The sequence below is a fragment of the Triticum urartu genome, chromosome 7 (assembly GCF_003073215.2).
Source record: "Triticum urartu cultivar G1812 chromosome 7, Tu2.1, whole genome shotgun sequence".
Lineage (NCBI taxonomy): Eukaryota > Viridiplantae > Streptophyta > Magnoliopsida > Poales > Poaceae > Triticum > Triticum urartu.
In genome coordinates, this window is record NC_053028.1 from 482,091,877 (window position 1) to 482,161,943 (window position 70,067).

The 70,067-nt window shown below is 47.9% G+C and overlaps 5 protein-coding genes across 6 annotated transcripts; 2 read left to right on the forward strand and 3 right to left on the reverse strand.

Annotated features, from left to right (window-relative positions):
* Positions 1–5,280: 5,280 nt before the first annotated feature.
* LOC125519899 (nicalin) lies at positions 5,281–11,157 on the forward strand. Its single transcript, XM_048684677.1, has 14 exons — positions 5,281–5,685; positions 6,230–6,384; positions 6,877–6,980; positions 7,106–7,172; positions 7,425–7,517; positions 7,593–7,757; positions 7,847–7,987; positions 8,074–8,151; positions 8,690–8,802; positions 8,884–8,944; positions 9,921–10,088; positions 10,177–10,278; positions 10,507–10,596; positions 10,678–11,157. Exons 1-14 carry the CDS (start codon positions 5,418–5,420, stop codon positions 10,738–10,740), a joined length of 1,668 nt encoding a protein of 555 aa, XP_048540634.1. The 5' UTR covers positions 5,281–5,417; the 3' UTR covers positions 10,741–11,157.
* A 10,400-nt stretch (positions 11,158–21,557) lies between these two features.
* Positions 21,558–24,659, reverse strand: LOC125522708 (SWR1 complex subunit 2). 2 transcript variants are annotated; one of them, XR_007289937.1, is made up of 12 exons: positions 24,494–24,659; positions 24,335–24,404; positions 24,177–24,248; positions 23,994–24,037; positions 23,620–23,890; positions 23,406–23,481; positions 23,198–23,317; positions 22,996–23,064; positions 22,862–22,904; positions 22,192–22,257; positions 21,771–22,058; positions 21,558–21,715 (listed from the first exon to the last, which is right to left on the reverse strand). XR_007289937.1 is itself a non-coding variant. In XM_048687747.1 (11 exons), the coding sequence occupies exons 1-11, from the start codon at positions 24,568–24,570 to the stop codon at positions 21,866–21,868; spliced, it is 1,101 nt and encodes a 366-aa protein (XP_048543704.1). In that variant the 5' UTR covers positions 24,571–24,659; the 3' UTR covers positions 21,558–21,865. The 2 variants fall into 2 exon arrangements, 1 of the variants encoding a protein (XP_048543704.1); XM_048687747.1 differs by having other exon boundaries at positions 21,558–22,058.
* Positions 24,660–27,410: 2,751 nt separating this feature from the next.
* On the forward strand, positions 27,411–28,301 carry LOC125525307 (serotonin N-acetyltransferase 2, chloroplastic). Its single transcript, XM_048690304.1, has one exon. The coding sequence runs from the start codon at positions 27,490–27,492 to the stop codon at positions 28,087–28,089; it is 600 nt and encodes a 199-aa protein (XP_048546261.1). The 5' UTR covers positions 27,411–27,489; the 3' UTR covers positions 28,090–28,301.
* A 257-nt stretch (positions 28,302–28,558) lies between these two features.
* LOC125518964 (casparian strip membrane protein 2-like) lies at positions 28,559–29,232 on the reverse strand. The gene has a single exon (XM_048683856.1). It carries the CDS (start codon positions 29,230–29,232, stop codon positions 28,561–28,563), a length of 672 nt encoding a protein of 223 aa, XP_048539813.1. The 3' UTR covers positions 28,559–28,560.
* A 1,249-nt stretch (positions 29,233–30,481) lies between these two features.
* Positions 30,482–33,015, reverse strand: LOC125525306 (vesicle-associated membrane protein 714). The gene is made up of 4 exons (XM_048690303.1): positions 32,586–33,015; positions 32,090–32,280; positions 31,829–31,992; positions 30,482–30,890 (listed from the first exon to the last, which is right to left on the reverse strand). The coding sequence occupies exons 1-4, from the start codon at positions 32,806–32,808 to the stop codon at positions 30,800–30,802; spliced, it is 669 nt and encodes a 222-aa protein (XP_048546260.1). The 5' UTR covers positions 32,809–33,015; the 3' UTR covers positions 30,482–30,799.
* Between the last annotated feature and the right edge of the window lie 37,052 nt (positions 33,016–70,067).

Sequence of the window (70,067 nt, forward strand, 5' to 3'; positions counted from 1 at the left end):
AGCACCCTAGCTTGAGTCAATCGAGCTCTACTTTTGCTTCGTTGTGAATCTGGGCAGATCGTCAACTCGTTTGCGATTTTGCCGGTGCTATTGTAGTTGATCCGTGCATGCTATGCCATTGTTCTTGCCATTTCTAGCTTGTATTTTGTGCCTTATTAATGGATGTATGCTTTCCTTGCCATGACTTTCACCGTAGTGAGTGCATCGAGCTTGTTTACATGCCTTCGTGAGTTAAATCTCAGCATGTCTCAGTTTTCACTAAGTCTGAAATCTGATTGTGTTTTAGCTATGTTCGTGTGCTTATTAGTATATTTTGTGATCCCTTTTGGCCTCAGGTCACTTAGGGACTTTTGTTAAGCTTGTTGAGTAGCTCCATGCCATGTTCTTATTTGTCTTAATCAGGTCATGTATCATGTTGTTTTGTTGCTCCGAAGAGGGCTTCATGATCTGAAATTTCAGACAAGTGTTAATTTCACTAAGTCTGAAATTTGTTTTGCATTTGCGTTTTTGCCATGCTTGTTTGAACCTCTTAATGGATGAATTGGCCGTGGCTCAGTGCTAGACTTTTGTTAAGAATCTTGTGTGCAACCCTGCCATGTATTTTGTTGTCATGTTTGGTGCTGTAGCATGTTCATTTCATTGCATTTAGATGCCTACTTGCTGTAAATCGCAGACCGGTGTCATTCTTAAAACGCTTGCCATTTCCAAACCGTAACTCTGATTCCGGTGTTCTTTATATCGTTTTCAAGCGATTGCATCCCATCTTTCCAGTGGCACACTTGGTTTTCCAAGTTGAGGACAGGTTCATGCTTTTCCTGTCATATCTTGCATTTTGCACCCCGCATCGCATCCCGCATAGCATATCATCATTGCATCTTATTGTTTGAGCTTGCACGTGGTTGATTGTATCCTTGTTGCTTGTTTGTCTTGTTTGGGTAGAGCCGGGAGACGAGTTCGCTAACGAGGAGCCCGTTGAGTTTGCTTTTGAGGATCCAGTCAACTCTGACAGCTTTGCAGGCAAGATGATCATACCCTCGAAATCACTACTATCTTTGCTATGCTAGTTTGCTCGCTCTTTGCTATGCCAATGCTACGATGCCTACCTTTTGCTTGTCAGCCTCCCAATTGCCATGTTGAACCTCTAACCCACCATGTCCTAGCAAACCGTTGATTGGCTATGTTACCGCTTTGCTCAGCCCCTCTTATAGCGTTGCTAGTTGCAGGTGAAGATTGGAGCCGTTCCTTGTTGGAACATTTATTTACTTGTTGGGATATCATTATATTGCTATGTTATCTTAATGCATCTATATACTTGGTAAAGGGTGGAAGGCTCGGCCTCTCGCCTAGTGTTTTGTTCCACTCTTGCCGCCCTAGTTTCCGTCATATCGGTGTTATGTTCCCAGATTTTTGCGTCCCTTACGCGGTTGGGTTATAATGGGAACCCCTTGATAGTTCGCCTTGATTAAAGCTTTTCCAGCAATGCCCAACCTTGGTTTTACCATTTGCCACCTAGCCTCTTTTTCCCTTGGGTTTCCGGAGCCCGAGGGTCATCTTATTTTAGCCCCCCACGGGCCAGTGCTCCTCTGAGTGTTGGTCCGAACCAGGCAGCCTGCGGGGCCACCTCGGGGAAACTCGAGGGTTGGTTTTACTCGTAGCTTGACCTATCTGAGTGTGCCCTGAGAAAGAGATATGTGCAGCTCCTATCGGGATTTGTCGGCACATTCGGGCGGTGTTGCTGGTCTTATTTTAACCTGTCGAAATGTCTTGTTGTACCGGGATACCGAGTCTGATCGGAACGTCTCGGGTGGAGGTCTATTCCTTCGTTGACCGTGAGAGCTTGTCATGGGCTAAGTTGGGACTCCCCTGCAGGGATTGAACTTTCGAAAGCCGTGCCCGCGGTCATGGGCAGATGGGAATTTGTTAATGTCCGGTTGTAGATAACTTGAACCTTAACTTAATTAAAATGAATCAACCGTGTGTGTTACCGTGATGGCCCCTTATCGGCGGAGTCCGGGAAGTGGACACGGTGTTGGAGTAATGCTTGCGCAGGTTGTTCCTCTAGATTCTCGCTCGTGCTTTGCCTTCCTCTTCTCGCTCTCTTTTGCGTATAAGTTAGCCACCATATATGCTAGTCGCTTGCTGCAGCTCCACACATATTTGCCTTACCCCTTCCTATAAGCTTAAATAGTCTTGATCGCGAGGGTGCGAGATTGCTGAGTCCCTGTGGCTCACAGATTACTATAACTCCAGATGCAAGTCCAGGTGTTTCCGCTCCAGGTGACGAGTACGAGCTCAAGTGGGAGTTCGACGAGGATTCTCAGCGTTACTATGTGTCTTTTCCTGATGATCAGTAGTGGTGCCCAGTTGGGGTTCGATCGGGACCGTGTCGCATGTTGGGTTATTTTCCATTTTGGCGCCGTAGTCGGGCCATGAGTGTTTGTATGATGCATGTTATTTATGTACTTTGATGTGACGTGGCGAGTGTAAGCCAACTATGTATCTCCCCTTTTACTATATATATTACATGGGATGTTGTGATGATTGCCTAACTTGCGACATTGCTTTCAATGCGGTTATGTCTCTAAGTCGTGCCTCGACACGTGGGAGCTATAGCCGCATCGAGGGCGTTACAGGCGTGGCCTGAGACGACGGCGCCATGGGGATTGGTCCCCTGGACGCATCCTGCGATGCTGGAAGAAGCAACAGCGGGGTTTGTGGAGAGGCGAGGTGGAGGAGGAGCTGGCGGCGCTAGGAGAACCAGAGGGAGAGGGTCGAGGGAATCGGTTGGAGCACGGGGATCGAGCAGATGGGGCGCTGCGAGGGAGATGGGTCTCGGGCTCCTAGCGGCGCTGGTGGGAGCGAGAGGGAGGAGGGGATCGGGTTAGGTTAGCAGTGGGACTGGTGGGCCGGCGCGAGAGGCCCAGGTGGGCTGGCTGATGGGCTTAGAGGTAAATGGTCGGCCTGGCTCCCTCTTCTCACTCCTCTTCTCACCCTTTTCAAAACAGAAAAATAAAGAGAAAGAAAAAGGGGAGAAAATAAAGGTTAGAGAAAGAGTTTGGGCACGGGGATAATTTTCACGGACTCGTAAAAATGTGCACGGTCCATGAAAATTAGGGGAGACATGATTGAAAGATGTCATTCAAACACATTTGAATTTAATTCAAATGGGTTTGAACTAGGGCTTGGTTATAGAAGTGTCCAAAAATGTTGAGGTTTTAGGAGGAGCCTCGATAAAAGAGATGAGAGATATTGGCAAGGTTTGAAGGTCAAACTCGAAGAGGAATAGACATGGGGAATTATTGCACGTGTGTTCATGGGTGATTCCGAAAATGGAATATTTAATATAGCTCCCTACGCATATTGGGAGATATGTTATAAAGAGAATTTCACCATGTGAATATCCCTCGATTTAAATGGATCGAAGACCCATAGGTTTATTTAGTTGAGTTAAGAAAAAGAAATGACATGATGGCATGATGACATGATGCAATGCACACAATGCAAAGATGAATGCAATGAACCAAACAAATCACACGACGAAACCCGGAAACCCTGGAAGGCATCTGAAGCTCCGGCCTTGGGGCGTCACAAATAGACAAGGTTTTGGCCCAAGTTTCAAGCTTTTCTTGAGAACCTCCATTTTTTCGCATTAATCCTCTTAGTAACATCTACATAGCGAATGCTCTTAGTCCAAATAGACTTCAGTGAAGGCACAAATTGTCATGATCTATCCACCAATTTTCAAACCTTAAAATGTTGCTCTTGGGCATAGATGTTTTAATGTGAATAACACGAGGCACATGGTGAGAAGTTATCACAGCTAAAGGAAAGGGTAAAGTAACGGGGTAAGATAATGTCCAGGATGTGACGTGAAGAACCAGTCCAATCACTCTGAAAGAGGGCTAGCTTGCATATTAGTCCACATGAATTTTCTACCTTTAAGTGGGATATCAACGAGACCAAGTTGACTGATTGCTGCATTAAAATGCAACAAGTCATTCGAACTACCATAATATCTAGAAATGTAGATGTTAAACTAGAAAGGCTTTCTTGGATGGAAAAACTCTGACTTCCTACAATTTCCCCTTCCAAGTTTGCTTCTATTGTCAAAGCTTTCAATGAGGTCGAAATCTCCTAAAAGCAGCCAATCTGGATCATCAGGGATATGAAGATACCATCCAGCCAACCAAGGAATCATGTTTTGTTATCATCCTGTCATGGAGCATAGATATTTATGTGAGTCTAGCAATTCCCACATTTGTTTGACTGAAGCACTACATAAGTTGCAGATTCATTCTGAAAAGGAGCTCTCCTTTGAAGTGAAACAACGAGAATTCCACCAGATCTAACTACAAATGGTAGAAAACGCGAAGGCATCAAATCTTGGAGGACAAAATTTCCTAATGAAGAGTATGTTAATATGCTCTTTTTTAGTTCCCTCGAAACACACCACGATGCAACCACTCTCTTCAATGTTGTTCTGAATATGCAACCATTTATCTGGGGAGTTTAAGTCTCTGATATTTCAGTTAAGAACCTTTCTAGGATTGTGTAGTCATTGAAGAAAGTCTGGATATGATCGAGCATAAGCAAGTAAACATCCAAACAATGTACAACAAACATAGAGGTCGTAACCAAACTTGACATAGAATTGGTATATGATATCAGAAAAGAGCAGTACACATAGATTCTGAAAGAGAAAAGCGCCTAACAAAAATCCACCCAAAGGAACATCAGGATGCAACCTAGACATGCGTTCACAAATGCTTCCGATTCATATATATGCTAAATGTGCCTGGTTTATCATACATGATATGCTTTGTTAGCACATTTATTATGTTGCCAAACTGAATTTAGCTTAATAAAAATTGCCTAATAACCTAAGAAACACAACATCATTTTTTTCCTTTTTATAAGCATCATTGGAATTCAAAGATGCAAAGCACGTCGGAGTGGAGCCTGACTCTCAACGAGTAAAATAAGAACGTAGCTGAACACAACAAATAATATCGCGATGCCAAACAAGAATGTAGCTAGTCACTTGACATTGCAAAGTTACCATGATGTTTCACCCATGGGATTAGTTTATAGCCACTAATTAACCGAAGCATGGCAGTATCAATTAACTATGCCAAGCCCGCACATGACCTGTTCCATTATGCATGCATGCGATGTTAATCCACGATCGGAAATCACATGGTGAAGTTTATGCGAAGGAGCCCAGAAAAGCAGAGGGAATTACCACGCGAGTCCACGCCGCCACCTCCGCACGCAGTGAAGGTGAGGTCGAGAGGAGGACTTGGTTTGATTGAACACCAGTCTGATACCAATCAGATCGGCAGCAGCGGCAGCGGCAGCGGCTGCATCTGCATCTCCGCCCCGGCTCCGGAGCCCCACCCCACCCCGCCGCGCCGGCCATGTCTCCCTCCGGGGAGGTGGTCGCCTCCGTCTCCTCCGCGCTCGCCGTCCTGCTCGTCCTCCTCGCCTGCGTCGAGCTCGGTGACGCGGCCGCCGCCGTCGGCGTCTACCGCCTCATCCAGTACGACCTCGCCGGCGCCCCGCTCGGCTCCCGCGCCGCCGCGCTCAACCACCACGCCGCCGCCTTCCCGCTCCCCGCGGGGGCCGACCTCTCCCGCTCCGCGCTCGTCGCGCCGCTGCTCGACCTCCCGCTCTCCTTCCTCCGAGGTACTCCCGCCCTCCCTCTTACGCCCCATCCTCCTAGTACCAGCACGCTGTAGTAGATGAGACGAGCTCTTCGCCGGCTCTAGCTAGAATTGAGCTCGATCTGTGTGCCACTTCGCGTTGCCGATCGAGATGTGTAGTGTTTGCGATATACTTTCCGATCTCGTAAGATTCCGGTGTCGGGGTGTATCTGTTACTTTCGTGTTTCTAAATGGCACATGCTGCTCGTTTAGTTACAGCAACCGGGTCGCAGCCAGGATAAGCTCTATTTATGGGCTTTAGTATGCCTTCAGTTATATCATCTGACTTGTTTGGTACTTACTCCTACCAAAATGTATGCACTCACTCATGTGGCATTACGAACTGTCAAGTCATGGCATCTAAACTACAACAATCATGACTCAACGATGATGTTCCATCATGCATGAGCCATCCGAAAAAGATCATGTTTCTTCAATGAACCACAGTATTAATTATTTATTTTGCACATGAAATTTGATTGAAATAATAGTGTTGACAAACTTCTGTTTCATTACGTACTACTCAGAGTACCTGGCAGAGAAAAAACATCTTGGAGGGTTGCTCATTCTGCTCCCGAGAAACATCAGCGCTAAGAATGTTGAGGGAAACAACGATGACAAGGGGGAACCAAAGAATGTGCTGGCTGAGCTAGAAAAGTTGCTCATGCATGAAGAAGTGCCGGTAAGTTATAAATCTCTTAGGCAATTATTTCTATCTTTGCTTGTGATTTATATGTTCCATTACTTATACAGTATCTAGTTAGTTATATCACATAGCTCCACAGATATAACATTTAGAAGTACAAATTATAACACTGTAAATATGCATTGAGCTTCTGCAATCTATTTTGTAAATTTGTATTTGGCAATGTAGCTCAACAAAACTAATACAATTATAGTTGCATTTGAAATGCTGATTGGTGCTTTTAGCTGTTAACCAAACTTCTCTTTGTTTTGAAGGATGCACGCTTTAAATTGCTATTGGTAGAGCACCAACAGTTTCTGTGACCCTCTTTACAGTATAACATTGTTTTTATAAATAGTGATCTTTCCTTCAGATTTGCTAATGTTTTTTTTTTTGCAGTCTAAATGTCCTGCTTCCTCTTTGTTCAGTGATCAACTTTTTAAATATGATATAATATTTTGGCTAACTCATGTGCATTACTCAATGCAGTTTCCAGTGTACTTCGCTTTCCATGACGACAATTTGGATAACCTATTGGCAGATATTCGTAAAATTGCCTCTTCAGGCCAGCCAGCCTCTGCATCAACAGGAGGGTAATACTTGAAGACGAAACTCAGCATACTCTCGAGTGTCCAGCATTTTGCACTATAATTAGTGTAGCACTTGACTATAAATTGTCAGCCTCCTGCATGGTCTTGATTATCTTTTGGACTTGTAGATACAAGCTTGTAGTGCCTTCTGCGGAACCTAAAAAGGTGTCATCTCCAACCATTTCAAATATCCAGGTAGCTGCTCTGACATGAATTTACTGTCTACTTTCGCATTCATCAGGTTGATCTTATTTACTTTATAATTCACTGCAACATCTTATAGATCTGTTTTCTTTCGAAACAAACAATTAAATAGACCATGATGAATGGCTGGCTATATGCCAGAAGTGATTGCTACACCTGATATCTGACTCTTATAAATATAATAGTGTTTCCCATCTTTCATGAGATGTCAACAGGACTAAGTTTAATATCTTTGAGTTGCAGGGATGGTTACCTGGATCGAAAGGAGAGGGCGATGCTGAACAGCTTCCAACCATTGCCATAGTTGCAAACTATGACACTTTTGGTGCTGCACCTGTATGTAACCCAGAAAAAATGTTTCAAGAATCTTTGATATTATTTTCAATATTTTCATAATACATATGTTTTTAGGCGCTTTCCGTGGGAAGTGACAGCAATGGAAGTGGAGCTGTGGCTCTTCTAGAAATTGCAAGGATCTTTTCACGCCTCTATTCAAGTCCTAAGACCAGAGGCAAGTTTAATCTTCTCTTTGGATTAACATCTGGCGGACCCTACAATTACAATGGAACTAGCAAGGTTAGTGATCATCTTGCGCCATTATGAAAGCCTTCTGGTGCATATTCATGGTCAACTCACAGCTCTATGGTTTTCAAATTTTGTAACAGTGGCTTAGAAGTTTCGATCAGCGTGTACGCGAGAGTATTGACTATGCAATTTGCTTGAATAGCGTTGGTTCCTGGAGCAATGATCTCTGGATGCATGTATCAAAGCCTCCAGAGAACCCTTACATCAAGCAAATCTTTGAAGTACAGAGCCATTTCAAGTTTTTGGTCCATAACCTCAATTGTCTGCAATGATAAGTCATTCACAACTCGAAGTTTCTTTGCTTCAGGATTTTTCAGATGTCTCCAAGGAAATGGGCATTTCAGTCGGCATCAAGCACAAGAAGATTAATGTGTCAAATTCTAGAGTATGTTCTTGCCTTTTGAAGCATTGTAAACCTTCATTAGGTTTGGATCCCATCAGGATTTCAGATAATCCATCTTACATGTACTTACTGTCAATACTAGCATGATAGCATTTGAAATATTTATTGGTGAATCAATTCTTCTGGCATGGTAGCCTGACATAGTATTTCGAGTGCAGGATCAAGAATTAGCTTAGTATTAGCATCAGGGCTGGTTTAGAAACGAGTTCAGAACTATCCCTCCGTTTCTAAATATAAGACCTTTTAGAGATTTCAATACGGACTAACATACGGATGTATATAGACATATTTTAGAGTGTAGATTCACTCATTTTTCTCTGTATGTAGTCTGCATTGAAATCTCTAAAAAGCCTTATATTTAGGAACGGAGGGAGTATATGCTATTTGTAGAAGTTAATATGCTTTTTTAGTATTTACATTTTGGAATCTAGAAGCCTTTTACTGCTTTAGCATTGCTGATTAACTATTCTATTTCGTTAAACTTTCAAGCTTGCCAAGTGACATGCTTGCAATCTTGCAGGTAGCATGGGAACATGAGCAATTCTCGAGGTTTAGGGTGACTGCGCTAACTCTTTCGGAATTGTCTACACCTCCTGAATTTTTGGAAAGCACTGGTGGTCTGTATGACACTAGGTGAAGTCACTTCTAATACACCCTAATCCTTTTTTCACTGTCTTAGTTTTTAATATTTTACTTGTATATTCCTTCTTTCAGAGAATCAGCAGATGTTGAGTCAGTAATGAGAACTGTCAAATTAGTTTCTGAGAGTCTTGCGGTAAGCTAAATCATTTGCTCTGAATTTTTTCATTTTACTTTGCACTTTGGTTAGAAATTTAGATTTAAATATCCACAGCAGTAGCATGTATGTAGGATAATATACCTGTTCAACTGGTTTTAACTTAGCATGAAGTTTCTCCTGAAATATGTCAACACAAAGTTGATCGAGTTATTTTAGTGCTTCAGTTACACTCAAATGTCTAGCTGCATAGAAATACCAGTTTAGGAGATTCTGCCGTTCATCCATGTTACAATGGTTTTGTGTTATAAGCATGTTTGAGTGATGCAAAAAATCATTAGAAATGCAAATTACTGCTATGATGAGTGTTTGGAAGAACTAAAGTTACTGATTACCTCTTGCTTTCTTCTGAACCAGGATTCTTATAGTTAGACAAAGGTTTAGGAGATTCTGCCATTCATCCATGTTACAATGGTTTCATGTTATAAGCATGTGTGATGCTAAAAATCATTAGAAATGTAAATTGCTGCCATGATAATTGTTTGGAAGAACTAAAGTCACTGGTTACCTCTTGCTCTTTTCTGAACCAGGATTCTTATAGTTAGACGAAGGTTTAGGAGATTCAGCTGTTCATCCATACTACAATTGTTTCATGTGATACTGTTATTTAGGTAGCATGTCTGTTTGAATGTGATGCAAGAATTTATTAGGTAAGCAAAATGCCGCTATGATGATTGATTGGAAGAACTAAAGTTACTGGCTGCCGCTTGCTCTTTTCTAAATCAGGATTCTTATAATTAGACGAAGGTTTAGGAGATTCTGCCGTCCATCCATGTTTCAGTGGTTTCTTGTTATTTAGGTGGCATGTTTGAATGTTAAAATGATTAGATGTGCAAAATGCTGCTATAATAAGTGATTGGAAGAACTAAAGTTACCGTCCGCCTCTTGCTCTTCTGAACCAAGATTCTTATAGTTAGATGAAGTCTGATATTATACTAATAATGCCTCTTCACAGAGACAAATCTACGGGTTGAGAGGAAGGAACATTGATGTTTTTGCTGATAACAGCAGTTTAGCCATCAGTCCTCACTACATCCGGTCCTGGTTGGATCTTTTTTCACGGACACCACGGGTTGCGCCTTTTCTTCAGAAGAATGACCCCTTCATCGTAGCACTTAAAAAGGTTGCGTACCTGCTATCAGTGATCTCATCTAGTTCACCTTGTTCATAGTTTCCTCGCAAGCCATGACACTATCTATATATTGGTGCAGGAACTGTCCGAGCATACTACGGATGTGCATGTTCAAAATGACGTCCTTGATGGCATGTTCACTTTCTATGATGCAACAAAATCAACTTTAAACGTATACCAGGTAAGTGTGTAAGCTTCATGCCACACTTTCTCCATGTTTGGATATCGCCATTTAATTTCAGAATGACATAAAAGTGTACTGAGCATATATAGAGCCTCTAGCTTGGTAGTGCCTTGTGATGTGTCATCCACAGATGAATTCCTATCCACCTTTTATGTTGCTTTTCTTAGATATCACCATTACCACATTGAAAGAACCTCAACTGGCCTTTGATTGTCCATTTCACAGGTTGCAAGTGTTACTTTCGACCTGTTATTCCTTCTGGTGCTCGGTTCCTATCTAATTGTTCTCTTCAGTTTCCTAGTAATCACAACACGGGTATGGACCGATTCATTTCTGTAAACATAACTAGAAGCTTTCTTTCCCTGCAACTGAGATGATACGTTTTCTCTTGAACAGGGCCTTGATGATCTCATTAACATATTCCGGCGGCCTCCATCACGTAAAGTCAAGGGAGCATAGGCTAGATCATCATGTTTTGTGTATTAGTAACGAGAATTGCATGCCTAGTTAGAAGAGCGCTAGACACCAGGATTTACGAAAAGCTAAGCTTTCCACAGCAGATAGACCTGTAATTTTCAGAATTACCCTTTGTTCTCTAGCCAATGTGAGCGGCATCAGATTCTCCAGGGCGAAAACATTTTCTTCTGCACACAAGGAATTTTGACTGTAATTTGTTGTCTGTTATTTATTTTTTTCATTTCTGGCTACTGTGAAGTAGAAGGCCTATCTGCATAATCATCGTGGCAGTGTGTTACTGTGTTATGTATGGATAGAGAGCACCACTCTGTACTCCCAAATCTGTACTTGGGTACAGTGAGATACATCTTCTGAATACACTCAAAGCAGAACTGCATCCTGCTTCATACCTTGTTTTAATGTACTTGTAATGGATTGGGATGCATGATTCCCTTAGGCCTTGTTTGGATGTGGGGGTAGCTATTTACAGGGAAAAGACGACCTGGGCGGAATATTCTTGACAAAACAAAAACCGCGCTGAAAATTCAGGTGACCCATTCGGAGAGACAGGGCACTCGATGCGTCCTTCCGATGTTCTGGTGCAGCCACCCCTGGTGGAGAGGTGAACAAGCACCCAGATCGAGCTGCGGGTCTGCAGTTGTACAGACACCAGGCCCCGGTTCCACCATATCTGCTTCTCGTCGAGATCACATGGCAGATCTGGAGCTCGTTTCAGCACCAGGCCTCGATTCCACTGTATCTGGGAGACTGGGACTCCATCACAAATCAGAGGAACGTGTGCGCTACTTCTATATGGAGCAAGGCTTGCCGACGGACTCCCGCTCTCACCTGGACGATCATGGGACTCGTGTTTAACTTCCAAAGTCGTATCCGACCACTTGGACGTAAGGAGGATTCCAGCTTACCTGCGGACGTTGGGATATATATGGCCGTTCAGAATACATATGCATGCATGATCCTATTTTTATTTTTTCAGATTTATTATATGCATGCATGATGCTTTTCAAACTTCTGTTAATGGTACATCCAAAACTGTAGCATACGCTTCAAACTTCTGTTGATCATCACCTGCCCCTGTGTGGAATGGTGATAGCACACGCTTGCATGCCTTGTTCAGTGTTGATGGTATTGTGCACAATAGTTGGGGATGAGCTCTGATGGTGGGCGCAGCCATGGAAAGCGCAAGCGTCTTGTTCTCTCTTGCTGCTTGACACCATGTGAGTAGTGGCGTATCAGCTTGTTGCCAAAGGCCAAGATAAGGTGTTCTGAAAGCTGATACCAGCCAGTCTTCATTGGGTGGGGCGACTCTCCCCTGGATACTTGCAAATTACATGTACGTATGAAATGTCGTCAACAAAAACCATATTGTCGGCGTTTTGAGAACGGGGGTCCCTAAACTTGCCTGCCTGCGGCCTGTGGCGTGGCTCAAAAGGGGGCCCAGCACGGCCCATCTTCATCAACACAGACTCAAGACCCTCGCGAGGGGCCAAGCCTCGCGAGGCGGACGACACGGAGCTTCCTCAGGCACGGCCTCATCAGGCTGGCTCGCGAGGAGATGGAGAGATCAAGGCGGGGTACCTCACGAGGTGCCCGTGACGCAAGCCATGACGACCAAGGGCGCCAGGCTGGCACCAGCCCGCGCAGTGTCCTCCTTTCCTCTTTGGTGCAAAGGGAGCAAGCGTAGACGGGAGCATCAAGCAAAGGCTCTCGTTTCGGTGCAACGAGATCAAGACCAGTCCAATGGCAGGGAGGAAGTCATTGTGGAGCCCAAGCCAGCGTCACCACCAGAGTCTTTGACAGGCGAGGACCAACTTTAGTCAGGATAAGTGTACCAAATGTTCCCCTTCAAAATGGCCAATTGTTGGCGCCCTTCCCGCTCAATATTTGGGAAGAGGCCCAGGGCCATTGCCTATAAATAGGACTAGCCACCCCCAGGGTAGGGGGGATCTAGAATCGGCCAACCCTGAAACAAGCTGAGACCGAAATCGGAGAGAAAATCGAGAAGAGAGAGAGAAGGGTGACTGAACTCCTCCTAGCAGTTCATCCCCCCGGCCAAAAACAAACCCTCGCGAGGCTGTTCTTCCTTGTATTGTTTATCATCATCAGCCCAAGAGGCAATCCACCACACCACACACCGGAGTAGGGTATTACACCACAACGGTGGCCCAAACCAGTATAAACCCTGTGTCTCTTATGTTGTTCTTTCCATAGCTTAGATCTTAGCAAGGCGGAGGGGTGCAGGTAGGTAGAAGGCAAAATCTCTGCGCGCACCCCAGTGTTCGAACCTTAAGGGTCTGCCGGAACCCGAAATCCGACATTTGGCGCGCCAGGTAGGGGTGCGCCGGAATTCGTCTTCCACCACCCCGTTCTCCTCCGACCATCGCGTCCATGTCTGACACTCGTCGGGCCCGCGCCGAGCGCCGGGCCGCTCTCGCTTCCCGCGTCACCCAGACGGCTCCTGTCGGCGGGCGTCCTCGCCGTTTCCCGTCACCTGCCGTCAACGCCGCCACCGGCCCGGCGGGGGACGAGCAGTAAGCGTCGTCTCAGCACCCGTCCGTGCGGCAAGACGGCCGCACCGCTACTCCCTCGCTCACCCTAGCTGGTTCTTCGTCCCGCGCGCTCCGCGCACGCATGAAGGCTCGAGCTGCGCTCATCACGGCAAACGAGCTCCTGCGCTACCGTCCCGTCGACGACGTCTACGAAGAATGGCTCGACCGCGTCGCCGAGCTCGTCCGCGCCGCAGGGGGCTCTCCCGCGCCGTCCGTTCCGCTGCACCGCACCCCGCCCCGCGCGGGCGACGAAGCTCCGGCGGCGCCCCGGCCGCCTCCTCCTCAAGAAGGCGCCATGGCTCCAAGGCGCGTGGCCCCTGGGCGGAACCCGCTCCGTCAGGTGCCAGCGCGGCAAGAGCAGAGCTGCCAAGAAGTCCCTCGCCCGCAAGAAGCTGCCCGGGCGCTCCCTGCTCCAGCACGTCGCGACCATGCTCCTGCTCCCGCACGTCAAGACCCCGCGCTGCTCCCAGCTGCAGCGCGTGGGGACATGCAAGACCAAGCTCTCCGTCACCCAAGGCCTCTCGTGGCCACAGCAGGCTGCCGTGCCTTCACCACCGAGCTACGCAGTGTCGCGTGGCCCGACAAGTTCAAGCCAGACCTGCCTCCTCGTTACGACGGCACGGCCGACCCTGCGGAGTTCCTCCAGCTCTATGAGCTGGGCATCGAAGCTGCCAACGGAGACGAGAAGGTCATGGTGAACTGGTTTCCCATGGCGCTCAAGGACGGGGCCCGCACCTGGCTCCTGAACCTGGCTCCAGGCACGATCTCCTCCTGGGACGAGATGCGCACCCGCTTCATCGCCAACTTCCAAGGTACTCGCGACCGGCCACCCGCCGTGAGCGACATGCGCCGCATCAAGCAACAACCCGGAGAGACCCTGCAGAAGTACATCCAGCGCTTCAACAACGCACGCCTCAAGATTCCCAAGGTGACCGAGGAGGCCATCATCTCAGCCTTCTCCGACGGCGTGCGCGATGTCAAGATGAAGGAGGAGCTGGCGATGCATGAAGACCTGTGCACTTCCTTGGAGCTGTTCAACTTGGCAACCAAGTGCGCCAGGGCTGAGGAAGGGCGTCTCTCCCTCCTCGAGCTGCCTACCGCAGACCCAGAAGAGAAGAAGCCCAAGGCCAAGGATGTGAAGCGCAAGGGGGCTGCCGTGCTCGCGGCAGAACCAGACACCAAGCGGGGCAGAGATCAGCCCGAACCTTCCAAGGGCAGTCGGTACTGTGTGTACCACGACCTCCACACCCACAACACCAAGGAATGTCAAGAGCTCCGAGCCGTGCGAGAAGGAAGGATCGGCCGTCGCCCCGACCGCGGTGACCGGGGCTACGGTCGAGGAGGAGGAAGGAACACAGCACGCTGGGAAGACCGCTGCCCGCGCCAAGGGTGGCGCGATCGACCTCGCGAGGATTGCTGGCAAGACCCGCCTCGCGAGGGAGACTGGAGGGATCAGCCTCGCGAGGATCGCCCGCAAGGCAACGCAGGCCTCCCTCCGCTGCCGCCACAGCCAAGGAGAAACGAGGACCGCCATCAGGACGAGGGGGTTGGGGGCTTCCAGGAGCCGCGCGCGATCGCCTGCATCCTGGGCAGGCCTCAAACCCCAGCCTCTCAACGCATCTTCAAGCAGTTCGCTCGCGAAGTGAATGCATTCCTTCCCAAGCTCGAAGCCACGCGCCCTCTCAGGTGGTCGGCGTGCGCCATCACGTTCAGCTCAGCAGATCAGCTCAAGTGTACGGCTACAGCCGGAATCCTCCCGATGCTTTGTTCCCCAATCATCAGCAACGTGGTGGTCACCAGGACCCTCATCGATGGCGGGGCAGGGCTCAACGTCCTGTCCGTGAAAACATTCAACAATCTCCAAGTGCCCTACAGCCAGCTTCAGCCAACCAAGCCTTTCTCCGGAGTCACCGACGGCTCCACAGTCCCGATTGGGCAGGTCCACCTCCCTGTCACCTTCGGGGCACGCGACAACTACCGCACCGAGCTCATCGACTTCGACGTCGCTCACATTCGCCTGCCGTACAACGCCATCCTTGGGTACCCAGCGCTGGCCAAGTTCATGGCCGTAACTCACCACGGCTACAACGTCCTCAAGATGCCAGGAAGTGGCGGAGTCATCACGGTGCCCTGTGAAGAGAAGGACATGGTGTGTTCCCTGAAACGATCCTTTCAGGCCGCGTCACTAGAAGACTCGGATCGCGGAAGCAGGAGGCTTCCCGAGACCGCCCCCAAGAAGAAGAAGACATCGTCAGGCGCGGCCCCTCAGAAGGCAGGCCCCTCAGGGCCCGTGCCTGCCCAGGGGGAACCTCCTTCCATCACATAGGAAAGCGCGCCCGACGCCCTCCTCAGGCAGGGCTCGGGGGCTCTCCCCTGGAGGGCCACCGACCTGGCTAAGGTCACGAGGAGGCGCTTGGGCACCACATGGAGGCGTGTTTCGAATCACGTTTCTCTCAAGAAGGAGTAAGGCAAGGAGAGCTAGACCCTCATGAGTTCGTCAGCAAGGCCATTCAGGAGCTACAGGAGTCAAGAGTCATGAAAGGCGGCCGCCGCCTACCAGCTGTGGCTTCCCATCCAGGCGAGGATGGAGGGCTACGCGTCTGCATCGACATACCAGGGCTCAATCGAGTCGCCTCTCTGGAGCGCCTCTGGCCCTCGCGAGTGGGGCGCTGCAAAGGTCCACCCCACAGCTACGTTCGCATGCCTTACGGCTTGCCGAACGCGGCTGCCACGTACCAGCGCCTCATGAGGGGCATCATGGAGGCACAAGAGACCAGGCGTTCCGCAGCCCTGGAGGAGATGGAGATGGTCCGCGAGGAGCCACCAGCACCTCCGGAGCCTCCCGAGGCCCCTAGGCCTGGGGGCTCGTGAGGATCGGCTTCCGCAGCCCACCGAGTCTGCTACACCAACACTCCTTCGTCCTCAATATCATCAGGTGACATCTTTCAAGTTTTACTTCCAGCTGGGAGCGCCCCCCAAGGCTGCATTATTCCCAGGCCGCGTGGGTCCGTCCCTGCGGCATGTATCCCTTTTATTTCATGTTGTTAGCTTACCTTGTTGGGGGCGCCCCTCGAGCTGCATCATCCCCAAGTCGCTCGGGCCAGGCCCAGCGGCAGGTATCCCTTTTGCGTTTATTTCCGGCTATGCGTTCGACCCACCATACTTGATTATTTGATGCCTGTCCACGGCACCTCTTCTTCTCCATGCCGACCACTTGCATGTTAAAGGGGGGGTACCTGAGCATCGCGACTCAGGGCTCTTACTGGCTCTCCAGCCCTCACCCTCTGGCCTTATCCACGGCATCGCGACCTGGCATACCAGCGACGGCTGAGACCAGCTCAAGGGCTGGGACCCGAGGACGTAGAGTGTCGGCATCTAACCAAGTTTGCAGGGACATATCACAAGATAAGGCCCAGTGGCAGGCGCAACCCGCCTAGAGGTAGGGCCCCGTGAGTCCCGCGCTGGCTCACGGGTGCCCAGATACACCTCGCCAGGCCCTATCGTGCCAGCCACGTGTCAGGGCGGGGCTGTACACGCCCCGGGGGCTCCTCCCGGAGGGGAGCCCCCTCCCACGTACCAGTGGAAGCACCATGCTCCGCGCTGGCTGACGACACTGCCGAGGAGCGGCTATGCCCGTACACATATGGAAGCGCTATACTCCGCGCTGGTGATAAACAACTGAGGGCGGCCCCCGGGCCGCACCAACCTCAGGGAGCCCAGAGCTCAGTGTCTAGCCTCATCGTAACGCCTCCCCTCGGGAGTGCCGCGCGAGGGGGCTGGGCACGGGGGCTGCGCCTGGGTCACGCCCAGACGCACGCCACCCAGCCAGGCCCCCCGGGCCTGGTTCGTCGCGCGTCTCTCCCCGAGCGGAGCCAAGGTACGAAGGTCGTTTGAGCGTAAAGGGGGACTCCTGAGCATCGCGACTCAGGAGCCTAACTGTTCACGTAGCCCCTCACTCCTTAGTTCCGAAAGGCTAACGGCGGTTGAGGTATGCGCGCGGCCGGACTCTGCAGATGTAGAACGATAGATCCACCCACATCACACCTCCCTACTTGCTGTTCGTGCACCAAGGGGGACTCCTGAGCATCGCGACTCAGGAGCCTAACTTGTCACGTAGCCCCTCACTCCTTGGTCCCGTCCTGGTTTTCGGTCGGGGCTAACGGCGGCTGAGGTATGCGCGGGGCCGGGCTCTGCCGGCATAGAACATAAGCAAGTAGGAAGGAAAAGTGTAAATTTCAAGGAATTCAAAAGCAAATATTACAGTCCACACTGTTATCTCAATGCCAAACGCAAGTTTAAACGCCTCCCCGAGGCATGATACATGTGGAGGAATTAAAAGCAGGACAGGAGCCACAACGGAGTCACTTGTTGGCGGTGGAGCAGCGCGGAGTGGGTTCGCCTCATGGAGCAGCGGGGTCGGCAGCGCCTTGCTTCGGCTTGGTGCTGAAGGCCCGGAACTTCCCCAGCAGAGCCTCCGCGCGACCCTTCACGGCTTCGGCAGCGGCAGCGGCACGCTCGCCGCTTATTGGCTCCAGCAGGCTGTCGAGGTCGGCGCCGGGATCGCGAAGGTAGATGTGGGTGAGGACCCGCGTCAGCGCTGCAGAAGACAGGACACGCGCCTCGGCCTCAGCCGTGGGGCCAAGGCCAAGGGCGACGTCTTCAAGAGCGCGAACTAGAAAGGGAAGCAGCTTGGCGGGGCCGTCCTCGGCACCAGCCAGCGAGCTCTCCAGGCTGCTGTCGTAAAGCGTCCTCAGCGAGGAGCGAGCCTTCGCCTCCATCTCCGCGAAGGCCACGTGGTCCTCGGCAAGAACCTGGGCCTTGTCGTCCAGCTCGGCCTTGCTCGCCCCCAACTCCTGCTCCAGCGCGCCTAGGCGGTCACGGCGCCTCCTGAGCTTGACCTCCCTCTCCTTGACGGCCGCCTCGCGAGCCTTCACGCCTTCTTCCTGCTCTTGGCGAAGGCGGGCCTCTTTCGCGAGCTGGTCCCGCAGGCCTTGCAGCTCGTCCTCCAGCGCCTTGCAGCGACCACGGACGTCGACCACCTCCCCCAGGGCTGCGTCACGAGCAGGCTTCGCCTCAAGGACGGCCTGCCTCTCCTCATTGCAAGCCGTCGAGGCCTGGACCAGCGCCGCCCGAATCGAAGCGTTGGAGTGAACCCATCTTGAAGCCAGCTCCAAGCGCCCGGCCACCAAGCAAGGGTCGGCGCCAAGAAGATCCTGCCGCAGTCGGTCCAGCTCAGCAGCAGCACGATCTAGAACGGCATGAGGAGTCGGAGAGACAGCAGCCGGTGGAGCAGGAGGAGAAGGCGGCAGCGCGACCACAGCATCCTGAAGCGGAGCCTGCTGCGCCCCAACGGCTGTAGTGGCGGAAGCAGGCAAAGGCACCTCGGGAGTCACTTGGGCCATGGGGGCTGAGCTCGCCCCAGCCGGCTCAGCCAGGCCTCGCGAGGACGACCGGGCAGGAGAAGCCCGTGCGTCGCGGTCACCCTCCTTCGCGGGCAGAGGCGCTGCCATGGATGGAACCTCAGGAGCTCCCTTCGGCTTCTTTGCTGCAGGCACCAGCCTATCCAAGAGATGCGGACGTCAAGCCTCAGAAGCAGAACAAGAAATAAAGACAAGAATCAAGCGCTTACGGGTCGTCGCCAGTGAGCTCAAGCGGCCTCCGACCAAATTTGAAGCCTGAAAGCCGGCTGGAAGGGTCAACCTCGGGAAGCTTGGAAGCGGAAGGCGCGTCTGCGGTCCGCCTCGGGGCCGGGGCAGACCCGCGGGAGATCAGCCCGGTCCTGTCCTTCTTCGGGATCGGGGGCAAGCTCCCGCCGTCCTGCTCGTCATCATCCTCGTCGTCATCGCTCGGAGAGAGGCGGAGAACGCGGGACCTGCGCCGGGGGAGGGGAGCCCTCGACTCTCCGTCAGTCGCCTCGGAGTCAGGCCCTTTTTCCCGCTCCCCTCCTTCCTCCTCTTCGCTGGAGTCGTCGGAGGACACGTCCACCGATTCCCTGGGAGTTTCCATGGGCACGGGCCCGTCCCCGTTGAAGACGGGCATGGACTCCACTACCTGCTCCCAGTCGTCGCGGAGGAACAAGGGCGTAGGAGCGCCCTCCAACCTCGCCACATCGCCCCCCGCCCAGAGATTGGAGGACCGCAGCCAGATCTTCGTTGGCCAAGGCCGCGGGGCTCGGATGGGGCCTCCACATCGGAAGTGAGTACTGCCGAAGCGGAGCCAGCTGGTGCTCCAGGAATTCCCTCAGCAGCGACGCGCCGGTCAGCTTCGCCGCCGCCATGTTGGCCGGCCTCAGATCCGTGTCCATCTTCTCCAACACCAGCTTCGCGTGGGGGTCCGCGAGCTCCGCTCGACCCCAATCGCTGGAGCTCGTGGGTTGCTCCGTGGTCAAGATCAGCCGAGGGTGGATGCGCCCAGCATCTGCCAAGACCCACTTGCTCCTGAAGCCCTCAATCCTTTTCCCGGGGTTCGAAATGGCAATGGCGCCACCGTACGCGATGAAGCTCGCGCACGCAGAAGCAGGACCACGAGAGGTCCGGAGGTAGAAGTAGTGGCGCAGCAAGGCCACTGAGGGCTGCACCCCTACGTGAGCCTCGCAGTAATAGGCGAAGATTGCCAGGAGAAGGACGGAGTTGGGGTGGAGATGCAGAGCCTGTAGCTTATAATGGCGGAGGACAGAGAAGAAGAACTCGGAGAAGGGAGGCACCAGGCCAGCAGCAATGGCGCTTACAAAGAACGGATAGAAGGTGCTCCCTTGGCCCTCAGGGGTGGCGGAGCCGGCCTTGAACACCTTCGCCCCGTCGATGCCCTGCACTGCCGCCATCCGGCGCAACCGGGCAAGGCTCGCCTCCGACACGTTCGGCGAGTCCAGGGCAGACGAGTACCAAGCTCCGGCCGGGGACTGACGAGGCGCCATGGCTTCCTAGGTCACGCGGTCGGAGTAGATCTGGAAATTTTGGAGGAAGGAAGGAGAGGCGCAAGAAAGGGGATCTGAGCAGCAACCGGAGAAAGCAGAAAGCAAAGCCCAGGCAGATGCCGCTCCTTTATCAACTCGCGCGGTTGCTGAGGCGCCCACGTCCAATCAACCGCCACGCGGCGCCCAAGGCCGCAGGCTGTTAGGGCCCGCGGCGCTTCACCCTTGCCCTTTCGCCTCCCTGCACGGCCAAGTCCGGGCGCGCCTTGGGCCCGGGGGCTACTGTCGGCGTTCTAGAAACGGGGGTCCCCAGACTTGCCTGCCTGCGGCCTGCGACATGACTCAAAAGGGGGCCCAGCACGGCCCATCTTCATCAACACAGACTCAAGACCCTCGCGAGGGGCCAAGCCTCGCGGGGCAGACGACACAGAGCTTCCTCAGGCACGGCCTCATCAGGCTGGCTCGCGAGAAGGCAGAGAGATCAAGGCGGGGTACCTCACGAGGTGCCCGTGACGCAAGCCATGACGACCAAGGGCGCCAGGCGGGCGCCAGCCCGCGCAGTGTCCTCCTTTCCTCTTTGGTGCAAAGGGAGCAAGCGCAGCCGGGAGCATCAAGCAAAGGCGCCCGTTTCGATGCAACGAGACCAAGACCAGTCCAATGGCAGGGAGGAAGTCATTGTAGAGCCCAAGCCAGCGTCACCACCAGAGTCTTTGGCAGGCGAGGACCAACTTTAGTCAGGATAAGTGTACCAGATGTTCCCCTTCAAAATGGCCAATTGTTAGCGCTCTTCCCGCTCAATATTTGGGAAGAGGCCCAGGGCCATTGCCTATAAATAGGACTAGCCACCCCCAGGGTAGGGGGGGATCTAGAATCGGCCAACCCTGAAACAAGCTGAGACCGAAATCGGAGAGAGAATTGAGAAGAGAGAGAGAGAAGGGTGACTGAACTCCTCCTAGCAGTTCATCCCCCCGGCCAAGAACAAACCCTCGCGAGGCTGTTCTTCCTTGTATTGTTCATCATCATCAGCCCAAGAGGCAATCCACCACACCACACACCGGAGTAGGGTATTACACCACATTGATGGTCCGAACCAGTATAAACCCTGTGTCTCTTATGTTGTTCTTTCCATAGCTTAGATCTTAGCAAGACGGAGGGGTACAGATAGGTAGAAGGCAAAATCTCCACGCGCACTCCAGTGTTCGAACCTCAAGGGTCTGCCGGAACCCGAAATCCGACACACATTGCACAATAGATTATTGTGAATGAAAAGGCCAAGTTAGATTATTGTGAATGAAAAGGCCAAGTTCCATGTCAAAATGATATGGAACGTGGCTTAGATGTCAGGGTGCAATGCTGAGGCTATGTTGAACAGTCCCTAGGACCACGATTCCAGCACACCTAACACAAGAAGCCATCAACTGACAGCAGTTCGTTTACAACATGCCATTGCACAAGCGGCAGCATCAGGAACATCTCTACTGTTTCTAATGCTAACATGAAATCGTAAGCAACCACGCCGTCGTAGATCTCCGGCCAGTCCCCATGCTATCACGGCATCGTATGCAACCACGCCAGCAGAGATCTCTGGCAAGTCCTCATGCTAACACATGGCATCATATGCAACCGCACTGTCAGAGAAGATCTCTTGTCAGTCCTCGTCCATGACATCAAGAGCAGGTATTCGTCTGAAGCGTCCGCCGTGCCTTAGGTCCCCTGATATTGGCGATCTTGACTCTATTCTTTTCTTCTTAGGCGTAGAATGTTCGCCGGCTACTGATTCAAAGAGTTCTCCCATATTTGACATGTTGGGCCTCTTCTTATCCGGCTCCTCTTTCAGGAAACTGAACACATGCACCCATAGAAAATGTTAGCATGCTGCAAGTCTACATTCAGACACTGAGCACTGTTTCACTTACTAAAGAGTTACAACCCAGAAAGGAAAATGTCAGTTCCAAGGAAAGAACCAAAGTGTACCTCTCCCGGATGATCTTAAACGCTGCCATTGTCGCATAAGGTAATCCAGTCTTTGGATCACGGTATCTACAAGTAAAGCCAAGCCTAAAATAAGATTATCACTTCAAATAACAACCATGGAGACATAACCCACTCTCAGCTTGTAACAGAATGCATCAGTTCAGGTGATACTAATGTAGGAGTATGTTCATTTCAAATCACCGAATCAAGTACTCCCTCCAATCCATATTACCTGTCGCTCAAATGGATGTATCTAGACGTATTTCAGGGCTAGGAACACCCATTTGAGCGACAAGTAATATGGATCGGAGGGAGTACTACCTTTGCTATTCCATCACGACAGAACACACTGAAGAGTACAACAATTGCTAGAACTAGGGTGTGCACAAAAATAATTCAGGCAATGCAATTTGTATGGGATTGTTGGATTGGACATAATCTGACACTCTCTAACCAACAGACACATATATATCACAATAAAACAAACCACCACCAACCAACACTGCACTGTAAAACACGCAGCGATTAAAAACCAGAAACATGTGTGCATAATTTTATCAAGTGAAATATGTAATTGTATAAACATGGATGGAAGGAAGCTCCAACTTCACATACAAGGGAAAAGGAACATGAATTAAGGAATGAGCAAACTAGTGTACAGAAAACATACTTGGCAGGAAGTCCTGTTACAACGCAAACAGATTTCTCCGGATCTACAATAACAAAAATTAATACAAGACTACATTGAATTCAAACTGCCAGATAAATAAAAATGTACAGCACCAAAGAGAAACCAACACTTACAAGGAGTTGAAGTCGTACAAAGTTCAGACCCAAATGATGCCCCATTAATGAATTCCAGACGTGATTCCCCTAATTCAGCATGATCATAACTAGTAATCAGCACGCGTAGGATACAGGTTCTTATAATTCAAAAAGGCAGCACAAAAGGAGCAACTTCTAAGTTCAGTATTCACATGTAAGCAGATATGCATATAGTAGTTACCATCTCTCGAGTGAAATCGAAGTGTAGGACCCTCATAGACAGCTTTCTGAACAACAGCTTTTTTCTTCACCTCCTCCTCTCTTGCCAGTACACGTTCAAGATTTCTCATGTTCATAATCTCTAAAATAGACAAAGGTAAACTAGTCAATCAACACTGGCAGATTCCATCTTTATCTTTGGGAAAGGCACAACGAAGAGGGAAACAGACCAGTTTCAGCTGCTTCCAAGAGCATCTCTTCTTGTGTCATACGTTTTTCTTCTCCCTCTTTTCTCTTCTTAATTGGCTGGTACAGTATAAAAGAGGGAAAACAATCAATCAGCCTGAAAATGCCATTTGTTTGGTACTACAAGATTCTGTTGTCCCTGAATATACTAATAACCATGAATGCAATACGTGGAGGGCTGCTGTACGGTTTACAGACCTTAGCAGTAGCTTTCTTTTCAGCACGTATTGCTTCTCGCTCAGCTTGTCTCACAATGACAGATGTTCTGGTTGATTTCCTGATCGTTTTCTCAGACTCCCATTCATCAGGAACATCTGATTGTTTGGATGAAGTTGTCTTATCAGGATTCTTGTCATCTATGCCTTCATCATCCTCTAGTTTGATGACCTTATTCTTCTTCTTCTTCTTCTTGGCTTTCATTTTTTTCATGGTCTTCCCAGGGAAAACTAGCCGCTTCTTAATAGGTAATCTGGTCCATAATCAGGGCACGATTTAGATATATATAACTGACTGTTACGCAGTGCATGAATGTGCTCTGATATGCTTATGAGCTACCATGAAACATGTGTTACCTCTCACTCACTTCCTTCTCTGGGTCGTCGTCAGGTTGAGGTTCCTGGAAAGGAGTTGGATTAGCACAGGCAGTGAGAAAATTATTATGAGCAACAGAGCAAGAGAAGACCAACTTTACAAAAGCTACAATGAATAAGTAAACCAATTGAACAGATTGGGATGAGCAGAAGGAGGGATCTCACATCTTCATCGAAATCACTGTCGAATACATCACCAGCATCCTGCTCTTCCTGATAGTTATCATCCTCCTCGTCCTGCCAGAAAGGACGGAGCAAGTTGAAGAACAGTAAACAGCTTATGAATATGAGCAGAAGAGATGATTCCGTAGCAACCGACGGACCTCCTTCAGGGCTTCTTGGCCCCAGAAAGCCTCGTCAAGCTCGACCTCCTCCTCTACGAGCTTGGTTATCCTGCGCAATCAGGGGGGGCAGACAGCGTAAGGAGAAGGGAAGATAGGTATTGGGCGAGGGGGAGGGAGAGCGAGGAGCAGGGAGACCACCTCTTTCCTCGGGTGGCACGCGCCGCGCGGTCGAGCAGGATGGGCGGCTCCTCCTCGCTTGCGGCGTGGTCGGCCATGGCGACTTCACCGGCGGCGAGATGGCGAATGGGTTCGGTCTCGCGGTGCCGAGTGGGGGATTTGGGAGAAACAACGAGTTGGGACGACCGGACGAGTGACGGCCCAAATCTATGTTAACACTACCGGCCCAAAACAGCCCAAATATATATTTTGAGCTGTAAAGCCCAAATCTTTAGTCTTTCCTTTCTTTTTCTGAGATGATCTTTAGTCTTTTTCCCTTAATCATAAAAGTTTTACTTCGTGTCTCTAGACGCTACATGTCGGCCGTCTGATAACGGAAAAAGATCAACTGCCTCTATCACTTTTAGATGGATCTGCGAATGGCCATCCAATCTATCCACATGAGCAGTGACATCTCTTTGCAACCAGAGTGATGTTGCAATAGGCCCTCTGCAATAGGATGCTTGTTGCAATCACCTCTAAACATTATTTTCCTCCTGAAAATATTTGCAGCAAAAGTAATGTTGCGGAAATCTTTGCAACAGAGGGTATGTTGTAGAAATGTTGTTGGTCGTTTTCTAACGTAATTTTTCCAAAAAAAGCTTGTGTTGTAGAAAACCTTTTGCAATAGATGACATGTTGCAGAAACGTTGCCACGACGGCCAGCGAGCTCGCCGGAGAAGCATGATGATGCGCCCTTCCTTTTCCTCTCCTACTTCTTCTCATCCCCTCCCCTCTCATCTTCATCTCTCTTTCCACCCCGCTCTCTCACTCGTTGCATCCCCGTGTAGGCGGTAGCTCTTTCATCTCTCTCTCTCTCTCTCTCTCTCTCTCTCTCTCTCTCTCTCTCTCTCTCTCTCTCTCTCTTTGCACGCCGTGTAGAATGCGGCCTGCACGTGGCCGCCGAGCATGTTTGTTGCTGACATCGTCGGTGTGCTTGTTGGTGGCGAGCGCCGGTGGCGGCGATGGAAGCAACACAGGGAGGCGGCGGCTCCACGGGGAGCTCGGGAGGAGCAAGGGAGATATCTGCTCTTGAGGGATCCATATTCAAATCCTGCAACATATCAGTTGTTGCAGTTGGGGAGATTGCAACAACTGCTCAGTTGCAAAACCTAGACTATGTAATAGGTTGCTCCCGAGTCATCTGTTCAAAATAAAATCTGACGGCCAAGGAGACGAGGGATGCACGCGTCATCGTTATTGGTCGGGTGATGTGAGCGTTTCCCCTAAGAAAACATCTTCTTCTTTCCCCATGCTCCATTTTATCAACTGTGGAAAAAACACTTTCTTGAAAAGACTATGCGAAAGCATTGTAATTAAACTAGTTGTGCATGAAATTTTAACTTTTGATTTCCCGCAATTTCGCTTGTGAAATTTTAAATCAAGGTCATATGTAATATCTTTTTCTAGCAATGGTCATATGAAACATCAACGCCAGAAGAATCAATATACGGTTCGATGGTAAGAAATAAAGTTAGGGTTCGTGCTTCTCGTCGGCCCCGACGTAGGTCCGCCTTGTCTCCGGTGGCACTAGGGCCATGGAGGTGCGGTGGATCCTGACAAAGGCCGGCAGGAGGGCTCCATTTTTAGTCATTTTTCTCAATATTGTTAGGGTTTGTGTCCTACTCAGGAAGGCGAGACGACGGCGGCTCCCTGAAGATGGAATAAAGGTCTCCCCACCTAGCCCCCATTCCGGTAGTGCGTTCTTTGGTGGATTTGCTCGGATCTCGTCGTTGTTCGTCTACATTTGTGTCTTCGGTTTGGATCTCTTCGATGTACGTTATTCTTCATCGGCGGCGGTTGCTGTTCTAGGGTGCTGGTCCTATGGGGCCTTAGCACAACGACTTCCCGACTGTCTACAACAAGTTGTGTCTGACTCCGACGATGGAGGGGCGATGACGGCGGCGTGCCTTCGGCTCGCTTCAGTGCTTGTAGTCGTTGCTAGGTGATCTACGGATCTGAATGTAATTTTTATTTTTGGTGTTCATTATACTGCCATGATTGAAGATGGATAGATCGAAGTTTTTCTTGCAAAAAGAAATGGTTCGATGGTTAGGAGTGTTGTACGCCTAGCACATCAGGATCAAAACTCTTAGTTTGACACCCTATGTATCTGTAAGGTGGAATACTTTGTCAACAAGAAATGATTTTCTCTTCGACAATAAGACATTTGCGGTAACTTTGTCGGTTTTAGAGTTTCGGGACTTTGATCTTGTGTGAGTGTGTGTGTCAGTCTTTGTTTTTTGGTCGAAATGTTAGTGTGCGCATAATAGAGTAGAGGAAAAAAAGAAATGCATAGGAAGGAGATGCGGTCACTGCCCTAGGACACAATCGATGACGGCGAAGCAAAAAAGACGACGAAAGTGCTCCCTCGTCTATGTTGTCTTCTTTGCAAAATTAGTTGTCGCTTAAACAGATATACTTCCTACTAAAGGTTTTATAGTATTTTTTTACAGAAGTAGTATCTAACAATAATACTAGGTCTTAAATCTCAACTGCTTTCTCCGATTCATATTAATTATTGCTGATTTAGTATAATTGTGACAAAACTCTATGATTATTGCTTGGAAAAGAATCCATATTCATAAACTGAAACTACTCGCGTAAATTATTATTACCTTTAATCCTGATAAGTGTCACACATGTGACACGAATACATGACAACTTTGAACGATTTTCATGGCAAATTGAGTCACGCGAGGATGACAACTTATCAAGCATGACAACTTTCTTTCCAGATGATAGGTTTCATTTTTTGGGGCTTTTTTTTCTATCTCGGATGGTAATTTTAGTTGGAAAAAAAACGTGAAGACGTATGTATCGTGTGCCATTTATCATTCGGAAAATTTTAACATTGGCAGATGAACCCGATAATCTGCGTGACAGAATTAGTGGCGGGAAGAAAGCTAGCGAACAGACGGGAAGGATAAGCAAGCAGTCCATGGCCACAGGCGTCCGAAGCCATCAGCACATCAGCCATGCAACAACCGCAGCTGCAGCCCCGCGTCCGCGCGCGCGCTTTCCTCCACGCCGCCGTCAAGCTCAACCCGAGGGGGAACCCGTTCCTCCTGCGCCGCCCCGCCGCGTCCGCCGGCGGCGCCGTCGCGGGCGTCCAGCTGACGGTGTCGGACTCGGAGCTGTCGTCCCGGGGCTTCGCCGTTCGGCGCACCGCGGAGGGCCTGGACGTGGCGGCGCTGAACGAGGTGTTCGCGCGCGTGGGGTTCCCTCGGCGGCAGGAGGAGCGGCTCCGGCGCGCGCTGGAGCACAGCGAGGTGGCGTGGCTGGCGTCGGAGGCGACGGGGCGCCCCGTGGCGTTCGCGCGCGCGGCCGGGGACGGGGTGTTCAACGCGGTGGTGTGGGACGTGGTGGTGGAGCCGTCGTGCCAGGGCCTCGGGCTCGGCCGCGCCGTCATGGAGCGCCTCGTGGCGGAGCTCCGGCGCAAGGGCGTCGGCAACATCGTGCTCTACGCCGAGCCCAGGGTGGTCGGGTTCTACCGCCCGCTGGGGTTCGCCATGGACCCCGACGGCATCCGGGGCATGGCGTACTACCGCAGCAAGCAAAACCAGAAGCAACAGTGATATTCTATACATTACTGCCATCACCATTCATGCATGATCCATGCATCTCCGCTGTGCATTTCTTTCTTTCTTTTTCGCTTGTTATGCCAGGTGATTGGATGGAGACAGATCGGAAATGTTGAAATTGATCGATACACTTAACACTGCTGCAGTGCTGAGTACATGAGTATATATGAGATGGATCATGGAACTGACCATCTGAATTTCTCTCTTGTTTGCTTGGCACTGGAAATCGGAAATGTTCAAATTGATCAATATCGATACACTTACATAGTTACATTCCACAGTGATCGACGAACAATTGATTGACGAACACCTTACACCAGAGAAACACAGGAGTATATGAGATGGCGCAATTCACTCATGAGCAAGATCAAATCAAAGTGAAGTAGAGAAAGCACAACCAAGACCAGAAAGGATTCGAAAGCATCGAGCGACCTCGGTCGGTGATGGCACGTAGGTAGCCGTAGCCTAGCGGTGTCTGCGGATCGCGCAGGCGGAGAGGAGGACGAGGAGGATGAAGACGAGGACGGCGAGGAAGGAGGCGACGACGGCGCCGCTGGTGCGCTGGCAGAAGCCGTGGAACTGCATGCAGATGGGCGCCCAGTTGGCGCGCCGGCTCCCCTCGTGCGCCACGTACACGATGGCCGCCGCCGCAGACGCAGCGGCCGTCACCAGCACCACCATCACCGTGTCGCAGACGAGCAGCAGCAGCCTGACGCCGGTCGCCTTTGGCCGGATGATGCCCACGATGGAGAAGGGGAGGGACAGCACCAGGTACCCCGCGGCGACGGCGTTGGCGACCATGAAGAAGGTGAAGGCCGGGAAGTCGTCGAACCTGGCGCGGAACTGGAAGTACTCGGTGAAGACGGAGAGCGTCTCGTCGGAGGTGCCCGTGGAGATGGCGGCCGCGAGCGTGGGCCCGAAGGCCGCCACCCTGAGCAGCAGGTCCACGAAGGCCATGCAGCGCCGGAAGCCCTCGGCGCCGCTGCGCAGGATGAACGGCACGCCGCCGCCGGACTTGCGCTGCTGCTGCTGCTGCACCGGCGCGGGTGCGGCTCCTGGCGGTGGCGCGGCCGTGACCGGTGCCTTGCCGGTGGTGTCGTCCATGTGGATGACGGTGGCCTCGTTGGTGCTGGCCATGCTGGCTGGGACGGCTAGCTGCTCTGCTCAGCTGCCAGGTACTTCCTGCTTGTTTGGAAGATTGAGATGAAGATGAAGATTGCTTGCTGAGTAGAGACCATGCCGCAGTGCAGCATATATGCACACAGGCAGCATGCAGATCAGGTGCAGAGGTAATGGAATAGTTGGAGGAATGATTGATTCAAGAGCTTGATGGTGAAGAAGTTGAGAGGGATGTAGCTTAGTGTGGTTGGGTTTGCAGGAGTGGTTGCTTAGTTTGCTGGAATTTGCTTTGCTTTTCTAACTGCTCTGCATTTCATCGATGCCGGAATAGGAGTACAGGACACGACCGGGAGCAGTTCAACTGAAAAAACGAAGCGTACAGATATCCTCACACCTATTTTAGCAAAAAAGAAGAAGAAGAAGAAGAAGAAGAAGAAGAAGAGGCAAAAGTTCAAACAAGGTGGCGGGCATGGCAAGGATGTACTCTCTACGATTTCCGTCTTCCTAAATCTTCTCAATCGGCTGAGACTTGGTTATGTCTCAGTCCACGTTATATTTATGGGATCATATATTAAGATTCGTGCAAAAAAAATATTCAGATCTTCCTTTTCCTTTCTTACATGGTATGTCGTTTGACTGAGACCTAGTCACACCCTTATTTTTAGTCAGCATATAGAATTTATCTCAAGTCTAATTATAAAGTTTGACTAACTTTATAAGAAAAAAGGTCGACATTCACAATATGAAACCAATAACTTTAGATGCATCATGAAATTAATGTTCATACTACATAACTTCAGTATTGTAAATGTTAATATTGTTTAATTTCAAACAAATCTTACACGGAGTAAAAATAAACACAAACGGAGGGTGTACCACGACCGAGTAAACTAACGTGTTCGGATCCCCTCCACTCAAAAAACCCAACCATAATATTGCACAGAAGTGCTTATTTTCTCGAGTCGAGATGACGCAAGAGCCTTGCGCTTCAGTTCATTCAAAAGAAAACAAGTTCCAAGCCTGGGAGATGGCCTAGTAGGAGCCCAGATGCCGGAGCCTGGCTTCCGCTCTAATCCTGGCGAGCAGGGAAGGGCTCTAAGGCATAGCATGCTCTAAGGTACTCTCGTTGCGCTGCTTCCACGCCATCCAAGATGTAAGCAGAGCACAAAAGCGTTCAGATCTACAGACATTACTGCTTCCAAAACATCCATCCCAATATAGCTGACAATTTGCTCAACACCCAACAAGCAGAGTAAGCAAAAGGAGATGAAAGAAAACATACCCTGTTCAGTGTTCACATCTTCTCCAGAAAGGGAGGTACTATACATCAGTAATAATTTCGACGAACCAGTGCAGTGCACCGAGCAACTCTTAACTAGTGCCACAACATACCCAAAGGAAGCACAAACGACATTTCATACTGTACACACGGACCCGGTTTTTGTACAAACATTTCATATCGACTTGTATGAGCAAAAACAATCTACCGAGAACTCAACTGCGAATCTGTTGACCAAAACATAAGGTTCTCGCTTTGGAAGCTGAGACGAACTTGGAACATCATGTATGGTGTCGAGCTACTGTTCTATGATCTGCACGATGGAAGGGACAGGCCTCCGCAGAAAGCCGCAATGATCAGGTAAAGTAGCAGCACAATGACCGCCGTCAACACCGCTCTGCAACAAACGCACAACAAGAAACATCTTAGAAGCTGCCAAACAGGTTAAACTGACATGTACTCCCTCGTTTCTAAATATAAGACCTTTTAGAGATTTCAATACGGGCTACATACGGATGTATATAGACGTATTTTAGAGTGTAGATTTTCACTCATTTTGCTCTGTATGTAGTCCGCATTGGAATGTCTAAAAAGCCTTATATTTAGGAACAGAGGCAGTAAAAGTCAACAGAAATAAAACTCTGGTGTTATAGACAGCCATTGGTTGGTTACTTGGCTGCACTTGCCAATAGTAGCCACTAATTACAAGATTTCCTAGTCGGAACATGGGTTTCTGCGATTTCAGTCATGACACACCACACTAACTTAAGCCATTAAACTAGAGAGTTAGAGGATGTTTGGATGAGGGGTATTTTTTTTACAAAGTTCTAGAATTTACTTCAAATTATAAAAGCTCCTCTAAAGTTACCCCTTACCCAAACAGTGTAATTTACTCTATCTGTATAACTTAGCCATATTTTCTGTAAGCAAAGCACATACTCCCTCCGTCCGGAAATACTTGTCGCAGAGATGGATGTATCTAGACGTATTTAAGTTCTAGATACATCTATTTTTATCCATTTCTTCGACAAGTATTTCCGGACGAAGGGAGTATCTTGCATTTCTCATAAAACTTGCTTATGTTCAGAAATGACAGTTTCCAGCCAGACTGAATCTGGGGACACGGAAAACTACAACTGGCTGGAATCTGGTTATGCAGATAACAGATCTGGAGGTGCTTTGTGGTATCAACAGGGAGTTGCACACTGTAAAAATAACTTTTTAGAAAAACTTTCAATGGCCATGCTACTGATCCATAATTGGCTGCTAGTGTACTCAAAAGTTAACAAGAAGAACAAGAAAAAAATACTGAAGATGGAGATGTGTGGCACTTACAGAAGCTTGACATTCTTCATCCAGAGAGCTCTCCGAAGCCTCTTGGATTGCTTGCGGAAGTGAAAACCGCTGTCCTGCATTGTGGAGGTCTTGTCTACAAGAAGCGAGATGCGGTCGCCTCTGTCCAGAATCTTCTCTATGTTGTCAACCATGACGGTGTGTATCTGCACGTTTCGCAAGCATAAGCACTGTATACTCAGCACAGCTAACTAAGAACATACAACAGAAATGTCCCAAATGCAAGCATCTTGTGGTACTCGCCTCGCTGACTTCGCCGCGGAGGCGGTTGAGCGTGTCAGCGCTGGGGTTGCTGGAGAAGAACTCCATTTGCTGGTGCAGCACCCTGGCGAACTCGTCGTTCATGGCATAGGCCAGCGCGGAATGGGCGACCCTGCCGTAGTTCTTCATGAACCTCATCTGGATGTCCTCGAGATAAATGAAGGGAACTCTCCCTGCATCATCATGAACAGACGGCATGGCAAAGTGTTAGCAACAAGCAGAATGATTGCACATAGACTACTACTAGATGCCGGCAAGGCATGACGATGATCTACAATTGGTTGCTTCAGTACACAAAACTGAAAGAACTGTCCATGATGAACCGAAAAATGCAATTCTATCCCAACATCTGAGATCAGGTCATGTTTGTGGCGGCACATCCCGCTGAGAGGAGAAGCCGAATCTAACAAGAGCTTCCTGAATTCAGCATAACTGACTAACTAGAGGCTGAGTGGAGGAGGGGGTTAGTGGTACTGACGTCCGAAGGTGTCGTTGGCCATGCAGAGGAAGGTGAGGCCGTCGGCGGGGGAGCGGAGGACGTGGAAGATGTAGCGGTCCTGCGCGAAGCAGAGGCGCGCCTCGGCCTCGGAGGGGAGCTTCTCGAGGATGCGGCGGGCGACGGCGCCGGCGTTGCCCGAGACGGCGGCGAACTCGGCCAGCACCACCGTGCCCCGCGCCACGAGCGCGTACACGATCGCCATCCTCCTCCTCCTCGGTCCCGAGGGGCGGGGGCGGGGGTGGGAATCGAAATTGGAACTGGAGTCGGGAAGCGGAGGCGGCCTGAGCTGATCTGATCTGGCCTTGGGTTGGGTCCAGGAAGACGGAGGGAGGGAGGCAGGCGTGTAGTATAACTGATTGGGAATTTGGGAGGAGAGGTGCGATGGATGTGGGGGTTTCGAGCGGCGCCGTGCCGTACTGCCGTCGACTACCGTTTTCTATTTAGTGTATTTTCTCCGCCCAATTTTCTTTCTTTTTTCCTCCCTTCCTCCCACGACTTGCTTTGTACTTTCATGCCGATGCCGTGCTGTTTGCTTGTTAGGGCATCTCGACCCGTAAATTTTCTCCCACATTCGTTCATGAATAGAGAACCGGTTCATGAACACGGATGCGGGAGGATGACATCAACACTATTCGTATACATCTGATCTTTCTCATATTTTTTTAAAATTCATATGATCAAATAGCCGCATGCAAAAAGTACAGACATTCAAATAGCTGCATACAGCACTAGTTTAAATTTCAAAAAGTTTAGAAAATACATCCCAACATTGTTGTCTCCTTTAGCCGCCGATTGATACTCAATCAGAGCGTTCTTCAGCTGCTCGTGAGTTGTCGATTCTGGTTTGAAAGTTGGATAGGATCACTCACGTTCTCAAATTCCGGAGTTGCCGCAGCATCGTCACCCTCATCCTCGACGATCATGTTGTGCATGATCACACAACATGTCATCACCTCCCACAAAGTTTCCGGATCCCATTGTTTAGTAGGTCCACGAACAACTGCAAAACGGGCCTGCAGACCTCAAAATGCCCTCTCGGCATCCTTTCTAGCTGATTATTGTCTTTCGGCAAAGTGAGCCTTTTTCCTGTCCAATTGAGTTTGAGATGGTGCTGGCAAAGGTAGCTCATGGAGGATAGATACCATTAATCAAATAGTAGCCCATGTTGTGCTCATATCCATTGACAGTATAGTGGCAAGGAGGAACTTTTCCTCCAGTCAGTCTCGCAAACAACGATGATCGTTGCAGCACATTGATGTCATTGTAAGACCTGGACATGCCAAAGAAAGCGTGTCGAATCCAAAGATCTTATGATGCAATTGCTTCAAGAATGATGGTGGGCTTCTTAACATGACCCTAATATTGCCCTTGAAAAGCCTTCCGGCAGTTCTTCATTTCTAATGCATGCAGTCAAGAGATCCAAGCATACCTGGCCATCCTCTTGCTTCTAAGATTGCGAAGAGCCTCTCGGTGTCTACCACAGTTGGTTCTCTCAGATACTGAGGTCTGAACACCTCAACCACGGCAGTTGCAAACCTGACCATGGCATCTCTGCATGTGCTCTCAAACATTCGTAGGTACTCGTCCCACGAATCAGCGGATGTGTCATATGCAAGCATTCGGAGTGCAGCCGTGCACTTCTGGTAACCAGAAGCCGATCATTCCCACGATGTCCTTCTTCAGGATGAAGTAGTCATTGTAGGACCAGACGTCATGGTACAAACGATTGAAGATAGTCTTGCGCATCCAAAAACGCGTGCGAAAAAGGCCAATGAATAGTGCATCAGGGGCAAAGTAGCCGGCCATGTCAAATGGTCTCACGCCCTGTTGCAGTTGAGCACTCGATGACCCTTGATCGAGCCCTTCAAATTGAGAACATGATCCTCCGCATGCTCTGCGTCTTCAAGGAGCGCTTGCATCATTGCCGTCTCATCAGAGTACTCCTCGTCCGATGAGCCGTCGGACGACTCAACATACTGCTCGTATATGTACATCAAATATGAATCCATTGCTAGAAAGAAGAAGGGACAAATGTTTTTAGCTCATGTGATTCATCGAACAGTTGCTAGGCATGGTGGTCGGAGGACAGGGTTTGAACATAGATAGAGGAGAAGCGCGGGTGGAGCCCTGCCGGAGCGCTGAAGGTGACAGAGACGTAGAGTTTCGACAAGGGTGTCGTGGTTTTGTCACGACAGATATCCTAGTGTGAGGACTTAGTCGTGAGGCTAACGCATCTATGCGGTAGCTTGAAGGGGTTGATCAGAATCGAGAGACACAACACGCAAGACAAGGACTTAGACAGCTTCGGGCCCCGGGAAATATCATCTGGTAACAACCCTACATGCTGTTTGTGGCTATGTATCATTATCATCACGAGAGAGTCACCGGTAAACCGGCTCTTTGTGTCTAGCCCTAGAGATTGTTTCTTCTTGCTTGTTGCTTGTCCCCCTTTGGGGAGCCCTGTCCCTTCTTATATATGTTGAAGGGGCGGTTTACATGACTAGTCCTAGTTGGATTAGAATTACTCTATTGCAAGTGGAGTCCTAGTCTTGCTTCCTTTGTAAGGGAATACTCCTCATCTTTCCTCTTAAACCGGCCCACCATAACATGAACCGGCCTTCTGGGCCTTGGGCCTAGTCCTTTATCTGACCCGTCGTCGGGGTCATTCATGAGTCGTCAGGCTCGTAAATCGTCAGACCAGTGAACCGCCAGACCCATGAATCGCCAGTCCTCTGGCAGGTTATGATGAAGCGCCAAGTCCGGCCGGGTTATACTTCCGGTCGGGTTACGCCGCGGGGTATATCCCCGACATTAGCCCCCAGTTTAATTTGGATTTATCCATGTTAAACTGATCTGCAACATAAACACAAGAACAAATTTGGCGGGTTGTGCTCCGGTTTAAATATTCTTATAAACCGACACTTGATCATCCTTAAGTCCTTGTCATTTCTTCCTTCTAAAAAATCCGAGTCAATAGACCAGCTTCATAATCAATTTGCTTGCAAAAGATATTTTGTAAATAAAGAATCAATTTGGATCGGCCTTCAATGCTTTGATTTGACAAAAATATTGGTCTATTCAACTGATATCAGCCGGTTTGAAAATGTAGAACTTGCCGGTTTATCATTGCCAAAATTGCCGGTTTATCAATATTGATGGCACCGGGTCATAATTGTTGTTGACACCGGGTCATGTAATTGATCTTCCTGATTTGCTCAAAACTGATAATTTGAAGACGTTCCTCCTTTATATGCATAATACCTGTAGCCCCAAGTCTTAAGAGGAGAACATAGTGATAACTTAAGACTTGCTCCAATAAGTGTTGCAACCTTGAAGAAATTCGGTTTGTTCATCTCAATCATATAAACTGAATACTCCATATATGTAGCCCCCAAGTGTCGGGTTGTCATGCTTGCAGCAACCTGGGACTTGTAATTGTCTTATGTTCATAAAAACTTCACCCAGTGTAGCCCCCAAGGGCCGGGTCATTATGCAATAATGATCAGGGACTTTGTATATATTTCATTGAAAATATATCATATGATGTAACCCCACCATGGGGCTTGAACCCACGTCCACAAGATTAAGAGCCTTGTCCTCTACCAACTGAGCAATAAACCCTTCAATATAATGGATTAAGGCTTGTGTGCCTTGAATTTTTATAGGAGCAATTAGTAGCCCCCAAGGGCCGGCTCATTACAATGTGATGATTCGGGTCTTCAATAAGGTAAGCAAAAATGACTTTGCATTAGCCCCCCCCCCCCGGTGCCATGGTGCATGCTGGCAGTGACATGGGACTTGTATATTTGCTATAATCTCAATTTGAATAATGTAGCCTCCAAGTGCCGGGTTGTAAGCCTGCAGCAACTCGAGACTATTCCTTCAATTGTAGAATAAATCATATCCATTGATAATATGATAGCCATTGCGCTAAAGAGACTTTGAAAACCTTAATCATAATACTGGTTATTGATAACCATAATAAAATCCAGCCATGTTGGCTATTTGAAGATTTGAATAATATAACCTGGTTTGAAAACTGATTCCTGCCATATAAACCGGTATATCCATGCCCATATGATACATGCTATGATGATGTAATGATGATGCAATGTATGACGCAATATATGATGATGTATGTGTATGACCAAGAGGGTTTAAGCTGTAGTTCGGATACGACCAGACCCCCAAGTAGTCATAATTGTGGCATTGCGTCGATCAAGAGGTGTAGCTATGGTTCAAATACGACCAAGCCCCCAAGTGATTTCCCTGGTGGCCCTATTGCCTATCAAAAAGGCATAGCTATGGTTTGAATACGACCAAGCCCCCAAGTGATTTCCCTGGTGGCCCTATTGCCTATCAAAAAGGTGTAGCTATGGTTCGAATATGACCAAGCCCCCAAGTGATTTCCCTGGTGGCCCTATTGCCTATCAAAAAGGTGTAGCTATGGTTCGAATACGACCAAGTCCCCAAGTGATTTCCCTGATGGCCTTATGCCTATCAAGAGTGTAACTATGGTTCGAACACATAGCCCCCAAGTGATTTCCCTAGTGGCCTTATCAAGAGGTGTAACTATGGTTCGAACACATAGCCCCCAAGTGATACTGTGAGCTATGCTCAAGGGGTACCTATGTTTGAGCTGTGATGTATAACAGACTCTCTTTGGCTCCTTATGATAATATTGGCTTGATAGCCGGATTACCGGAGTAACCAGATCTGTCCTCTTATGATAATATTGGCTTGATAGCCGTATTAATAGGGTAGTCACAGCTGTGATCAACAAGCAGGAAGCCCCCAAATGATCAATAATATGATAAACCAATAAGGCAGGATGCCCATGTTTGAACCGTGCATCATGGCAGCAAGTTCTCTTTGGCAATCTTTAATTTTTTGCAAGAGATAACTTCTTCTTGAACCGGATGTTAAACCGGATATTGAGAGCTTCAAAGCTTTGTGGGAGACATCTTTCCCTTGAACCGGATTTTAAACCAGAATCTTCGTTTTCAGCCGAAAACTTTCTGACGGCCTTTAAACTCGAACTTGCGAGAGATTAATTCCAGAAATTTTTAAACTGGATTTGAGAGCTTCAAAGCTTTGTGGGAGAACAGATTTCCCTTGAACCGGATTTTAAACCGGCATTCTTCATTTTGAACCAGAAATTTTCTGACGGCCTTTAAATTTTCCTCAATATGGTAGTAGCCTCCGGGACCGGGTTATCTTTCCCTCCAATGTCCTGGGGTTCTTGACTTCACTGAAAACCGGCAACATTTGCTGAGTCATATCATTGTAGCTCCCGAGTCTCAAGGTGACTGGAGGAGTTGGCTTGAGATTCTCCATATTTGACCGTGATATAAACCTGCATAAGTTGTATATCATTGGTGTTGATAGCACGATGTGAATCCACAGAAGGTTGAGGTGACTGCGTCGGGTTATAAATGATCCCGTATGAGCCGTGTCAGCAACTCGGCCAATGATTCCTTCCAACTGGCTATTTGAAGTTAACCAAATTGTAGTGGCGGCGATTTGCGTGCCTGCCCATTGATCCATCCAATGCAGACGGCGGTTGATAATAATTTGCCTCAAATTCGAAAGAAAACCGGGCTACCCAAGCTGTGACTTGCTTTATACTCAATAAACAGCTCATGCAGACAGGTGCGACTCGGTGTGTTGATGTAGACTAGGCCGCGATACATAGAAAAAATAACACCTGGTATTTTTTGCCGGATGAACGCGGATGCTGGTGCTAATAATGCTGGACATACTCAGACAAAAAATACTCCCGTACAAATACACTTCTTACTTTGCCGGTTTTGATGTGGCACTGGCACCCATACGGCCTCCTTTGTCCTTTTTTGTAATGAACGTAGCAGCAGTCTTCACGTGGAGGGTTGAATGGTGTACATGATTCCATTAAATTCAATTCCAGGATCAAATCTTTGCATATATCTCTATTAACTTGTCAACCCTGTTGTTTTTTAGCTCAACTTCAAGGAAGTGGACCACCGCTACTACTGTTGTTTGTTAAATGCGCAAGCAGGTGCTCTGTTGTATTCCTTTTTTCCCTCCTCAACGCTTTTCTGAATATTGCCTCTGTATGTCTTCATCCGTGGCATTAACACCAACTACACCGGCAGTTTTCTCTTCATTGGCATCTTCATAGGCAGGCAGTTGGTGTGGAGACCCGACGTCGGGCGGGGCGGAGCAGAGCCAGCAAGCTGGTGCAAGGTAGCAAACCGAATGGGCGCGCGAGAGCCGGCGCTAAGCGGGCCAAGCGCGCGGAGGTAGGAGCCAGCGAGGAATAGTGAAAGCCCGGGCTCGCGCACGTGAGGTCTGTCGCAGGTCGAACAACCGGCGGCTCGGAAATGTCGGCGAGTCGCAGCGGACGCGAGCGGCTGCCACGGAGGCGCAGGGGTGCGGGTTGTAGGTCGAGATGACAACTCAAACACGGGGCGGCTTACGGACGGAGGCGTAACCGGCTTTCGAGAGCAGAGGCGAGTGCCGGCGGATTGGAGTTGTGACGACTTGAAGCTCTGGCGGTGGCCGAGTCCACCTCTGCTTTCCGTGTTGTGGCCGGCTTGACTTACTCTCGTCCATGTCTCATTGCCTTCCTTTTCCCTTTTTCCTTTCTTTTCTGACGTTTTGATCACACAGCTTCAGCCAGGTTCACGTTCCTGTGTGTAGCATCTTTTCGGCAGCTAGTAGTATATCTTGGTTGGATAGCAGATGGAATCCATGAGCAAACAGTAAATTGTACAAGCTCCAAATAGCTGCGTATCCGAGAGCATGCCTGCCTAATCCATGTGGGCGCTAACTGTCATGGTTTTGTCACGGCAGATGTCCTAGTGTGATGACTTAGTCGTGAGGCCAACGCATCTATGCGGTAGCTTGAAGGGTTGATCAGAATCGAGAGACACAACATGCAAGACAAGGACTTAGACAGCTCCGGGCCCCGGGAAATATCATCCGGTAACAATCCTACATGCTATTTGTGGCTAGGTCTCATTATCATCACAAGAGAGTCGTCGGTAAACCGGCTCTTTGTGTCTAGCCCTAGAGTTTCTTCTTGCTTGTTGCTTGTCCTCCTTTGGGGAGCCCTGGCCCTCCTTATATATGTTGAAGGGGCGGTTTACATAACTAGTCCTAGTTGGATTAGGATTACTCTATTACTCCCTTCATTCCAAAATAGATGACTCAACTTTATACTAACTTTAGTATAAAATTAGTGTAAACTTGGGTCATCTATTTTGGAATGGAGGGAGTACAAGTGGAGTCCTAGTCTTGCTTCCTTTGTAAGGGAATACTCCTCATCTTTCCTCTTAAACCGGCCCACCATAACATGAACCGGCCTTCTGGGCCATGGGCCTACTCCTTTATATGACCCGTCGTCGGGGTCATTCGTGAGTCGCCAGGCTTGTAAATCGTCAAACCAGTGAACCGCCAGACCCATGAATCGCCAGTCCTTTGGCGGGTTATGATGAAGCGCCAAGTCCGGCCGGGTTACGCCGCGGGGTATATCCCCGACAAGGGTTGTGGCGTGGTGGTTGTTGATACGTCTCCAACGTATCTATAATTTTTGATTGCTCCATGCTATATTATCCACTGTTTTGGACATTATTGGGCTTTATTATCCACTTTTATATTATTTTTGGGACTAACCTATTAACCGGAGGCCCAGCCCAGAATTGCTGTTTTTTGCCTGTTTTAGGGTTTAGAAGAAAAGGAATATCAAACGGAGTCCAAATGGAATGAAACCTTCGGGAACGTGATTTTTAGGAAGATTATGATCCGGGAGACTTGGACCCTACGTCAAGAAAGAAAACAGGAGGGCACGAGGTAGGGGGCACGCCCACCCCCACCAGGCGCGCCCTCCACCCTCGTGGGCCCCCTGTTGCTCCACCGACGTACTCCTTCCTCCTATATATACCTACATACCCCCAAACGATCAGATACGGAGCCAAAACCCTAATTCCACCGCCGTAACTTTCTGTATCCATGAGATCCCATCTTGGAGCCTGTTCCGGAGCTCCGCCGGAGGGGGCATCGATCACGGAGGGCTTCTACATCAACACCATAGCCCCTCTGATGAAGTGTGAGTAGTTTACCTCAGACCTACGGGTCCATAGTTAGTAGCTAGATGGCTTCTTCGCTCCTTTTGGATCTCAATACAATATTCTCCCCCTCTCTTGTGGAGATCTATTCGATGTAATCTTCTTTTTGCGGTGTGTTTGTTGAGACCGATGAATTGTGGGTTTATGATCAAGTCTATCTATGAATAATATTTGAATCTTCTTCAAATTATTTTATGTATGATTGGTTATCTTTGCGAGTCTCTTTGAATTATCAGTTTGGTTTGGCCTACTAGATTGATCTTTCTTGCAATGGGAGAAGTGCTTAGCTTTGGGTTCAATCTTGCGGTGTCCTTTCCCGGTGACAGTAAGGGCAGCAAGGCACGTATTGTATTGTTGCCATCGAGGATAACAAGATGGGGTTTTCTTCATATTGCATGAGTCTATCCCTCTACATCATGTCATCTTGCTTAAGGCGTTACTCTGTTCTTAACTTAATACTCTAGATGCATGTTGGATAGCGGTCGATGAGTGGAGTAATAGTAGTAGATGCAGGCAGGAGTCGGTATACTTGTCTCGGACGTGATGCCTATATACATGATCATACCTAGATATTCTCATAACTATGCTCAATTCTGTCAATTGCTCAACAGTAATTTGTTCACCCACCGTAGAATACTTATGCTCTCGAGAGAAGCCACTAGTGAAACCTATGGCCCCCGGGTCTATCTTTATCATATTAATCTCCTACTACTTAGTTATTTCCTTTGCTATTTCCTTTTCCTTTATTTTACTTTGCATCTTTATCATAAAAATACCAAAAATATTATCTTATCATATCTCACTCTCGTAAGTGGCCCTATAGGGATTGACAACCCCTATTTGCGTTGGTTGCGAGGATTTATTTGTTTTGTGCAGGTATAAGGGAATCGCACGTAGCCTCCTACTGGATTGATACCTTGGTTCTCAAAAACTGAGAGAAATACTTACGCTACTTTGCTGCATCATCCCTTCCTCTTCGGGGAAAACCAACGCAGTTCTCAAGAGGTAGCAAGAAGAATTTCTGGCGCCGTTGCCGGGGAGGTCTACGCAAAAGTCAACATACCTAGTACCCATCACATACCCTTATCTCCCGCATTACATTATTTGCCATTTGCCTCTTGTTTTCCTCTCCCCCCACTTCACCCTTGCCGTTTTATTCGCCCTCTCTCTCTCTCTCCATCCTCCCTCTCTATTCGCCTCTTTTTGCCCGCTTGCTTTTTGTTTGTTTGTGTGTTAGTTTGCTTGCTTGTCACGATGGCTCAAGATAATACTAAATTGTGTGACTTAACCAATACCAGCAACAATGATTTTATTAGCACTCCGATTGCTTCTCTTACCGATGTTGAATCTTGTGAAATTAATGCTGCTTTGCTGAATCTTGTCATGAAAGATCCGTTCTCCGGCCTTCCTAGTGAAGATGCCGCTACCCATCTAAATAGGTTCGTTGATTTGTGTGACATACAAAAGAAGAAAGATGTGGATAATGATATTGTTAAATTGAAGCTATTTCCTTTTTCGCTTAGAGATCGTGCTAAAGCTTGGTTTTCGTCTTTGCCTAAAAATAGTATTGATTCATGGAACAAGTGCAAAGATGATTTTGTCTCTAAGTATTTTCCTCCCGCTAAGATCATCTCTCTTAGAAACGATATTATGAATTTTAAGCAACTTGATCATGAACATGTTGCACAAGCTTGGGAGAGAATGAAACTAATGATACGTAATTGCCCTACTCATGGTTTAAATTTGTGGATGATTATACAAAAAATTTATGCCGGATTGAATTTTGCTTCTAGAAATCTTTTAGATTCGGCCGCGGGAGGCACTTTTATGGAAATCACTTTAGGAGAAGCTACTCAACTCCTAGATAATATTATGGTTAATTATTCTCAATGGCACACTGAAAGATCTGCTAATAAAAAGGTGCATGCGATAGAAGAAATTAATGTTTTGAGTGGAAAGATGGATGAACTTATGAAATTATTTGCTAATAAGAGTGTTTCTTCTGATCCTAATGATATGCCCTTGTCTACTTTGATTGAGAATAATAATGAATCTATGGATGTGAATTTTGTTGGTAGGAACAATTTTGGTAACAACGCGTATAGAGGAAATTTCAATCCTAGGCCTTACCCTAGTAATCCCTCTAATAATTATGGTAATTCCTACAACAATTCTTATGGAAATTATAATAAGATGCCCTCTGATTTTGAATCTAATATTAAAGAATTTATTACTTCGCAAAGGAATTTTAACGCTATGATTGAAGAAAAATTGCTTAAGATTGATGATTTGGCTAGGAACGTTGATAGAATTTATCTTGATGTTGATTCTTTGAAACTTAGATCTATTCCACCTAAGCATGATATCAATGAGTCTCTCAAAGCCATGAGAATTTCCATTGATGAGTGCAAAGAAAGAACCGCTAGGATGCGTGCTAAGAAAGATGCCTTTATAAGAGCGTGTTCTTCTAGTTGCTATGAAAATAAAGATGAAGATCTAAACGTTATTGATGTGTCCCCTATTAAATCTTTGTTTTGCAATATGAATCTTGATAATGATGGGACTGAATATGATCCAACTTTACCTACAGGGCGTTCCAAGAATTCGGAATATGTTGATCTTGATGCTAAATTTGATAAAAGTGGGATTGAAGAAATTAAAACCCTAGATGTTGCTAAACCCACTATTATGGATTTCAAGGAATTTAACTATGAAAATTGCTCTTTAATTGATTGTATTTCCTTGTTGCAATCCGTGCTAAATTCTCCTCATGCTTATAGTCAAAATAAAGCGTTTACTAAACATATCGTTGATGCCTTGATGCAATCTTGTGAAGAAAAACTTGAATTGGAAGTTTCTATCCCTAGAAAACTTTATGATGAGTGGGAACCAACTATTAAAATTAAAATTAAAGATCATGAATTCTATGATTTATGTGATTTGGGTACTAGTGTTTTCACGATTCCAAAGACTTTGTGTGATTTGTTAGGTTTCCGTGATTTTGATGATTGCTCTCTAAACTTCCACCTTGCGGATTCCACTATTAAGAAACCTATGGGAAGAATTAATGATGTTCTTATTGTTGCAAATAGGAATTATGTGCCCGTAGATTTATTGTTCTTGACATAGATTGCAATCCTTCATGTCCTATTATTCTTGGTAGACCTTTCCTTAGAACGATTGGTACAATTATTGATATGAAGGAAGGAAATATTAGATTCCAATTTCCATTAAGGAAAGGCATGGAACACTTTACTAGAAAGAAAATTAAATTACCTTATGAATCTATTATGAGAGACACTTATGGATTGCCTACCAAAGATGGCAATACCTAGATCTATTCTTGCTTGTTATGCCTAGCTAGGGGCGTTAAACGATAGCGCTTGTTGGGAGGCAACCCAATTTTATTTGTATTCCTTGATTTTTGATCCTGTTTAATAATAATAATTTATCTAGCCTATGTTTTGGTTGTGTTTTTTGTGTTTAATTAGTGTTTGTGCCAAGTAGAACCGTTGGGAAGACTTGGGGAAAGTCTTGTTGAACTTGCTGTAAAAAACAGAAATTTTAGCGCTCACGAGAACTGCTGTCATTTTTATTTGGAGAGTGATATTTAGTTAATTCTTTTTGAAGATGATTAATAGATAAATTCCTCACGTCCAGAAATTTATTTTAGAATTTTTGGGGTTCCAGATCTTGCTCTAGCTACCGATTACTACAGACTGTTCTGTTTTTGACAGATTCTGTTTTTCGTGTGTTGTTTGCTTATTTTGATGAATCTATGGCTAGTAAAATAGTTTATAAACCATAGAGAAGTTGGAATACAGTAGATTTAACACCAATATAAATAAATAATGAGTTCATTACAGTACCTTGAAGTTATCTTTTGTTTTCTTTCGCTAACGGAGCTCACGAGATTTTCTACTTTAAGTTTTGTGTTGTAAAGTTTTCAAATTTTGGGTAAAGATTTGATGGACTATGGAACAAGGAGTGGCAAGAGCCTAAGCTTGGGGATGCCCATGGCACCCCCAAGATAATCTAAGGACACCTAAAAGCCAAAGCTTGGGTATGCCCCGGAAGGCATCCCCTCTTTCGTCTACTTCTATCGGTAACTTTACTTTGAGCTATATTTTTATTTACCACATGATATGTGTTTTGCTTGGAGCGTCTTGTATGATTTGAGTCTTTTCTTGTTAGTTTAACACAATCATCCTTGCTGTACACACCTTTTGAGAGAGCCATACATGATTTGGAATTTGTTAGAATACTCTATGTGCTTCGCTTATATCTTTTGAGTTATATAATTTTGCTCTAGTACTTCACCATTTATATTCCAATGATGGGCTTCCTCAAATTGCCCTAGGTCTCCATGAGCAAGCAAGTTGGATGCACACCCACTTAGTTTCTTTTTGAGCTTTCATATACTTATAGCTCTAGTGAATCTGTTTCATGGCAATCCCTACTCACTCACATTGATATCTATTGATGGGCATCTCGATAGCCCGTTGATACGCCTAGTTGATGTGAGACTATCTTCTCCCATTTTGTATTCTCCACAATCACCATTCTATTCCACCTATAGTGATATATCCATGGCTCACGCTCATGTATTGCGTGAAAATTGAAAAAGTTTTGATAATGTCAAAAGTATGAAACAATTGCTTGGCTTGTCATCGGGGTTGTGCATGATTTAAATATTTTGTGTGGTGAAGATAGAGCATAGCCAGACTATATGACTTTGTAGGGATAACTTTCTTTAGCCATGTTATTTTGAGAAGACATAATTGCTTTGTTAGTATGCTTGAAGTATTATTATTTTTATGTCAATATGAACTTTTGTCTTGAATCTTTCGGATCTGAATATTCATACCACAATTAAGAAGAATTACATTAAAATTATGCCAAGTAGCACTCCACATCCAAAATTCTATTTTTATCATTTACCTACTCGAGGACGAGCTGGAATTAAGCTTGGGGATGCTTGATACGTCTCCAACGTATCTATAATTTTTGATTGCTCCATGCTATATTATCTACTGTTTTGGACATTATTGGGCTTTATTATCCACTTTTATATTATTTTTGGGACTAACCTATTAACCGGAGGCCCAGCCCAGAATTGTTGTTTTTTGCCTGTTTTAGGGTTTCGAAGAAAAGGAATATCAAACGAAGTCCAAACGGAATGAAACCTTCGGGAACGTGATTTTTAGGAAGATTATGATCCGGGAGACTTGGACCCTACGTCAAGAAAGAAAACAGGAGGGCACGAGGTAGGGGGGCGCGCCCACCCCCACCAGGCGCGCCCTCCACCCTCATGGGCCCCCTGTTGCTCCACCGATGCACTCCTTCCTCCTATATATACCTACGTACCCCCAAACGATCAGATACGGAGCCAAAACCCTAATTCCACCGCCGTAACTTTCTGTATCCACGAGATCCCATCTTGGGGCCTGTTCCGGAGCTCCGCTGGAGGGGACATCGATCACGGAGGGCTTCTACATCAACACCATAGCCCCTCCGATGAAGTGTGAGTAGTTTACCTCAGACCTACGGGTCCATAGTTAGTAGCTAGATGGCTTCTTCTCTCTTTTTGGATCACAATACAATGTTCTCCCCCTCTCTTGTGGAGATCTATTCGATGTAATCTTCTTTTTGCGGTGTGTTTGTTGAGATCGATGAATTGTGGGTTTATGATCAAGTCTATCTATGAATAATATTTGAATCTTCTCTGAATTATTTTATGTATGATTGGTTATTGAAAGTGCGTTATATCGACTAGAGGGGGGTGAATAGGTGATTTTTATAAAAGTCTTCAAAACGTGGAAGTTTCGAAGACAAACGCTAGAAATAAACCTATTACCATGCAGAGGAAGGTAGACTACACTAGGCAAACCATAGTCAAGCATTCAATGAAGTGAGAGCACAATGACTAATAGCAGCAATGTAGTAAGGATCAGGTAGGAAGATATTATGAAGCCAAACAGAACACGCAGTCACTCAGTGAAGACAAAAGATAGTGGAAACATACAATGACTTCACAAGGAGTAACAGTAAGTAAAGGGAAGGGAAGGATGAAACCAGTGACTCGTTGAAGACAATGATTTGTTGGACCAGTTCCAGTTGCTGTGACAACTGTACGTCTGGTTAGGGCGGCTAGGTATTTAAACCTGAGGACACACAGTCCCGGACACCCAGTCCCGAACACGCAGCTCAGGACACCCAGTCCTCACCGTATTCCCCTTGAGCTAAGGTCACACAGACCTCGCCCAGTCACTCTGGTAAGTCTTCAAGGTAGACTCCCAAACCTTCACAGACTTCGTTCACCGGCGATCCACAATGTCTCTTGGATGCTCAGAACGCGACGCCTAACCGGCTGGAGGATTCACAGTCCTCAAGTGTAATAAGTCTTTAGATCACACAGACAAGAAGACTTAAGTGATGCCTAATTCTCTTTGGCTCTGGGTGGTTAGGGCTTTATCCTCGCAAGGAATTCTCTATCAAAAGCTTCGAGGTGGGTTGCTCTCAAACGACAAAAGCCGTATACTAACTCTGAGCAGCCAACCATTTTTGGTTGTAGGGGGTGGGCTATTTATAGCCACTAGGCAACCCGACCTGATTTGTCCGAAATGACCCTGGGTCACTAAGGAACTGACACGTGTTCCAACGGTCAGGTTTCAAACTCACACGGCTACTTTACTTGGGCTACAAGCAAAGCTGACTTGTCCGACTCTGGACAAGATTCGCTCTCATAGTCTTCACTTGAAGACATAGGTTTTGTTTAAGCATCACTTCAGTCATTCTGAATGGTTCTCTTGGACCCCACTTAACAGTACAGTGGTTCCTATGACTCAACAAAGGAGAAAAAGAACTATGAAAGATCTAAGTCTTCGAGCTCCATAGGCTTCATGCGATGTCTTCTCTTGTCATACTCTTCAATGTGAATATCTTCATATACCACCTTTGACATCAATGTCTTCATACATTTTTAGGGGTCATCTCTGGTAGGAAAACCGAATCAATGAGGGACTTCTACCTGTGTTATCCTGCAATTCTCACAAACACATTAGTCCCTCAACTAGGTTTGTCGTCAATACTCCAAAACCAACTAGGGGTGGCACTAGATGCACTTACAATCTCCCCCTTTTTGGTGATTGATGACAAACTAGTTGAAGTTTTCAACGGGGAATATAATATGTGAAATTGCAAAGGATAAGGAATTGTCTTCATAAGTTGCAAGGGCTCCCCCTGAAGATGTGCATATAAGTAGTTTGCTTTTGGAATGCAAATGCACATGGCAGGTTATGCTTGTGGAGATCCTCTTCAACTTATGATGACAATCCACTATGCATGTGAAGGTATGTGAAGATAATGACATGCATAATGGAAAATGGACGTCTGCAAAATGATCTAAGTGCGGAGTTTATCATCGCACATGAGGAGTTTATCATCGCATCACAAAATGGCAAATAGGTAGCAGACGACCATCGAGTTTAAGTGTTACAACTCAAAGAACCAAATGTATCAAAACGAGAGTTGTAAACACGAAGCAAAATATAAAGCACCTGCCCATATGGACCCGCTTGAAGACTATCAAACTCGTAAGCTTCTCCCCCTTTTGTCAGTAAGGACCAAAAAGGTTCGAAGACATAGAGCATCTACTCGTTCCCATGAAGAGTAGGTGAAGTAGCAGGGTCGTCGGTGGTGTTCGGCGGTGCAGAAGAGCTTGGAGCAGTGTCGAAGCGTGCTGAAGGAGGTGGCGGTGAAGTAGCATCGTCGTCATCCTCGATTACTCTGGCATTTAAAGTTGCAGCAGAGGAAGAGAACTCAGAGTCTTCAAGAGATGGAGTTCGTCGCAGCACTGCCCTTCGAGGAGGTGTAGAGTCAAACTTGAAGCGCTCAGAGAAGCCATCCTCTTGAAGATCATCTTCAGAACACATCAGCGTCAGCCCTTTCCATGTGCGTCGAGAGGTTTCATGAGCAACAAAGGCATTCTTGGTGGCAAGATTGCGAATGCGATTAACATCCACCAAGAGGCTTTGCATTTGACGCTTCAGCTAGTTATGATGCCTATCCTGTTTCTAATGAAGAGCCACCAGAAGCTCTTGGTCATTGAGAACACGAGTGCGCTTCTTGGGTCGTTGGGCAATGGTGCTATCAGTGGCTTCAGTGAGAGCAGGATGCGGTGCACGTGTAGTGCCAGCCAGAGGATACACACGAGTTACTGCTTCAACGCCTTCAATGTTCTGAGAAAAACTTTGATGCTCTGCATTCTGAAGACTTAGAGGTTCCTTGGCAGGCTCAGGATAGATGGCTTCAATAGACATATCCACATCAGGCAGAAAAATCCGATGATTGCGAGCAGATGGCTGATATGAGATAGCGGAGTGAAGTTTGATCAACCGCATTACCCAACGGGTGTAGAACTTCAAGCCAAATAGATCAGAGCCTGATGCAGCAAGTTGGCGAATGAAGAAGTCCTGTGCATTGAATCATTTTCCATGAAGAATATAGAAGACCAAAGTCTTCATTGCACCTTCCAGCTTGGCATGTGGAGAGTGCCCTTTGATGAGCCAGAGAGTTCGCCTTATGATGTGATAAATAGTCCTTGGCAGATACTCTAGGTCTTCAACAAAGAACTCTTTGGGATATGCAGCATCTTGGGGTAATGGCTTCATCATACTGAGCATCTGACTCATGTTAGGTTCAGGCTTCTGAAAGATGCTCTCCACAGCTTCACTATGAAGTTGATAGCCAGATTCGTAGAGATCGCCGGGAGTGGGTAGACCAGTGAGCTCAATGATGTCAAAGGCTTTGGCTTCGTGATGAACGTTTCCTATCATCCACTCCAGGACCCAAGTCTTTGGATCTCTATTATACCCGCGGATGTGAAGTGTGGCATAGAATTGGAGCAGCAACTCTTCATTCCAATGCTCTTGGTCAGTGACGAATGGCAGCAATCCAACCTCTTTGAAGCAATCCAGAGCTTCTTCCAGACAGGGCAGACCAGCTATTGCTTCAATGTCAAGACGCTTGTGTGGGAAGATGCGACCTTGATTGTAAAGAATGCAGGAGTAATAGCTTCGCTGCGGATAGCTCCAGAACTGATCAGATGATATTCTTTCCCTTGAGTAGGGGTTCCTGGAGCTATTGAAGAATGTGTTGTCTGCTCTGAAGCCATTGATGTTGAAGGATCCAGGTGCTGATGCAGGACCTGGGAACCTGGGCAATCTTGGGACTGGCTTTTGTACCTGAGGCCTATGCTCAACATGATAGTCGAACTGGGGACCGGCAGCAGACGCAGGAACAAAAGCAGTGGGATCAGTGGCTTCGCTGACTTCAGGTGCTTTTGTTGGTGAGGGCTCCACATTAGCTTCAGCCATGACAGCGTCAGTGGCTTCAGTGGTGTTGGTGGTGGCAGCCTCAAGATTTTCAACCTCCACTTGACAAGCTGGAGGGTCGGTCACAGTCACATTCTCCGCGAGAACCGCTTCTTGGTGGGACTGGGGAGTAGCAGCTTGTGGGGCTTCTTCTTCATCGGCTGATGCAGCTAGAATGTCTTCAGCAGTTTTAGCTTCAGACGGAGAGACTGGAGGCCTTGGACCTTTGCGAAGCCTGCGCAACGCGGGCGATGCCTGTGGAGTTGGTGTTGGCTGTGCCTCAAAGTCTTCTTCCTCTTGTGGGCGATCAGCCCATGAAGCATCCTGAGCAATTGGCGTCACAGGACGACCAATGCTGATGAGTTCACTGTGCGTTAGCACAGGCGATGATACCTGTTGGTGCTCGAGCTGAGGAAGGACTGCATCATCTTCAACATGGTCATGGTGACCAATGTCTTCAGCAGCGATGGGATCAGCTGCTGGAAAGTCTTCAGCTTCATGAGCCTCTGTGAAAGCAGGCTCATGGACAGTCAGTTGACGTTCTTGTGGTTCAGCGTCAGGGTGAACCATGGAAATGGGTTCAACAATCAAGGGCTCTGTGTGAGCAGCCCGTTCCTTCTTGGTCTTCCTCTTATTCTTGGAGGGGGCAGTAGGAGAGGCTGCAGGATGTTTCCTCTTCCTGGCTTCAGCCTCAGCAGTCCTTGTCTTCTTCAGCTCTGAAGCGGTTGACCGGGCTTTTGGCTTCGAGCCAGTCATGCTAGTTGGGAAGACAATGGGATCTGCTTCCTGCCTTGGTGCGTTGGGTTCAGCCGTAGCGGGCTTCTTCTTCTTCTTTGCAGCCATCCTGGGGTCGATGCCAGGACGCCCAAGGGCCTTGCGCTTCTCAGCCTCATTGTAGGCTTGCACACACCTGTCAGCCAGAACCTTCATGCGCTCACGAGAACCCTGAGCTTCTGCACGTTTCTTGAGAAAGGCTTCCTTGAGCTCGTGCAGCATAATCTTGAAGTTCTTCACTTCTTGCACGCTGAGCTTGGCCATCTGCTTCTTGAACTGAGATTTCTCAAAGTCAATCTTCTGCTTCAGTTCAACAATGCGCTGGGCGATAGCTAACTCTGAAGCAATGGCGCCATGGAAGGCGACACTGAGGCCAATGGGAAGTTGCAGATCTTCGAAGCTGATGTTTGGCATGTCAAACCACTCATCAATGAAGTTGTGGATGATTGTTACATCAAAGAGAGGTAGATCATTGAAGATTTCTGCTTCTTCTTTGCTCTTGATGAGTTGCTCAAGAGCGTCATCTGCAAGATCTTCATCACTGGACAGATCAATGGCATCATTACGCAGAACAGCAGCAGCTGTCAGTTCTTGGCCGGTATGTGGAAGAGGCAACTTGATCTTCTGGGGCTTGGAGATGCGTGACAAATCTTCAGACTGCACACTGTCTTCAGGAGGTGCAGTTGCCAGTGGCTTCGCCCGTGAGATTTTTGGTGCAGAGGCCGGCTTTGAAGCTTTTGGCTGCTTCAGCTTCTTTGGCTTCGGCGCTGCAGGTGCTTCATCTGATTCAGCGTCATCTGCAGGCTCATTCACGGTTGTCCCTTGAACCATGATGTGAGTGATGAGGCCTTCAAGATTGTAGAAGGGCCCAAGAAGATTGGGTTCAGCTTCGCGAGTTCCATCGGCACGGGGAGCAGAGGGACCAGGGTTGAAATCTAAACCCAAAGTCTTCTTGTTCTGCTTCGCTGAGTTCTGAGCAAACTGGAAGTTGCGCTTAAACAGATTGTCATCACGACACCATAGCAGGGACGATGGGTCAGCATCCGCAGGCTGTGGTCCACGGACCATGCAGGGATAGAAGCCTTGTTCAATGGCTTCATCTCTGGTCCTGGGTTGAAGATTTTTGTAGAGGATGTCTCCCCATGGCCGCTTGATGGCATTCTTTTCAGCATATTCCTTGGTCACAAATCTGTACTTGAACCACTGTTCTGCCCAATAGCGTCGAATCCATTGGATTCGCGTCTTGCGCTGATTGTAATCCTCTTCAGGATCTGTCTTGTACAGCTCTGAGAGGTCATCGGGCAGATCTCTTGATGTTTCTCCTCGACGCTTTCTGCCACCCTTCCTTGCTGATTTTTCTGAAGCCATGAACCTTAATCTGAAAGGCTTCAATACGTTCAGAGGCTTCAAAGGTTTTCGCTTGCTGGACAAACATGAACTGGCTTCGGGAGAATTTATGTGATGCTGTAAGAATTCTGCAAATGAATGCAGACTATGAGAACCAAGGGATTCTCCCACGGACATGTACCTGTGACAGCATTAAGGTGCGAGGGAAGGGGAAGAGGTCATATGCATTCTCAGAAGATTTTGAAGATAAATCAGTTTAGAAGACATTGACCTCATCATGCGAAGACATTCACTCATAGATAAGGAGTTGGTTCCAGATTTGTACGAATCCACGGATCAGTACAAGTGAGGAATCTAACTACTTTGTGAAGCATAAGTGAATATACTAGGCATGTTATGAGATGCAGTATGAAAGAGATCCAACTTGTGTGAATAGAAACTGCTTGTGGTAGAAAGTGATAAAGCTATGGGATCAAAGAGGCCGTAAAAAGGAGGTTTTATTTACCACACGAAGAACTGCTAGACGGAGTGGAAGAGGAGGCCGAGCAGTTCGATCGTCCGTGCCCTAACTTGGCGACGGAGGACACCTACGGCGACGGCGGAGTAGACGATGTCCGCGGTCGGCGTGAAGACGGCGTCGGAGAGGTTGCGGCAGCGAAGCGCTTCATCGCCGGCGTCGTCGAGGGCTAGCGGTGGCGCTAGGGTTCGTGCGAGAGTGGAAGAAGAGATAATAACTGTGGTGAGGCGTGTATTTATAGGTACAAGGGCGGCACTGCGTTATTACACAGGTGCCCCTGGCGATTCACATCTGAGGGGTACGTGGCCGTCATGCAGCATATCGGGGGTTGTTCCACGTCCCACGCACGCCTGGATTGTCGGGTGGTCGTTCCCACTTCTCCGGGTTTCAGGTGGAGGAATGAGCATTGAAAACGGACTTAATGGTTGTCTCTGTATCTTCTGCTGACAAGGACGCAGAGAAGATATTCGACAGTTTCAATAGAATGCATATGATTTGGAGAGATAGGGTTTGAGATAGAAAGCATAGAGAGGTTAGGGTCCGATCACATTCACTTAGTTCAAAAGATTCAACAAGAAGACATAGCTATAAGTGAATGCTGTAGAGGACAGAACACTAGTATATATATATAATCAACATAGTGAAGATAATCATGAAGATATGTTGAGATTGAAGCCAATACCAAATGTGAAGACATAGCAAATGTAACGCCATGAGTGAAACACTTCAAACAGAACACTTGGTGGTGGCGTTACCCACCGTATAGGAAGTATTAGACCCAGACACGGCGCACAATTATCGTGGCGCTCCGAAGTCAAATTCCAAATTAATGTATTCACACTTAGAATGTATGTCTTCATTGATTGAAGATATACTTTACTTCGTGTGTTGCACATCTAAGTCATCAATATGCATAAGTGTTAGGATGTGTGCCTGATCACAGGACATTTGAGGATTCCAGGATATTTAGCTCACACCGTAACTTGCAAAATCTCTTCTCATCCAAGGGCTTGGTGAAGATATATTCCAATTGCTCTTCAGTGTTGACGTGTATGATATCAATATCTTCCTTCACAACATGATCTCTGAGAAAGTGATGACGAATTTCAATGTGCTTTGTCTTCGAGTGCTGAACTGGGTTGTTGGCAATCTTGATGGCGCTTTCATTGTCGCAATAGAGTGGCACTTGCTTCAGATGAATGCCATAGTCCTTGAGTGTTTGCTTCATCCAGAGAAGCTGAGCGCAGCAAGATCCAGCAGCAATGTATTCAAATTCAGCAGTGGAGAGAGATACACAGTTCTGCTTCTTTGAAGACCAACATACAAGTGATCGTCCCAAAAAGTGACATGTGCCTGATGTAGACTTGCGATCCACTTTGTCACCAGCATAATCAGCATCCGAGAATCCAACCAGATCAAACTCTGAGCCCTTTGGATACCATAATCCTAGAGTTGGGGTGTGAGCCAAATATCGAAGGATTCGCTTCACAGCTAGGTGATGCGACTCCTTTGATGCCGCTTGAAATTGAGCACACATGCAAACACTAAGCATAATATCTGGCCTAGATGCACATAGATAAAGCAAAGAACCAATCATGGATCAGTATACCTTTTGATCGAACTCTTTACCATTGTCGTCAGGACCCAGATGATGCTTGGCTGGCATTGGAGTCGTGAAGCCTTTGCAGTCTTGCATACCAAACTTCTTCAGGCAATCTTTGAGATACTTCTCTTGAGATATGAAGATGCCGTTGCGTTGCTGTCGTATTTGAAGACCGAGGAAGAACTTCAGCTCTCCCATCATGGACATCTGATATTGCTCTTGCATCATATATCCAAACTCTTCACTGTACTTCTGATTGGTGCAGCCGAAGATAATGTCATCCACATATATTTGGCACACAAACAGTTCACCATCATATGTCTTCGTGAAGAGAGTGGGGTCGAGGGAACCAGGTATGAAGCCTTTTCTCTTCAGGAAGTATTTGAGTGTGTCATACCAGGCCCGAGGGGCTTGTTTGAGGCCATACAGTGCCTTGTTGAGCTTGTATACCATGTCAGGATGTTTTGGATCTTCAAAGCCAGGCGGTTGTGCAACATACACTTCTTCTTCAATCTTGCCATTGAGAAAGGCGCTCTTCACATCCATTTGATATAGAAGTATGTTGTGATGATTGGAATAGGCCAGCAGTATGCATATGGCTTCAAGTCTAGCCACAGGAGCAAATGTTTCATCAAAGTCAATGCCTTCCACTTGAGTATATCCTTGAGCAACGAGACGAGCTTTGTTTCTGACAACTTGACCATGCTCATCTTGCTTGTTGCGGTATATCCATTTGGTGCCTATTATGTTGTGCTTCCGAGGATCAGGACGCTTAACCAGTTCCCATACATTATTCAGCTCAAACTGTTGAAGCTCTTCTTGCATAGCTTGAATCCATTCAGGTTCCATGAAGGCTTCTTCCACTTTCTTGGGTTCTGTTATTGAGACGAATGCAAAGTGCCCACAGAAATTTGCTAGCTGAGTTGCCCTTGATCGAGTGAGCGGACCGGGTGCATTGATGCTGTCAATTATTCTCTCAATCTGCACTTCATTTGCAACACGAGGATGTACAGGGCGAAGGTTTTGCTCTTGCTGATCATTGTCATTGTTAGTGGGATTGTCTTCAGGCTGAGCATTGTCTTCAGGTTGGTCAGGTGCGGGAGATGATAAGTTCCTCTTCAGGTTGAGCTTCAGAAGGTATGATTTCTCCAGTTCCCATTAGCTTGATTGATTTGCTGGATGGAACTTCATCTAGCACATTTGGGAGGTGCTCTCTTTGTGAACCGTTAGTCTCATCAAACCGCACATCCACTGTTTCAACCACTTTATAATGAAAGAGATTGAAGACTCTGTAGGAGTGCGAATCCTTTCCATATCCAAGCATAAAATCCTCATGTGCTTTTGGTGCAAATTTTGAAGTGTGATGTGGATCCTTGATCCAGCACCTGGCACCAAATACTCCGAAGTAACTAACATTTGGCTTCTTGCCAGTAAGGAGCTCATAAGATGTCTTATTCAGAAGCTTGTGAAGATAAACACGATTGATTGTATGGCATGCAGTATCAATGGATTCAGGCCAGATTTTTCTTGGAGTCTTGTATTCATCTAGCATCGTTCTAGCCATCTCAATGAGTGTTCTGTTCTTGCGTTCGACGACGCCATTCTGCTGTGGCGTGTACGGGGCTGAGAATTCATGTGTGATGCCCAAGGTATCAAGATATGTATCAAGGCCAGTGTTCTTGAATTCAGTGCCATTGTCACTTTTGATGTGCTTTATCTTGGCGCCATAGTTGTTCATTGCTCGATTGGCGAAGCGTCTGAAGACATCCTGTACTTCAGTCTTGTAGAGGATTATGTGCACCCAAGTATATCTAGAATAATCATCAACAATAACAAAGCCATAGAGGCAAGCAGTAGTAGTAAGAGTTGAGTAATGAGTGGGACCGAAAAGATCCATGTGGAGCAGTTCGAAGGGTCGAGTGGTTGTCATGATTGTCTTCGAGGGATGTTTGGCCCTCGTCATCTTCCCTGCTTCACAGGCACCGCACAAGTGATCTTTCTTGAACTTGACGCCCTCGATGCCTATGACATGCTTCTTCTTTGCAAGGGTGTGGAAGTTCCTCATGCCAGCATGCCCAAGCCTCCGATGCCAGAGCCAGCATTTTGAATCTTTTGCTAGAAGACATACGGCAAGCTGTGGTCCTGCCGAAAAATCTACCACGTACAAATCATCTTTCCGATACCCTTCAAACACTAGAGACTTGTCAGATTCCATTAGAATAAGGCAACGATATTTTCCAAATATTACGATCATGTTCAAATCGCAAAGCATTGAGACAGACATTAAGTTGAAGCCAAGGGATTCAACAAGCATGACTTTATCCATGTGTTGATCCTTTGAGATTGCAACTCTACCTAGACCCAATACCTTACTTTTACCAGTGTCAGCAAATGTGATGTGACTCTTGTCGGATGGACGTAAGGTTGAGTCCATAAGAAGGCTTCTTTTGCCAGTCATGTGGTTGGTACACCCACTATCAATAATCCATTCTGAAGACGCTGGTGTCGTACCCTACAGTGCAGTTAGGGGGATAGGCTTCACGAAGAGAATTGTGAAGCAAAAACATTTGACGAACCAGTGGGTTATGAAAGCTTAGATCCAGATTAGGACTAATAGGGAGAGTAGCAAGCGATTCAGAAACAAAGTGCATAGTAAGGCCATTCGGGCATTTGATCTTGCGCCCTACAAGATGTTTAAGGTCCCCAGCAATAGCGTCAGACGATTTTGGTTTTCTGCTGGAGACCTTTCCCTGCAAAAGAGAGTTAAGCTTTCTTAGCCACCCACATCTTCAAGGGTGGCTTAGAAGCAATAAGTCTAAGTGCAGCGTCTGAGAACTTTGGCTTTGGAGCCCTAACAAAAAGTCTTGCAGGCGGACAATAGTACTCATAAGAATAAGCAGAATAGTTCTTGGTCTTATGAACATGGCGGTTCGATGAACCGTGCTCATATTCATAGGCCTGAGTATGGTTTTCCTGCAAAACATTTGCGTTAGTGCGACTCAGGTGAGTCCTCTGTCTGTATGAAGCCTTTGGGCCGTATGAAGCCTGGGGTCTGGGGTTAGTCTTCTTCATCTGTGGTGTCATGACGACATTCACAGGAAGATTTTCCAAACACCTTTTGGGCACCCAGATCTTCTTCATAGGCGGTCCATTCCTGCAGTTAGTACCAATGTACCTGGCAAACACTTCACCATTCTGATTCTTAAACAGTTTATAGTTTGCATCAAAGGATTCATCAATGATAATGGGGTTAGCACAAGTGAAGCCAGATAGATTGGATGGATCTGCTGAAGGTTCCTTTGCAGCAACCCATGTGGTTTTGGGGTACTGCTCAGGATTCCAGTAAGAGCCATCAGCATTCATTTTCCTTACGAACCCAACACCCTCTTTTCTCGGGTTTCAGTTCAGAATCTGCCTTTTGAGGACATCACATAGTGTCTGATGCCCTTTAAGGCTTTTGTACATCCCTGTTTCAAGCAATGTCTTCAACCTGGCATTCTCATCAGCAATAGCAGTGGTATCCTCAGCAGAGGGGTTAGTTACCACATCAACAGTTGAAGATATTGCAATAGTAGCAGCAGTAGAACATTCAGCAACAGAAGTAGCATTATCACGCTCAATGTATTTAAGACATGGTGGTTCAAATCCTTCCTGAGCGGAACTGATCTGTTCGACGCGAAGTGACTCGTTTTCCTTTTGAAGATCTTCATGAGCCGCTCTCAATTTCTCAAGATCTTGCTTCCTTTGAAGATAATCATAGGAAAGATTTTCATGAGTTGTTGAGAGCGTTTCATGACGACTTTCAAGTTCCTCATACTTAACGTGAAGATTTTTTATGTCTTCAATTAAGGACTCAGATCGAGTCATTTCAGCGCCCAACAGATCATCGCTTTTGTCTAACAGTTTTTGAATATGTTCCATGACTTTCTGTTGTTCAGTTGCAATTTTAGCAAGTGTTTTATAGCTGGGTCTTGAACCACAATCAGAGTCATCGTCACTAGATGTTTGATAGTGAGTAGTGCGTGTGTTTACCTTGGCACCGCGTGCCATGAAGCAGTAGGTAGGAGCAGAGTAGTCCTTGTCATTTGCATCGGTGTTGGTGGTGAAGTCATTGTCTTTAGTGTTGAAGATGGACTTGGCAACGTATGCTGTAGCCAGACTTGCGACGCCAGAATCGGACTCCTCCTCAGACTCCACCTCCGCCTCCTCAGAAGCGGACTCCTCCTCTGAATCCATTTCCTTGCCAACAAACGCACGTGCCTTGCCAGATGAGCTCTTCTTGTGTGATGAAGACTTTGAGGAAGACTTGGAAGAAGACTTTGAGTATTTCTTCTTCTTCTTGTCGTCAGAGTCATATTCCTTGCTCTTCTTCTTCTTTCTGTTCTCATTGTCCCACTGCGGACACTCAGAGATGAAGTGGCCAGTTTTCTTGCACTTGTGGCATGTTTTCTTCTTGTAGTCATGAGCAGAAGCTTCATCATTCCTTGAGCTTGATCGTGAAGACTTTCTGAAGCCTTTCTTCTTGGTGAATTTTTGGAACTTCTTCACAAGCATAGCAAGTTCCTTTCCAATGTCTTCAGGATCATCAGAACTGCTGTCAGATTCTTCTTCAGATGAGGAGACAACTTTTGCCTTCAAGGCACGAGTTCACCCATAGTTTGGACCCTAGATATCTCTTTTCTCAGAAAGCTGAAACTCATGTGTGTTGAGCCTCTCAAGTATGTCGGACAGATCGAGTGTCTTGAAATCAGGTCGTTCTTGAATCATCAGGGCTAGGGTGTTAAACGAACTGTCAAGTGATCTCAGTGGTGTCTTGACGACTTCATGCTTGGTGATCTCAGTAGCGCCGAGAGCTTGAAGCTCATTTGTGATGTCAGTGAGTCGATCAAACGTGAGCTGGACATTCTCATTGTCATTTCGCTTGAAGCGGTTGAAGAGGTTGCGAAGGACACTGATTCTCTGATCTCTCTAGGTTGAGACGCCTTCGTTGACCTTGGAGAGCCAGTCCCAGACCAGCTTAGATGTTTCCAAAGCACTCACACGGCCATACTGTCCTTTGGTCAGATGACCACAGATGATATTCTTGGCAGTAGAGTCCAGTTGAACGAACTTCTTGACATCAGCAACAGTGACACCTTCTCCAGCCTTGGGAACGCCGTTCTTGACGACATACCATAGGTCGACGTCAATGGCTTCAAGATGCATGCGCATCTTATTCTTCGAGTAGGGATATTCAGTTCCATCGAAGACGGGGCACGCAGCGGAGACTTTAATTATCCCTGTAGTCGACATAGCTAAAACTCCAGGTGGTTAAACCGAATCACACAGAACAAGGGAGCACCTTGCTCTGATACCAATTGAAAGTGCGTTATATCGACTAGAGGGGGGTGAATAGGCGATTTTTATAAAAGTCTTCAAAACGTGGAAGTTTCGAAGACAAACGCTAGAAATAAACCTATTACCATGCAGCGGAAGGTAGACTACACTAGGCAAACCATAGTCAAGTATTCAATGAAGTGAGAGCACAATGACTAATAGCAGCAATGTAGTAAGGATCAGATAGGAAGATATTATGAAGCCAAACAGAACATGAAATCACTCAGTGAAGACAAAAGATAGTGCAAACATACAATGACTTCACAAGGAGTAACAGTAAGTAAAGGGAAGGGAAGGATGAAACCAGTGACTCGTTGAAGACAATGATTTGTTGGACCAGTTCCAGTTGCTGTGACAACTGTATGTCTGGTTAGGGCGGCTAGGTATTTAAACCTGAGGACACACAGTCCCGGACACCCAGTCCCGAACACGCAGCTCAGGACACCCAGTCCTCACCGTATTCCCCTTGAGCTAAGGTCACACAGACCTCGCCCAATCACTCTGGTAAGTCTTCAAGGTAGACTCCCAAACCTTCACAGACTTCGTTCACCGGCGATCCACAATGTCTCTTGGATGCTCAGAACGCGACGCCTAACCGGCTGGAGGATTCACAGTCCTCAAGTGTAATAAGTCTTTAGATCACACAGACAAGAAGACTTAAGTGATGCCTAATTCTCTTTGGCTCTGGGTGGTTAGGGCTTTATCCTCGCAAGGAATTCTCTCTCAAAAGCTTCGAGGTGGGTTGCTCTCAAACGACAAAAGCTGTATACTAACTCTGAGCAGCCAACCATTTTTGGTTGTAGGGGGTGGGCTATTTATAGCCACTAGGAAACCTGACCTGATTTGTCCGAAATGACCCTGGGTCACTAAGGAACTAACACGTGTTCCAACGGTCAGATTTCAAACTCACACGGCAACTTTACTTGGGCTACAAGCAAAGCTGACTTGTCCGACTCTGGACAAGATTCGCTCTCATAGTCTTCACTTGAAGACATAGGTTTTGTTTAAGCATCACTTCAGTCATTCTGAATGGTTCTCTTGGACCCCACTTAACAGTACGGTGGTTCCTATGACTCAACAAAGGAGAAAAAGAACTACGAAAGATCTAAGTCTTCGAGCTCCATAGGCTTCATGCGATGTCTTCTCTTGTCATAGTCTTCAATGTGAATATCTTCATATACCACCTTTGACATCAATGTCTTCATACATTTTTAGGGGTCATCTTTGGTAGGAAAACTGAATCAATGAGGGACTTCTACCTGTGTTATCCTGCAATTCTCACAAACACATTAGTCCCTCAACTAGGTTTGTCGTCAATACTCCAAAACCAACTAGGGGTGGCACTAGATGCACTTACAGTTATCTTTCCAAGTCTCTTCGAATTATCAGTTTGGTTTGGCCTACTAGATTGATCTTTCTTGCAATGGGAGAAGCGCTTAGCTTTGGGTTCAATCTTGCGGTGTCCTTTCCCGGTGACAGTAAGGGCAGCAAGGCACGTATTGTATTGTTGCCATCGAGGATAACAAGATGGGGTTTTCTTCATATTGCATGAGTCTACCCCTCTACATCATGTCATCTTGCTTAAGGCGTTACTCTGTTCTTAACTTAATACTCTAGATGCATGCTGGATAGCGGTCGATGAGTGGAGTAATAGTAGTAGATGCAGGCAGGAGTCGGTCTACTTGTCTCGAACATGATGCCTATATACATGATCATACCTAGATATTCTCATAACTATGCTCAGTTCTGTCAATTGCTCAACAATAATTTGTTCACCCACCGTAGAATACTTATGCTCTCGAGAGAAGCCACTAGTGAAACCTACGGCCCCCGGGTCTATCTTTATCATATTAATCTCCTACTACTTAGTTATTCCCTTTGCTATTTACTTTGCCTTTATTTTACTTTGCACTTTATCATAAAAATACCAAAAATATTATCTTATCATATCTATCAGATCTCACTCTCGTAAGTGGCCCTATAGGGATTGACAACCCCTATTTGTGTTGGTTGTGAGGATTTATTTGTTTTGTGTAGGTACAAGGGACTCGCGAGTAGCCTCCTACTGGATTGATACCTTGGTTCTCAAAAACTGAGGGAAATACTTACGCTACTTTGCTGCATCATCCGTTCCTCTTCGGGGAAAACCAACATAGTGCTCAAGAGGTAGCAACTGTCGGTGTCAAAACCGGCGAATCTCGGGTAGGGGCTCCTGAACTGTGCATCTAGGATCGATGGTAACAGGAGACGGGGGACACGGTGTTTACCCAGGTTCGGGCCCTCTCTATGGATGTAATACCCTAAGTCCTGCTTGATTGATCTTGATGAATATGAGTGTTACAAGAGTTGATCTACCACGAGATCGTAATGGCTAAACCCTAGAAGTCTAACATGTATGACTATGGTAATGCATATCCTATCCGGACTAACCCCTCCGGTTTATATAGACACCGGGGGGATCTAGGGTTTACATAGAGTCGGTTACATAAGAAGGAATCTTCATAATCGGTTGCCAAGCTTGCCTTCCACGCCAAGGAGAGTCCAATCCGGACACATGTACAGTCTTTGGCCTTCATGTCTTCACAACCCATCAGTCCCGCCCATGGATAACAGGCCGGACGCCCGAGGACCCCTTAGTCCAGGACTCCCTCAGTAGCCCCTGAACCTGGCTTCAATGACAAGGAGTCCGGCGCACAAATTTTCTTCGGCATTGCAAGGCGGGTTCCCTTCTATCCGAACTTCAAGATAGTCTTCGGATGCGATGATAGTATCCGGACCTGTCACACACACCATACATAACCGCAGAGAGAATATATATTTTTACACGAGTCTAATCTCCTGATGACCTCACATCTGTCCGGTCATAATTTCGAACCGTTTTTCGTCTGCCGCTCCATGTTTTGAGACGCGGTTGCCATTGGCACGTCTTCTCGAAGCAGAGATCGTGTCCCCTTATTACGGGATTCTCATCAATACGGGCGTGGGCGACCCAACCGTGCCGTTTGCACGGCCCTTGGGAATAGGCGAGTTTAAGGCGAGCGGGGAGACGCTTGATATTCATGGCCTTTATAAGGGGATAAGGATTCCCTTTCTTTACCCACACCCTTGCTCCTCCTTAGTCCTTCCGTCCCTGAGCTCCAGCGCCCAAGCTTTTAGCTTTTCCCTCGTCCGAGAAAGCACTCCAAAGATGTCCGGATCCGGAGCTGGGGGCAAGTGGATGGCCTCCTCCGTCAAGAAGAGGGATATCAAGGTGCTCCGGGAGGCCGGATATCTGGCCAAGGAGATCGCTCACCGACTCCCGGCCAAGGGACAGATCGTCCCTACTCCAAAGCCCCACGAGAGGGTTGTGTTCCTCACACATTTCGTCCGCGGGCTGGACTTCCCTCTTCACCCCTTCGTCCGTGGACTGATGTTTTACTACGGGCTAGACTTCCATGACCTAGCCCCCAACTTCATCCTCAACATCACGGCATTCATTCTCGTGTGCGAGGCCTTTCTCCGCATCCCGCCTCATTTCGTCCTATGGCTGAAGACCTTCAATGTGAAGCCAAAGGTGGTGAGCGGTCAACAAGCAGAGTGCGGAGGCGCCATGGTAGGCAAGATGCCCAACGTTACCTGGCCCGAAGGCTCATTTGCAGAGACGGTGAAAGGATGGCAGTCAGGGTGGTTCTATATCACCGAGCCGCGTGACGCCAACTGGGTAGCGGCCCCCGAATTCCGATCCGGAATCCCGATGTGGCTCACCTCCTGGCAAGAGAGGGGCCTAACCCGGGGTCCCTCGGACGAGCTGACTGGGCTCCAGACGTGCGTCTAGAGCATGATAGATAGGAAGATCAAGCTTGTCAACGTGGTCCAGGTCATGCTCATTCGTCGGGTCCTTCCGTGCCAACGCCGGACTTGCTATATGTGGGAGTATGATCCGGCCAAGCACTAGACGCTACTAGAGCTCTTCGGCACGACGCACGAAGAAATCTGGAAAGTGCTCTTCAAGGCCGGCGAGATGCCACCACCCACGACCGAAGATCGCGGGCTTGGCTTAAAACGCCAGGCTAACCCGGTAAGCTCTTTTAATGTTTTCAAGGCGTACCCTTTACTAGCGTATTTTGAGAAAAAGCCTAAGCTTTCCTACCCGTGTTTTCAGGCCTGGATCAAGATAGCGGAGGGGATTAACTGTCCGGCTCCGCTGCCCGAAGACCAAGAATTCCCATTATTGATGAAAATGCTTTTTCCAGCACCTTATGAGGTGCCAAAGAAGACGTCCAAGAAAGCGGCCAAAGGGGCCAAGAAGGGCCCTCGCCAAAAAGGCGCTCCGGACGTGATGTCCGAAGACGAGACTTCCTCTTTGTCCGCTGACGATGACGACGAAGAGTAAGAGGAAAGCGACTCCCCACCTGAAGTGGGGAGGAAGAAGAGAGCGGCCCTCGCCGATCCAGGGGCGAAAGCGCCTAAGAGGGTTAGAGGCTCCCTCGCGGATAACTCTGTGTGGGATGTTGATAGCACTCCGGAGAGACCTCGCAGGACCAAGCCTCGGGCCGCCTCGTAAGTACCAGAAGCCAAAAACGTCTGGCCTTCCCGGTTCATAATATTGATATACCTTAAACCTTGTTATTGCAGTCCACCATGCGATGGCTCCCCGCGATCCTCGACAAAGGGGTCGCTAGACTCAAAGGAGATGGCTAGCATGTCTCTGCCACCTGCTCATTCCGTCTCTCCCAAGGGTGATGACGAGGTGCTGTCGCAAAAGACCTTCCCCGACCGGGGGGGGGGGCTTCCGGAGATCATTAGGGTGGCGCTCCAGGATGATTCCTCAGTCGCCGGACACATGGGGGGAAAAGGCCCTATGGGGATTGGTGACGGGGGCCGAGTTCCCTTCGGACCTGAGCCGGATACCATTCCGGAGATCCACGCGGCTCCGGAGTCCAGCGAACGGCATTCCCCAAAAGGGGGGAATGTGCCTGTTCCACCGGTGACCTCTATCCAACCAGAGGCACAGGACTGCTGGAGGTGCTATGAGGCGCCTCTATTGTGGATGAACACCGCGCCCTTATGTGCACGGTAATAGAGAAGGTTCAGTTCATAAAAAACGGACTGACCGAAGCCTGCACTAGCCTTCTATCAGGCTTTGAGGTAAGTAATGCGTTTGTAGAAAGAATATCACAATATAGATAGTAGCCCCTGATGCTCTGTTCGGTGTTCGGAAAGAAAAGGCCGAACAGAGGATCGAGAAGAAATATCTCAGGAGTCTAACATAAGTTGTCTATGTGAATAAGCAGGTATCTCTGCAGGCTGCCACCGCTCATGTTGCGGAGGTCTCCGGACTGAATCGGAAACTGGAGCGGGCCGAGGAAGAGCTCGGCCTCGTGAAGAAGCAGCTGGAGGATAGCCAAGGTATGCAGTAACCCGTGGGTACATTTTAAGAAAAAATGAATAGTCCGTCCGGACTGAGGTGTCATAAACTTTATTAGGGGCCACGACCGAGGTGGCAACCCTCAAGAAGGTGTTAGCCGAGGCCGAGTACAAAGCGTCCAAGGAACGTGTCGCGCGCGAGAAGCACGAGGCCTAGGTTGGCGAGGCGCAGCAACAGCTCCAGGGCACGATCGAGAGATTTGAGTCCTTGGAGCGCGATTGTAAGGCGCAAGAGTCCGAACTGGCGAAGGCCCGCCAGAGCGCACAGGATGCATGAGCCAAAGCCCAGAACGCCCTCCAGGAAATTCAGGCAGCCAAGGAGATTGCGGCGGGTAATTCTTTCGCCATGCAAAGCAAGTATGTAGAAGAAACGTTCCTTGTACTTATTCGAATTTGGGTTTTCTCAAGGGGTGTTTACGGACCTGCCGTGCAGTATATCAGATGTTGCCGAGCATTATAGAGCCGAAGAAGGGATGTCTATGGAGAAGCTATTCTAGTCCCAATATCTTGAACCCGAACATCCGTTGCCCTTCAGCGACCAGCAGAAACAGTTGGTCGAGCTGCACAGGTCGGCAGAGCTAGCCATGAAGGACCTGATAGTCCGGCTGTGGCCTGCCGAGCCTATACCTAGCAGCTACTTCGGACTTGCTAAGCGGCTTGTAAGTGCATGTCCGCGGCTCGAAGCCGTGAAGCGATTGGTCTGTATTGAAGGTGCGCGTATGGCATTTGCCCGCGTCAAGACGCATTGGGAAAGCTGGATGCCAAGAAGCTGATGACCGAGGGGCCGCCGGAGGGCAAGGAGCATCGTCGACCTGAGCTCTATTTTGATGGCGTCCTGGAGGGGTCCCGCCTTGTGGATGTCATATTCCCATGAGAACATTTGTATTATCATGTCCTGTAATATGGAACAATGATGTTATGTATTATAATGCTTGCGATTTACATTTTACCTCATGTGCGGCCATTTATGAAATCTAAGGGTTGACCAGTCGTCGGCTTCTGCCCCCACATAGATAGTACGGGGGTGTTCGGGATAAATCTAAACACTCTTTAATCCACATTCTGGTCCTTAAAGGAGGTGTTTAGCGCAACGAACAAGGCAATCAGACTATGCGGCCTTTACCACCCTCACTTAGCCATAGGAGTTTGACAATTGAGAAAGTTGACGAAGCCCCTGTTATTCGGAAGGCCGAACTAGGGGCGTTATACACGCCTAATCGGAGCAACCGATTCTTCGCAAGAAGCGGAAAAAATCTCTAATGATTTGCAACCTCTCGAATAGCTGACCAGCTCTCGCCGCATCATGACAGTCAGTTTTCGGATTTCTCTACTGAGGTGCTCGTCCGGAAGAACCGGGACACAATCGCAGTAGTTCTCCCTTTACTACCCTAGCCGATATAGCAAAACGTAAGGTAGTAAGCACAGGAGTCGGGCAACCCAACTATTGACCAAAGACATGATTCGGAGCCGATGCATATAATGCTATAAGTTCGGGGTGCCGAACTGTACTGGAAAAGTGTTCGGACTTTTATTGCCGTAATGTGGGGTGTAATGAAGCCCCTGGCGCAGTAATACGTGCCATGGTGTACGTGTGCAATAAGTAATATATATACCAAGGTAAAGAAACAGGGAAATTAAGTAATAAGCTGACGCCACCATTTATTCACCATTGTGATGTAATTAGTACGTCAAAGCGTACTGTGTGCAAGTAATGCGATAAGCAAGTAAGGCTATTTAACATGCCCCAACCAAGGGCGAGCTGCGTGCGGGTACGTAAAACAAGTATGGCAATCATTTAATAGAGACCACCTGGGGATTCCCTTGTATGCCAGAGCTCCTTGCATCCTTGGTGTGTTCTGCAAACGGGCCGTCCGCATAGACCTCGAAAAGAGAGAAAAAACCGGTAATAAAAAGAAAAAATAAAGGCGTGCGAATCCTAGGGCCGGTCAAGCCGCACTGTGGATCGCGAACGAGTTATGCCTCCGTCAGTACCCATGGGGTTTTGAGTGCGTAGTTATGTACGCGCGGTACGGATGCCATTTCCTCATCAGGGCTGGGACGGAGGCCGAATTTACTAATTCAGCTCTTGACGAACCGAGCTGCCCTGTTGCAGTGTAGTCCGGACCTTCTTAACGATGTCCAGGGGCTCGGCGGCCGGATTATGGTGCCGCTTGAGAAGGCCGCTCTGTACTTCTGCTGCTAGGGCTGTGGTATGCTCCTCTGTATAGAGGAAATGTTTCGTGTTTCCATTTACTGTAATGACGCCGCATGGACCGGGCATCTTGAGCTTGAGATAAGCATAGTGTGGCATCGCATTAAATCTAGCAAATGCAGTTCGTCCGAGCAGTGCGTGGTAGCCGCTGCGGAAGGGGACGATATTGAAGAATAGCTCTTCGCTTCGGAAGTTATCTAGGGAACCGAAGACCACCTCCAGCGTGATCGAGCCCGTACAACGGGCCTCTACGCCTGGTATGACTCCTTTAAAGGTAGTTGTCGCGGGCTTGATTCATGAGGGGTTAATGCCCATTTTGCGTACTGTATCCTGATAGAGCAGGTTGAGGCTGCTACCACCGTCCATTAGGACTCGTGTCATGTGAAATCCGTCGATGATTGGGTCGAGTACCAATGCGGCCGAACCGCCGTGACGGATGCTAGTTGGATGATCACGACGATCAAAGGTGATCGGGAATGACGACCATTGGTTGAATTTTGGGGCGACTGGCTCTACCGCATAAACGTCCCCGAGTGCGCGCTTGCGCTCCCTTTTGGGGATGTGTGTAGCATATATCATATTCACCGTTTTGACTTGAGGCGGGGATTTCTTCTGCCCCCCAATGTTCGGCTGCCGGGGTTCCTCGTGATCGTCCTTGCTCTGTGATTCCCCTTCCCTGTTTCCGCTATTTACCTTGATGGCTTGCTTAAAGACCCGGCAATCTCTGTTAGTATGGTTGGTCGGTTTTCTGGGGTGCCATGTATCTGGCACGGACGATCGAGTATGCGGTCCAAGCTAGATGGTCCTCCGCCATTCCTTTTATAGGGCTTCTTTCGCTGGCCGAATTTGGAGCCGCTGAATCCGGCATGAACTGTGGTGTCATCGGTGTTATCGCCATTGCTTCGGCATTTGTGTCTGTTGCGCCGGAGCTTGCTGGTGCTGTTTTTGGCCTCGGAGGGGCCTGCTTCGTTGGCTGTGTTTGTACTGCGAGCCAGCCAACTATCCTCTCCCACGCAAAAGCGGGTCATAAGTGTCGTGAGGGCTGCCATGGACTTTGACTTTTCTTGGCCAAGGTGGTGGGCTAGCCATTCGTCATGGATGCTATGTTTAAAGGCCGCTAGGGCTTCCGCATCCGGACAATCAACAATCTGGTTCTTTTTGGTTAGGAACCTAGTCCAAAATTTTCTGGCTGATTCTCCAGGTTGTTGAACTATGTGGCTTAGGTCATCGGCATCGGGTGGCCGGACATATGTACCTTGGAAGTTGTCGAGGAAGGCTTCTTCCAAGTCCTCCCAGCTGCTGATGGAATTTTCAGGCAAGCTGTTCATCCAGTGTCGAGTTGATCCTTTGAGCTTTAATGGGAGGTATTTTATAGCGTGGAGGTCATCTCCTCGGGCCATGTGGATGTGGAGAATAAAATCTTCGATCCACACTGCAGGATCGGTTGTTTCGTCATATGGTTCAATATTGACGGGCTTGAACCCCTCGGGGAATTCATGATCCAGCACCTCATCTGTGAAGCAGAGAGGGTGTGCGGAGCCTCTATAGCGGGCCGCGTCACGGCGCACCTCCGATGAAGTCCGTCTGCGGTTATCAGCCCGAGTGTAATTAGGTTTGTCACATCCGAGTAGGTGGCTGTCATCCCAAGTGGGGAAGCGTCCTCGTGATCCGTAAATTGATCTGGTGTGTCCTGCCCTACTGTCCCTATTTTTGTGAGGCGATGGGGCCGCTTGTTGTTTGGCCTGAGTTGCCGTTTTATCCCGGCCAGGGGGTGGTCGGTCTGCCGCACTATCCCGACCGCATGGTGGTCGTTCCGCATTACGCGAGGGGAGTATGGGATTTGGTGCCTCCTCATCGAACCGAGGTAGCAGTCTGCGCTTTGGGTAACTCTTGGCTGGGCGCTTGAGGCCGTTTTCTTCGTCTGCCAGGACATCAGTCCATCTGTCAATGAGTAGGTCTTGATCGACTTGGAGCTGCTGCTGCTTTTTCTTTAGGCTTCTTGCAGTAGCTATTAGCTGGCGCTTGAAGCGCTCCTGCTCTAGGGGTGCCTCAGGCACGATGAAATCCTTGCTGCTGAGGCTCTCCTCATCCTCTGAGGGTGGACGATAACTATCGTCATCTGGGTCGCTCGGCATGTCCTGTTTATCAGGGCTGCTCATTGTCCTATTCCTCCTGTTCGGATGCTGCTCCAACAGGATCTTTATTGTTTTCGGCGTCGTCCGGAGTGCTATTTTCTCCAGTGCCAGTGTTGCCATCTTTTGAGCGACATGGCTTAGAGCGGCGTTTAGGGCGCCGGCACTTGGACTGTGTCTCAGAAGGTTTATTCACATCTGGGTCTTCTTTGTCATTGCCGCTAGATTCTTTAGGTGTATCAACCATGTACACATCATATGAAGAGGTGGCCCTCCAACGTCTCGTGAATTGCGGGTCTTGGCCTTGCTCCTTATCAGCATCGTCGTCTATACCATTGATGTCTTCGGAGTCATAATCCAGCACGTCAGTTAAGTCCTCGACGGTAGCTATGAAGTGGGTGGCGGGTGGGAAGAAAAAATTCTCTGTCGTCAGCCCCTAGTTCGAGCCGGATATAGTTCGGCTGCGAGTCTCCCGTGAATGATAGGTTCTTTAAAGAGTTTAGCACATAGCCCAAAGATGAGTGCTAAAAAACGTTTGCGGCGCTAAATTCGAAGATCAATAACCGATCTAGCTCGGTGTCCGCAAGCGTACATGGTCCGGAACTTATAGCC

Bases quoted from the DNA above. Each gene is read 5' to 3' on its own strand.
- LOC125519899 (XM_048684677.1), top strand. From the start codon at position 5,418: ATGTCTCCCTCCGGGGAGGTGGTCGCCTCCGTCTCCTCCGCGCTCGCC. The intron at 6,981-7,105 runs GTAATACTTGAA...TTGGACTTGTAG, and splicing joins GCCTCTGCATCAACAGGAGG to ATACAAGCTTGTAGTGCCTT. The intron at 7,173-7,424 runs GTAGCTGCTCTG...TTTGAGTTGCAG, and splicing joins CAACCATTTCAAATATCCAG to GGATGGTTACCTGGATCGAA.
- LOC125522708 (XM_048687747.1), bottom strand. From the start codon at position 24,570: ATGGCCGACCACGCCGCAAGCGAGGAGGAGCCGCCCATCCTGCTCGAC. The intron at 23,891-23,993 runs GTAACACATGTT...ATTATGGACCAG, and splicing joins GAGAAGGAAGTGAGTGAGAG to ATTACCTATTAAGAAGCGGC. The intron at 23,065-23,197 runs GTAACTACTATA...ATGCTGAATTAG, and splicing joins TCGATTTCACTCGAGAGATG to GGGAATCACGTCTGGAATTC.
- LOC125525307 (XM_048690304.1), top strand. From the start codon at position 27,490: ATGCAACAACCGCAGCTGCAGCCCCGCGTCCGCGCGCGCGCTTTCCTC.
- LOC125518964 (XM_048683856.1), bottom strand. From the start codon at position 29,232: ATGGCCAGCACCAACGAGGCCACCGTCATCCACATGGACGACACCACC.
- LOC125525306 (XM_048690303.1), bottom strand. From the start codon at position 32,808: ATGGCGATCGTGTACGCGCTCGTGGCGCGGGGCACGGTGGTGCTGGCC. The intron at 32,281-32,585 runs GTCAGTACCACT...ATGATGATGCAG, and splicing joins GGCCAACGACACCTTCGGAC to GGAGAGTTCCCTTCATTTAT. The intron at 31,993-32,089 runs GCGAGTACCACA...CGAAACGTGCAG, and splicing joins TCCGCGGCGAAGTCAGCGAG to ATACACACCGTCATGGTTGA.